Here is a 72,089-nt window from a genome sequence, read left to right as displayed (position 1 = left end):
AGGAAAGACAGTAGAAAGAGAGAGCAAAAGTATATACAGGGAAAGAAATTGGATAGAGGGATGTACACAGCTGGTAGTTACAACTGTGAATGTGAGTGGGATGAACTCTCCCATAAAATGGAAGCAGATAGCTGAGTGGATTTAAAAAAAAAAAAAGATTTTTCCTTCAGAGCAATGATTAAACCTTAATACCTGGACATCCAGAAAAATTCCAGAGAACTTACTATTGCCTCTCAGGAACTAGAATGGGAGAAACTCCTTTCTATTAGGATTGTTAGCTCTACCTTGGGGTAGACATATAGCCCCTATTTTCTTCTTTTCTCAGTTTTAAAAAATTGGATCTAATATGAATCAATCAATTTATCAACAAGCATATATAGCGGCTATTATATGCCAAATATAATATAGAGTTCTGGGGATACAAGCAGGTTGTGGATCCTTTTAAGGGGAGATAACTGATTGTTAAATTTTCAATGTGAATGTTTATAGTGAAAATCTATAACAAATCTGAGATTTTTAATTTGTGTATTGCTTAGATAAGAAAGGGACAGTAAATGAGGGTTTTCAGGTCAAATGCAAGCCACAGACTATTTTTTCAAATGTAAAAAAACATTCTTGGCTCTGAGGTCATATAATAACAAGTTGGTTGGGTTTGACCTGAAGCCATAGTTTGCTGACCCCTGGTTTAGATTTAAGAAAGTGATGAAGAAAATGTTAATGATTAAATTTAACAGATTAAACTTAAAAGTATGTCCTGCCGTATATTACCCATGCCCCCCAACAGGTTTTTTAACATTTACCAGAATACTAATGGTAACAAAGAATGAAGCAATCCTTACTCTCAAAAAGTTTACATTCTATCAGGCTAATGAAATTTCTATACCTCCTTAAATTAACAGTTAGGGGCTTCTGGGATGTGTAGTTCAGAGTAGAATCCTTTGCACTTATTTGTATTTCCTGTAGTACCAGGCAGAGCAAAGCATCTAAAATTCATTAAATATTTGTTGAATTAATGGCTGAATCACAGGTAAATTTTAACTTCATTTCCTCCTGTGTCCCACTTCAGGATTCACCATGGCAACCTCAGACTGAACCTTTTGTACCCTTTTCAACTCACATTTTGAGTCCTTATTGTAACTCATGGGATCCAAATCATACAAAATTAAAATGTACTACAGGGAGCTAAATATTCTGGCATATATCTTTATATATATATATATATATATATATATATATATACATATATATATGTATATATATATACAAATATACACATGAAATATGAGTCTTTATTTTAAAATTTTAATATTAAAAATGCTTCCTTCAGAAATATGCAGATCTTTTAAAAATAGTTTAATTACACATGTAAATTTCATTGACTTTGTTATTGCTTTAAGTTAAGTTCATAATAAACTATTTATTTCATCCTTGTAAGCATTGCTCAGTAAGAGGGCTGTGCTCCCAGTATCTGATGGCCATAAATTCTTTCCCTAATACTGCTATCCAGAAAGAAAGAGACACAACTGACAGGCAAGGCCAAGTACCTCCCAAAGGAAATTATATTTTAATAGGGAATCATCTTTTAATCCAAAGGAAAGAATTTTCTATCTGCTCCAATTCAATTAGCATCTATTAAGGAAAGATGAAATTATAGAATTCTAAATTGCAATCAGGGTCTGTGCAACAGCTTGAGGCAAACAATAAATTATTTTCCAAAATTGGACCTAATGCTATCTATAATCTAGCATAGATTTCTAGTGGTTCATTGTTGACCTGATGTATCTGCCTGCTCTTTCTATTTTCTCTAATATACAAATCTATCAATAGATTGAGTGAATCAATCAAAGAACCTGAGGAAGAAAGAATATATAAAATGTTTACTTTAATATATATGTTCTGGGCCTGGACATCCAGAAAAATTCCAGAGAACTTACTATTGCCTCTCAGGAACTAGAATGGGAGAAACCCCTTTCTATTAGGATTGTTAGCTCCACCTTGGGGTAGGTGTATAGCCCCTATTTTCCTCTTTTCTCAGTTTTAAAAAATTGGATCTACTATGAGTCAATCAATTTAGCAACAAGCATATATAGTGGCTATTATATGCCAAATATAATATTTGAAGCCTAATTAGAAGCAATAGTAATATTCATAAATATCTGTTATGATTATAGCATCATTTATTTGGAAGGCATTTTGTACATCCAGCTCCATTCTCGATACATTCCCCACCCCTAGCAGGTATATCTCCCTATAGTGTACCTGATAGAGGGATATTTTGCTCAGAAAACTAGATCTCAGTGCTTTTTGAGGCAAACTACTAGGTGGTAAAATAAATAGAACACCAATTCTGTGGTCAGGAAGATCTGAGTTCAAATCTGGTCTCAGACATTAGCTGTGTGACCTTAGGCATATCACTTTATTCTATTTGCCTAAATTTTCTCATTTGTAAAATGAGCTAGAAAAGGAAGTAGCAAATTACTTTAGTACCTTTGCCAAGAAAACCCCAAATGGAATCATAAAGAATCATTCCCGACTAGACAATAAGAGTATTCCATTTCCAGGAAGTTAAAATTATTAGAAAGTTCTTTCTATATTTGTTGACTACATCAGAGCCATCAGAGAGACTATCCGATCCTTATCCTATAGAAGAGTTGGAGCTGATTTTATGATTTCTCTGGGAAAAAACCACTGTAGTGATTAGATGTCACCATTCCCCAAACCCCCTCAGCCTTCTTTATGAACTTTCAGGTATTACAAAACATCATATGTAACCTCTTCCCAAGTATGAGACTCCTTCTCCATTGAAATGTATTTGAACCCTGTCCTTCTGCTCCTTTCAGACACTCTAGTCTGCATGGTGTCCTAAAGTACAATTTTCTTTCTTGAATTAAAGACCTTTCTTGTTGCTACTTTGGTAGTTTTCTTTATTTCAGTTTGCTATTTCAAAATAAAATCTATTTCTCCTCAAGTTTCTATCCATTCTTCCTAGTTTTCCCTATGAAGATATTGATGTAATATAACAATGATTTTGTGGTCCCCTAATTTTAAGGGGGCTTCTGTTCTAACAATAAGTCAGTAAACTTCTAAATCTTCTGATTTTGAAGTCTGCCTCAGGGACTTCCCACATTCTCAATCTAAGAACAACAATCTGTCAGAGTCTGAATAGACCACTCCTTAATTCATTGCAGACTAATAGTCTGGTCAATGATAATCTGGTCAGCAAGAAGCAAATTCCAGAGACCATTCCTCTGAGCCACAGAAATAGCTTGTTAATGATAGAAAGCTAGAAAAAGGAGTCTCCTTGCTTCTATTCCTCTGCTGAATTCTCTTGGAATTTAGAATTTAGTTCACTTGTAATTGCCATTATAATTACAATGAACTTCACCCCTTGAGGAGGAAATAGATTCAAGACTGCAAATTCTTTTGAGATACCTTGGGACAGCAGTCTATGACCCCAAACTTTTGGGTCCCCTTCCCAACCTCAACAATATAATGAAATGTCTTAACTTCTCTCTGTTAAAGAAATGCAAATCAAGACAGTTTTGAGATACCACTACACACCTGTCAGATTGGCTAAGATGACAGGAAAAAATAATGATGAACGCTGGAGGGGATGCGGGAAAACTGGGACACTGATGCATTGTTGGTGGAATTGTGAATGGATCCAACTGTTCTGGAGAACAATTTGGAACTATGTTCAAGGAGTTATCAAACTATACATACCCTTTGATCCAGCAGTGTTCCTATCGGGCTTATATCCCAAAGAGATCTCAAAGAAGGGAAAGGGACCTGTATGTGCCAGAATGTTTGTGGCAACCCTGTTTGTAGTGGCCAGAAACTGGAAAATAAATGGATGCCCATCATGATTGGGAGAATTATTGGATAAATTGTGGTATATGAATGTTATGGAATATTATTGTTCTGTAAGAAACAACCAGCAGGATGATTTCAGAAAGGCCTGGAGAGACTTACAATGCATTGATGCTGAGTGAAATGAGCAGGAGCAGAAGATCATTATGTACTTCAACAACGATACTGTATGAGGATGTATTCTGATGGAAGTGGATTTCTTTGACAAAGAGAAGATCTAGATAGAATCAGATCTGGATAGAATTAGCTACACCCAGAAAAGGAACACTGGGAAATGAGTGTAAACTGCTTGTATTTTTGTTTTTCTTCCCAGGTTATTTTTACCTTCTGAATCCGATTCTCCCTGTGCAACAAGAGAATTGTTAGGTTCTGCACACGTATATTGTATCTAGGATATACTATAACATATTTAACATGTATAATACTGCCTGCCATCTAGGAGAGGGGGCTGAGGGAGGGAAAGGAAAAGTCAGAACAGAAGTGAGTGCAAGGGATAATGTAAAAAATTACCCATACATATGTACTGTCAATAAAAGTTATAATTTAAAAAAAGTTCTCTCTGTTATCTGTGTGATTTGAGATAAGTAATTTCTCTATGCCTCAGTTTCTTCCTCTGAATGTAGCATTTATGCTTTTGGTCCTTCTCCCAGAGCTATTCTGGTTATAGCGTCCCTTTAGAGAACCTCAGAGGGTGGGGTGGTCTCTTTATTAAAGCCATTGACTTGAACCCCTTTTAACCTGATTCTCATTACTGTTCCCCCATACATACACTGTTAGGTACTAGTTACGAGCATTCACTAATTCTATTTAACTACTTGACATCAGTTCCTTTTTACAAAGCAATATTTACTTCAGAGGAAGAAATAACAATAAACATCAATGTGCCAATACGTGGATAGAACATTGCACCAAAAAAATCTGAATTCAATCTAGCCTCAGACATTTACTAGTTGTAATCCTGGACAAGTAATTTAATGTTTGCTTGTCCTAATTATGTCATCTATAAAATAGGAATAATAATAACATTTAATTTTCAGGGTATTGTGAGGATCAAATGAGAATAATTGTAAAGCATAGAAAATGCCTGGCACATACTAAGCAGTATATGTTAACTATTATTGATACAACATATATGTTTCTAAAACTCACTGTTCTCTTCAAAATCACACAATAAAAACCACAGGGCTTATGGAAAAAAAATGTGGTTAAGGGCTCAATACCCAAGAACTCGTGTCAGTGAGACATTAAAAAGATAGGAACCAATGTCACCAAGAGAGGTTTTAGGAGAACAATAGATCTGGGAGAGCATAATTACAAAAGAATATTACATAAAAAAGTATAATAGAGATTCAGTTACAATTTCATTGACCTTGTGTGGTATGGCAAATCCAATTTACAAATACTCAGACATATTTCTCAAGTGAAGAATAGAAGTGTTTATTTTAGAATCTTTCAAGAAGAGAACATCTTTCCATTGGAGTTCCACTAATGGAAAGAGATTAATTTCCAGAGAGAGACTGAAGTGACTACAAGAATCCATGACACCCCCTCCTACCCTTATTGATCAATCCTAACCCATGGGCCATAGTTTGAGGACTCCTAGTAGTGAATGATGGACTGGTGTAGAAAAATACTTGAGTCAAGAAAAGTGGGAATTGGAAGGAGTATCATAGAGGAAAGATATAATACCAAAAATGGGATGGATAAAGACCTGTGAACTTTGGGCATGTCACTTACTACCCTGGGCCTTGCTTTGCTCATTAAAATGAGAATTGGACAATATAGTCTCTAAGACCTTTCAGCTATAATTCTGTCAAACAGTGATCCTAAACCTATCCCAATAAAAATGTGATCTACACTGCAGTGGTTCTCAAAGTGTGGTCCAGAGAATCCTGGAGGATTTCTGAAACCCTTTCAAAGGGTCTACAAATTCAAAATTAATTTTTATTTCCAATATGTTAAATATCTGTATAACATAAACAAAAACTCTTTGAACAGATCCTCAATCATTTTTAATAGTTTAGAGATACTAAGAGCAAAAGTTTGAGAATCACTTATCTACAGAACCCATAGGGATGTTATTCAGGGAGCATTATTGATGTCAATGTTAATTTCATTGTAGTGACTGCCTGAGTGTATGGAAATTATATAGTGGAATTTTATATTCTGTTCAAGTGGAGCCAAACCAACCCATGTATGAGAAGCTCACCCTTGCATATCCATGAACATGTGAAACTAGTCACTGTGGGGCTTACCTCATGCTGTCTGTGGGGCTTTCACCTCTAAGCCTTATAGACTTATAGACATAAAAAAATGGATGCTAATGTTTTTGGATTTTTGCATGCCAAGAATTGACTGATCTAGAGGAGCAATGTAACATTAAACAGAAAACTGCTTGAGACTTAGGCTGCATGCATTCAGAGTAGGACTATGCACTGAGACATTCAGAATGGTCCAGAGAAAATATACCAGCAGAAAGTGAGTATTGAGCTAACAGATGGGTACCAGGAAGTAAACATGTGAAACGCATCTTTCCATTTTTATTTGAGCACCACAGAAAAGGAAATGAGTGAGTTCTGAAATCAAATAAAAGATAACTTTTATATTCAATAACTCAATTGCCAGGAGACCATCATAAAAACATTATTTCCAAATACTATATTGCATAGCTTGTTTGTAAACAGTTGTTTGCATGTGATCTCCTCCATTAGACTGTGAACTCTGAGAACAGGAACTGATTTACATTCTTTGCATGCAAAGGACCTAGTACAATATCTTGTATAGAGTGGATATTTCATAAATGTTTATTGATTAAATGACTGGCTAATTTGTATATATGTAATATCTCCCTCATTTTATTATAGGGTTCTTTAATAAATCAGTTGAAATCTACTTGTAAATATTACAAGAAGAACTAACTAGTAGCTATAGCCACACTCCTCTCTCTGGGACATGCTTAGATTTTCACTAGGAAAAAGAATATAATTTGCAGCAGTAGTCTTTTCCTGGATTTGGTCAAGTCAAAAAGCCTTCCATCCAGAGATTCAAGGTATTCATGAAATGAAAAAAGATCCCTCTTCTCTGCCGTAGTGCTAATTTAGCCTCAGATATTAACTAGCTTTGTGATCTTGGGGTAATTCATATTCTCTTCCAGGATGGGAAAACCAGCCATACCCATCTCAAAATTATTAGTAGTTTATATTTGGTAATGTATATAAGCCCTTTGCAAACTCTGAAGAGAAATATAAATATCATTTATTTTTATTATCAGCTATCATTTGCATCTACCTTTGCTAGACGTAAGGAAGGCAAACTATCCTCAGCCAGGCCTTGTACCTGTTCTGTGGAACTCCACTTTTGAAAGACCAGGGATAGATTTTGCTTTCAAGTATATCCCTTGATTTCAGAAAGGCCTGGAGAGACTTACACGAACTGATGCTGAGTGAAATGAGCAGGACCAGGAGATCATTATATACTTCAACAACAATACTATATGATGACCAGTTCTGATGGACCAGGCCATCCTCAGCAACGAGATCAACCAAATCATTTCCAATGGAACAGTAATGAACTGAACCAGCTATGCCCAGAAAAAGAACTCTGGGAGATGACTAAAAACCATTACATTGAATTCCCAATCCCTATATTTTTGCCCACCTGCATTTTTGATTTCCTTCACAAGCTAATTGTACAATATTTCAGAGTCCGATTCTTTTTGTACAGCAAAATAACGTTTTGGTCATGTATACTTATTGTGTATCTAATTTATATTTTAATGTATTTAACATCTACTAGTCATCCTGCCATCTGGGGGAGGGGGTGGGGGGGGTAAGAGGTAAAAAATTGGAACAAGAGGTTTGGCAATTATTAATGCTGTAAAGTTACCCATGCATATATCCTGTAAATAAAAGACTATTAAATAAAAAAAATAAACTATATCATTGAATTAACAACAAAAAATCAAATAAAAAAGATTCATAGATTAAAAAAAAAGTATATCCCTAATCTTGTCCACAGTTATGGCAAAATACTCCTTTTTATTTATGGTGTTCTTTCTGCCAGAAGGTGCTGTCAGGAAATAAAAATGTGGCAGGGGACAGGGGACAAGGGCTTTCACTTTCACCATCTCCAAAAACTTCCTTGGAACTATTCCACCTGAACTTTTGGGATTCTATGCAGCAATAACAGTAAGTATCAAAGATATAATGAGCATTTGGTTGTGCAGGATAGTGGTTCATGTGTAATGACTATATTTAAATCATTTTGTGAAGACAGCACAAGATATACTCTTTTATATTGTCTTAGAAGCCCAAACATCTTTTGCTTTATTCTTAAGGACCAATAATATCATGGCTATCTTCTATTCTCTCCCTCCCCCCCAATAACAAAAAAAGTTAAGATGCAATATGAGGAGGTTAGAGCAGGGGATGGATTTAAAGTCTGAAACAAAATTCAAAACCTTACTTTGCTGTTGACAAGCTGAGTAACTTAGGCCAAATAATTTTCCCTTGCTATATCTCATTTTCCTCATTAATAAAAAGAGTGAGTTGGACAAAATGACTTCTAAGTTTCCTTTCATCTTGAAATATACAATTCTATGATTTTCCCAAGAAAGTCATGGACATCAGCAAAGAGGTGGATACTCTGGTGGGTCTAGCCACACAGTATTTCCAGAGTTTCTGCACTGAGGAGAGATGGAGAAGATATCAATAATAATCCCTCTACTTACTTTTTCAGTTTTACTAAATCTAAATGAACATGGTCCACACAAATATTAAAGTCATTCTCAGGGAAACTATGAGAAGGGATCAGGCAAGCTTCCCAGAAAATACAGAAAACCATGTATTTATAGTCACACAATTGACAAAAAAGAAATACAAGATCCTATTATACTTATTGCTTGTAGATTTTTAAAATAGCCTTTGGTTTGGTAGATTAAAAGTCAGTCTTAATATCTTCTCTAAAAAGGACTTTATGAGAAGGTGCTCTAAATCACTATTGATCAGAGAAATGCAAATTAAGACAACTCTGAGATACCACTACACCCCTGTCAGATTGGCTAAAATGACAGGAAAAGATAATGACGAATGTTGGAGGGGATGTGAGAAAACTGAGACACTAATACATTGTTGGTGGAGTTGTGATTGGATCCAACCATTCTGGAGAGCAATTTGGAACTATGCTCAAAAAGTTATCAAACTGTCCATTACCTTTGATCCAGCAGTGTTACTACTGGGCTTATATCCCAAAGAGATAGTAAAAAAGGGAAAGGGAACTGTATGTGCAAAACTGTTTGTAGCAGCCCTGTTTGTAGTGGCTAGAAACTGGAAACTGAGTAGATGCCCCTCAATGGGAGAATAGCTGAATAAACTGTGGTATATGAATGTTATGGAATATTTTTGTTCTATAAGAAACTATCAGTAGGATGATTTTATAACTTACATGAGCTGATGCTAAGTGAAATGAGTAGAACCAGGAGTTCATTGTACACAGCAACAGCAAGATTATACAATCATCAATTCTGATGGACATGGCTCTCTTCAACAATGAGATGATTCAAACCGCTTCCAATGATCTTGTGATGAAGACAGTCATCTACACCCAGACAGAGGACTGGGGGAACTGAATGTGAATCACAACGTAGCATTTTCACTTTTTTTGTTGTTGTTTGCTTGCATTTTGTTTTCTTAATCATTTTCTTTCCTTTTTGATGTGATTTTTATTGTTCAGCAAGATAATTGTATAAATGTTAACATATATTGGTTTTAACATATATTTTAGCATGTTTAACATATATTGGATTACTTGCCATGTAAGGGAAAGAATGGGGGAAGGAGGGGAAAATTTGGAACATGAGGTTTTACAAGGGTCAATGTTGAAAAATTATCCGTGCATAAGTTTTGAAAATAAAAAGTTTTAATAAAAAGGACTACCTGAAAACCATAGTTAAAAATTTAAAATAAAATAAAAAGGAGTTTTATGAAATATGTGGAAAATCAGATGTTATTTCTTGACAGATGCAAGAGATAACTGACAATCTTTTAATGGTTATGTGAGGCATAACACAGGGCTATTCCCTTCAAAGGTTATCATATCATAAAATGGTATTTAGTACTATGCCTCTTTAGCTTTTTACTTTATTATGGAGGATATATAGTACACAATACAAATAGGAGAAGGATTTCTTATAAAGACTATGTCTTCCAGTTGCCAGTTTATAGATGGCATTTTACTGATTGCAATATCTTAGAACTGGAAAGTCTCCTAAAACATACTAATGACTTCTCATTTATGTATATCCTTGGCATTGCTAGGAAACACAGTGGATTCAGTGCCAGGCTTAGAGTCAGAAATATTCATTTTCCTGAATTCAAATCTGGCCTCAGGCACTATCAGGGTGATCCTAGGCAAATCACTTAATCCTGTTTGTCTCAGTTCCCTGATGGCAAACCATTCTAGCATCTTTTTCAAGGAAAAAAAAACTCCAAATCAGGGCATGAAAAGTCACATAGAACCGAAACAATTGAACAACTAATGGAGGAGAAAGCATGTCATAAAAAGAAAGAAAGTAGAAGTAGATTTACAGAATTAAAGGCAAGAAAAATGTCAAGAAAGGTGAAGATTGGAAAAAAATGGCTATTAGATTTGGTAATTAAGAGATTTTTTTTCTTTCAAAAGGTTAAATGATGATCTTGGGAACTAGTTTGCATAAAATTTAGAAGAGAGTGAAAAAGGGCACTGATTGTGAATTGCTTTCTCAAGAAAATTAGCCACTAAGAGGAGGAGAGATACTTTCTAGACTCTCAGTTATAAAACACTCTTCTAGACTGCTAGTCTAGAAAACACTTTTGTAGATTCCTGCTCTAGAAAATATCTGTTTTCTAGATTTCCAAACAGGAAAGGCAATATTTTCTAGATCATCACACTACAAAAGCACCCTTTTCTAGATTCCTGCTCTAGAAAGCACCCTGGAGGGCGAAGGGAGCACCCTTTTCTAGATCCTTTGCTCTAGAAAAACCATTTTTAAAAGATTCTTGCACTAAAAAAAGCACCCTTTTAAAATTCTTACTCTTGAAAGCATGCTAGAAAAGGATACCTCTCTCTATGCTCACTCTAGAAGGTACCCTTTTCTATATTCTTGCTATAGAAGTCATTCTAGAAAAAACTCTTTTCCCAAATTTGCAAGAAACTAGAAAAATTTGAATGTCCATTTTTTGGGTTCAATGTTGTGGCTAGTTTTGCTGGATATTATATTTTTGGCCCCAAATCTACTTATCTTGATTATCAGTATGTATTACTCCACAAGTAAACAAACTTTCTTCTCTCCAACAACTTTGGTGTACTTCCAGATAGTTTAAGATTATGACCAATAAATTTAGGAGCTTCTAGCAAAAATATGCACCCATAGAAATTTCTAGATCAGGATTATCATGTAGAGAAACTTCTACCTGGCAGTCCACATGGAGAAACTTTTAGATTCCCATTTTTTCCAGTTCTAGAAACTTCTAAAGGATGATTCTGAGAAAATGATGGTGTAGGTTAAAAAAAAAAAACTTCAAAGTCTACTGATTTTCCCCTACACACAAAACAAATGAGGCCGTTTTGCCAAACATAGATCTATGAGAAAAAAAAAAAAGACTTGGGAAAGAACAGAGGTCTTTTTTGGATAAGCAGAGAATTCCTGGAAAAGGATCCCTATATCAAGGTAAACAACTTTGAATTATAAACACTCTCTAGATGAGCTCATTAGAAATAGCAAAGAGGGATCCCCGAGTCTGGCAACTTCAGAGGTACCCTCAACTCCAACTAAACAAACTTTCTCCTCGCACACAAGCAGAACAATCCGAGGTGGCTGAACTAGAAACAACACCTGGAGGAGCCCGCGGGAGGTTTTCCTTGTTCGTTGGTTGGTTTTTTAAATTTGCCCACCTTTAGCATTGGGATGAAAGACACTTTTGCAGAAGCAGCGGAACTGCCTCTGCTAGGAAGAGGAACATTGAGGAGGGTGGGATTTTGATGGAGAAGCAGAGCTGGAGTGGGAGGCACATTTCCCAGGTTAGGCTAAGAGACTGAGTAGAAATTGGAGACACCTGGAGGGGCTGGTTGCAAGGCATTTAAGGTCGAGTTCCTGCTTCTTGCCAGGGGGCAGATCGGGTTTGGGGTCCTCAAACTACGGCCCCGAGGCGGATGCAGCAGCTGAGGATGTTTATCCCCCTCACCCAGGGCTATGAAGTTTCTTTATTTAAAGGCCCACAAACCAAAGTTTTTTTTTTACTATAGTCGGGCTCTCCAACAGTCTGAGGGACAATGAACTGGCCCCCTATTTAAAAAGTTTGAGAACCCCTGCTAGATGCTGTCAAGATGAGAGTTTTGCCTTACTAGTGGAGTGAGAAGATGGAAAGGAAGCCGAGAATCCGAAGTGAAACAGGAGGGAAAGAGCATCCCGAGGAAGCCATTGAGCCGTGTGATCCTAATGTTTGTTAGGTGGCACACGAGGCGGTCCAATAAGATAAGGAAAAACGTTGGCGTGGGATATTTAGGGAGAGGTCAGGGTGTTTTGTGAGGTTAGTCGGGAGGAGGAGGGCTCCTGTCTTCCTCAGAGGCAATGTTTGATGGGGTTAGGCTGAGAAGCCGATTAGAAAGTGGAGTCCGAGTCAGAACCAAGTAAGGTCAAGTTGAGGCTGAGAATGAGGGCTTGAACGGGATGCAATAGCTCCTCTTAATATTTGAGCATAGGCTTCATATTTGACTAGGAGGATAGATAGGAGGTTGACAGAGCAGGGATCGTTCGGGGAGAACCAGAAAATCCCAGAAGAATCTTGCGGGGAACAAGGCTGAGATAGTTTAAATCCCAGTCTGTAGGCTAACTACCTGGAAACACCAGCAACGAGTCCAGAGCCCAGTCCACTTCGAAGGTATCCTCCACTCCCAGTCAAGGAGCATTCTCCTTCCAGACAGCATGTGTGTACTAGAGATGGATCTTGATGTGGAAGCTACCATCCTAGGACTTTCTCGTCACAGATACCTATTGCGGAACAACTTCTGTGTCCAGACCCCACATCTAGGGATTTCCATTACATACTAGCCATTTCTAAACAAAAACATCACATTCTAACATAGATGACAACAGTGGCACTTTGGTGATTCCGGTGATAAAATAACAGACAAGGTGACAAATGTGACATTTTTGAGGACAGAGGTGGCATCTTTGGGACAAAGATGGCATTTAAGTGATACAAGTGGCACCTTGGGGACACAGGTGGCGTTTTGGTGACAAAGATGAAAAAAAGCAATATCTTGGCAGAAAAGGTGGCATCTTACTGACCAAGATGATACCCTGATGACATAGATTACAAAAGTGGTAGTCTGTTGACAAAAGTGGCTTTCTGATGACACACTGATGAGTAAAGCAACTTCTTATTGCCAAAAGTGGCACCAAAACACCATTTGTGACAAAAAGGCACTTTAAATCAAAGGTGATTTTTTTGGTGACAAAAGTGGAAAAGCAGCATCTTTGCTGACAATTGTAGCATTGTTGGTGGCCCAGATGACACAGAAGTGAGCCAAGCAGCATTTTATTGACCAGAGTGACAAAAGTGACATCTTGCACCAAAGTGACCATTTGATGACCAGAAATGGCTGGAAGAAATATTAAGTCCTGGCCAATACTTCTTGGAGTATTTTCTGTGATTGTAAGAAATCTCAATAAATATCACCCAGGTCCCTTTATATAATCTTGTACTAAGAACATAAGAATACTCTGGCAATTATCTGGTAAGACACTGGAAATCATAGCAAAAGCAGGTCACTTTTTTTTGTGCTTGATTTAAGACCTTCCTTTGAGTCTAAGCATGTGTTTCACTTTGGAAACCTAGCCAATTCCTGAGTGAAACTAGCTGGCTTAAAGGAATACACAAACTATTATCTTGGTGAAAGCCCCTCTATCTAGGAAAGTGTTCTTCTAGGGGTTCATATATCACTTAATAAACCTGTGCCTTCTTTGTTCTCAGTCTATATAAATCCTATAGTGGGGTAGACACTTCAGAGCTTGGCCCAGGAAGGGACTTCTTGCCTGGAATTTGTTTCCCTTTTTGGAGTGCACTCAGGCTGGTTGTGTGAGCCAGAAAGCTCAGGACTTGATGTTTTTTGAATTGATGATGATGTATGTTACTTACCTGTGTGTCAGTCTTTGTTATTACTATGATAATAGCACTTGTGTATTATTTCTCTTTTACAAGTTTCTTCTTCCCTTATGTCTTGTTTGAATCAAGGTTCTGGCACTAGCAAACTTGTACTCACACCCTTCAAGTCTGTGCCTGTTGAATGTGAATTTCAAATCTCAATTAATCTTACAATGGCTCACTGGGTACATCAGTGGTAGAAAGTGGCACGATGGTGACAACTGTGACAAAAGCTGAATTGGCAGATGGGCGATTTGGTATCAGGGGCATTTTGGTAACACAAAATTAAGACTTGGTGTAAAACAAGGCTCCTCACTGGACAATCAGAAAATGCCTGTAGAAAGTCCTCAAAGAAAAATCTACTGGGGTTTAAGCTTTCTGAATTGTCAAGACCCTCCAGATTGTTTCACTAGAAGCAGCAAGCAGGGAGCTCTGAGGCTGGCTGAGATCAGAGGTGTCATCAGCCACAAGGAAAGGAACTTTCCCCTCTAGGACAACTTGGGTTTATTTCTAAATAGATCTAGATCTGGACCACCCCTCAGTTCCAGAACCTTCTTAAAAAAAGAACCCCCACTTGAAGAAACTTCTACAGCAAGACTGCCATATTTAGAACCTTCTAGATCAGAGCACCCACTTGTGGAAAATTCCAGATCTGGACCAGAACATTAAAAGACTTCCCTATCTGGACCCCTCTCTAGAAAGTTCAAGATCTAGTTCCTCTACTTCTAGAAACTTCTAGGGAAGATTCTGGAAAGATGGTAGAGTAGATGAGTAAATTTCAAACAATTGAGATTTTCTCCCTACAGAGAACAAAGAGAATATCAGGATCATCATAGACTGGTGAAAAATCAATTAAGACTTGGGGAAGAACACGTTTGAGTTTTTTTTTTTTTCCTTTGCTTTTTGTTTTTGTTTTTCCCAGATAGGGTTAGGATAAGGATGAGGATAAATAAGAGTTTTAGAGAGTTTGGGGGGCTGATTTTAAGGTTAGTCAAGGAGTCAAAGAAAATTTAGGAGGGCTAGTTTCTTACTCAGAAGCAGAGCTGAAGTAGGAAGCATATTTGGAGGATTAGGTTGAAAGTCTGTTTAGGTTTTTGGGGAAACCTGTGGGGTTTGAGTCAGAATCAATTAAGGTAAGAGGTAGATTGGGATAAATAGGGTACTGTTTAGGGTTATTAGGGTTATCAGTGGACAAAGCCTATGTATAGGAAGATGGAAAGCTGAATTGGAGAAGAAAGTGAAATAGTAGTCAGAGTAAGCAATTGAAATTCATTATCAGAATACTAGTTAGGAGGCAAATGTAGTGTGAGGATTAGGGATAATGTAAGTAGGATTATTAAGGAATTGTTGGTTTTTAAGGTTAGTCTAGGAGTCAAGGAAAATTGAGGATGGCTATTGTCATTCAAAGGCAAAGCTTCAGTAGAAGGTGCATTTATTAGAGGATTAGACTGAATCTGATTAGAAAGTGGAGATATCTAGAAAGTCTAGTCAAAACCAATTAAGGTCAAACTCAAATTTATTGTAAGAGGTAGATTGTGTTGGATACTATACTGTTAAGATTAGAGTTTAAAATCAGTATTTGACTAAGACGATATATAAGAGGCTGTGGTAACATGGCTTTTTCTTTGGCAAACAGACACTCCCTGGAGAAAGATCCCAGTAACAAAGTTAACAGCTTTAAATTATAAGCACCCTCTGAGCTAGCTAATAAGAAGTAAGCAGGGAACCCTGAACTGGTCTACATCAGAGGTACACTCCATTACAACTCAACAAACTTCTAGATCACTGAGGACTTAAGCCAACAGGTCCCAAAGCTTTTAGAAAGGCAAACTCACTTGTAGAATCTTCTAGATCAGGATCCTCACTTATTGAAACTTCTAGATCCAGATTCCAACATCTAGAGATTTCTATAATGGGACATCTATTTTTAGAAACTTCTAAGAACAGACTGCCACTTATGGAAACTTGAAGATGTAAGGACTGGCAAAAATGGCACTTTGACAAGCTAAGGGACAAAAGTGGCACCATAGTGAAATAGGCAACATCTTGGTGATATAGTTGAACAACGGGGCACTTTGGTGAAATTAGTCTTTATGACAGAGTTGGCATTTTGGTGTCAAAGGTGTCAAGAGAGACATCTTTGTGACAAGGGGACACCTTGGTGCCAGAGGTGACCAAAGTGAAACTAGTGACACAGGAAACAAAAGTGGCATCTTGGTGACAAAGATCATGAAAAATGTGATGGCCTCTTGGTGACAAAAGTGGTCAAAGTCAATCTTGATGACAAAGGTGGCATTTTGGTGAGATAGGTGGCAAAAGTAGCACCTTGATGAAAAATGGCACTTTTGTCACACAGGTAATGAAGGGGGAGTTTTTGACAAAGGTGAAATTTTGGTGTCAAAGGTGGCCTTGTTGTGACAAAAGTGATCCCCAGGTCACATTTGTGGCTAAAGCGGCATTTTGGATTACAAAGGTGACAGCATTATCATCTTCTTGACAGTGGTGACATTTTAGTGGTATGAATGACAAATGTGGCACTTTGGTGACATAGATGACAAAAATGCCATTTTGGTGTCATGTGATTAAGTCTCTTGGACAACCAGAGAATGCTTTTTAAATAGAATAGAGGTTTAACCTTTCTGAATTGTCACCAACCTCTAGGCTATTACAGCCAGGAGCCCAGAAGCTGGCTGAGCTAGAGCTATCTTCAGTCACAAGTAAACAATCTTTCTTCTTTAAATTCTCCAGATTCCTCCCTATATACACAGACACACAGAAGAAATGAGGACATCTGAGCAAACATAAACCTGTGAAAAACAAATCAGACTTGGGGAAGAACAGGGATCTTGAATAATCAGATAATTTCTGCATAAAGATCCCCAGATCAAGGTTTAACATTTCTAGGCAATTCCTTTTAGGCTAGCTCATCAAAAAAGGAAATGGAGAACCCTGGCTGACTTCAGAGTCACCTATACTGTGGAAGAAAGGAGAGTGACTAAAATCAGACCATATTGTCCTCAAGGAGACCTATAGTCACAATATTTTATTTGCATTCTGCTACACATGCTGAGCACACTGAAACCCAAACAGAAGTCTCAGGGGAGATAGCATGCAGTATTTTGAAACTCTCCCCATATATATTACCAAACATGATGCCACAAGATTTATTCATACATTTTTGAGTATTTGAATAAAAGCCATGGCTGCCTACTGACCCTCTGGAGTTTCAGAAGATGGAGGAGATCTATATTTTGATGATCAGTATGTCAGTTGTCCAAGGATACCAATTATGAAAGTTAACTACTGAGCTATAATTTCAACCTAGTAGACTACAAGGAAAAATGCAGTGGTATAGTAATTGAGTTTGCTTAAAAAATTGTAGTTGTGGGATATTGTTCTATCCCCAAAATCTTGTTAAATACAAGCTAACAGACTAGTAACATATAGTTGAGAGACTGTGTAGTTCATTAATCAACAAAATCACTCCAGAAAATGTATGTGTAGATGATATATTAATTACACATCTTGTTAGTTGTAGGGAACCTAGATGGACTCCAAAGGAAACAGCAAGATAGGAGTATGACAGAAGCAAGAAGTCGGGTGCTATATTCACATGAACCAGTTGTGGTTGTGTAGGAAAAGGTGAAGAACTTACAGATTAAGGATACATTGATCAGAAACTTAGCTAAAGTAGATCAAACCTATCGGCCTCAGTTTTGGCTTCTCTGGAGTCACGTGATTTTAGATAAGGCCTGGACTACATTCCATTGTTGAAAGAAGGGATTAAGGCTGAAGAAGCTGTATATCACCTTGTCTCCTGCATTCCACTGACCAGCTAGGGGAACAGTAGACTTATGTGACCAATCACAACATATAGAGGGTAGGATTTTGGAGGAATTCTTTGTCTGAAATGTATAAAAGCTGTAAGCATTTTCAAGGCTCTGGCCCTATCCTGCTGTGAAATTTGGCTCGCAGACCAAGATGGGGTCTGCTTCTTGAGAGTCTAATAAATCTGCTTTCTATGAGTGATCTCTGTAGTAGTCAATTTGGGGAGGTCTTTTTGTCCCAAACATGGTTTGGGGAGATGATTCTAGATTTCTTTTTTGAAATGCATTTTTATTGTTGTCTTTTGCTTTTGCACCACTTCTGTTTAACAACATGTCTCTATTCACAAAAAAAAATCTCTAGTAATAAAGTTCAAAAGGTATTTTTAAAACAGTTTAGTAAAAACAGACACTTTTTTTTTTTAAAAGACCATGGAATTTCACACAGTGTTCCATGACCATAATTTCCCGCCTCTGTAAAGAAGGGAAACATAACTTTTCATATCTCTTCTTAGAGGCCAAGTTTGATCACTATAATTTTACAACATTTAGTTTTGATTGATTGTTATTATCTCTCCCCCCCCCATTTTCAGTATAGTATTTATCCATTAACTTGTTTTCCTAGTACTTACTTTGTATCTTTTTATCTAAGCCCTTTCATGCTCCTTTATATTTATCATTTCTTATAAAACAGTGATATTCTATTACATTCCTAAACCACTATTTGCTTAGCTATTCCCCAGTGGAGGTATACTTTATTTCCAGTTCTTTGTTATTACCAAAAGCAATGTTTTATATATTTTGGTGTTCATAAGATCTTTTTTCCTCCCTCCTCCCATCTCTCTCTCTCTGGCTCTGTCTCTGTCTCTCTTTCTCTTTAAAATCATTGACCTCCTTGGGATATGTACCTAGTGGTGGAATCTTTAGACAAAAGGGTTTGGACATTTTAATAACTTTCTTAAAATTTCAAGTTCCTTTCCAGAATGATAAGCATAGTACATAGATCAACCAACATTGTATCAATGGGCCCATCTTTTCATAATCCTTCCAGCATTGTCTATTTCCATCTTTTTCTCTTATTATTATTGACTTGAAGCATTCTTTCTTACAGTTCTTAAAAGTCAGCAATCCTTCAGCTCTAGATTTCTTTTTTCTTTTTTTTGTTGAAGCTTTTTATTTTCAAAACATTCAAGGATAATTTTTCAACACTGACCCTTGCAAAACCTTGTGTTCCAATTTTCCCCCTCTTTCCCCTCCCCAAATGACAAGTAATCCAATATATGTTAAACATGGTAAAAATAGATGTAAATCCAATATAAACATACATATTTATACAGCTGTCTTGCTACACAAGAAAAATCAGATCAAAAAGGGAAAAAATGAAAAAGAAAATAAAATTCTAGCAAACAACAACAAAAGAAGTGAAAATGCTATGTTGTAATCCATACTCAATTCCCATGGTGCTCTCTCTGGTTGTAGATGGCTCTTATCACCACAAAATCATTGGAAGTGGCCTGAATCATCTCATTGTTGAGAAGAGCCACATCCAGCAGAATTAATCATCCTATAATCTTGCTGTTGCTGTGTACAATGATCTCCTGGTTCTACTCATTTCATTTGGCATTAGTCCATAAAAGTCTTTCCAGGCCTCTTTGAAATCATCCTGCTGATCACTTCTTATAGAACACTAATATTCCATAACATATACCATAACTTATTCAGTCATTCTCTAAATGATGGGAAGTCACTCATTTTCTAGTTTCTTGCCACTACAAAGAGGGCTGCCACAAACATTTTTTCATATGTGGGTCCCTTTCCCTTCTTTAAGATCTCTTTGGGAATAAAGCCCAGTAGGAATACTGCTGGATCAAAGAGTACGCACAGTTCGATAGCCTTTTGGGCATAGTTCCAAACTGCTCTCCAGAATTGTTGGATCAGTTTCAGCTCTATATTTCAATAACAATTGTATTCCTGTTTTTTCAGGCAAGAAATGACAAAACATAAAAGTACTTCTGATGTGATATTTTGTACTCCTGAAGATGGGAATAACAACAAAAAGGAGCTATCACTTGAGTAGTCAAAATTTGTGGGTGAATCTTAAAAGTTATTTGATATCAAGTATACAATGACTTTCTGTTTTAATTTCTCACATCCATTATGACTGGAAAAGGAAATAGTCTAGTCATGATGAGAGTGAGGGATAGACAATTAAGTACTGTCCTGGTATCTTTTAAATACTAAAGGAATCCAAGGAAAGTTCCTAACACATTGAGTGTATAATCCATGGATGAGATAGAAATCTGTGGATAAGAATGGCATAAGATGAAAGGGAAAAAAGAATTTGCAATCTGCCCCAGTGGTGAAAGAGATCGCAAAGTCACTAAAACATTGATTAATCTTCATTGAACCATAAGTGTACTGATTAAGTGGACTAGCAAATTGCTAGTCCAATTGCTTCATGCTAATGGTGCTTAACAAATAACATTCAATCTGATTTTCATTTGCAATCCACCCTAGTCTTTATTATCTTTGTATATTTATTTGAAGGATTATTTTTAGTTACTAGGATTTCCGCTTGCCCATTACTTAGTTATATCCTAGAGTGTTGATAGTAAAGCTTTGGCTAAGAGAAGTGATAATTTGCATGTGGACTTGCTTTTTGTTGTTGTTGTTGTTGTTGGGGGGGGGGAGGGAGCTAAATGTATATCTCTGAGTATATAGCTAAAACAAATTTAAAATTTTCCCTTTTGTTTTATATTATCAATGACTTGTTTCCTCTCCACCAGTTCAGTTTAAGCCCATAGTTGATCATTTTCTAGTTTATCTCAAGCCAATTGCTTTATTTATCCAAATCCACAAAACTGCTGTAAATTTATGCTTGGATTATTCCGTCCCTGCTAGTACACAGATCTTTGGGTGAGGAAATACCTGGCATGGATACTTGCAATGATATTTCAGGTGACTTGAGGCCAGATGAGTTCTGTGTATTTTGCCCTGTGAGCTTTGAATTTCTCTTTAGTGCAGCTTCTTTATAAATCCATTAGAGGGCAGTGCCCCACCACTCTGATTCACAGTTTATTTACATGCTGGGTGACTAAGTTTTAGGAAAGAAATCAATTTTGTTTATTGCCTAAAGAACTTTAGGATTTTAGAGTTTCTCATTCCCCTAAGGACATCTGCTATTGCAACTCTGACACATGCCTTTGTCTTGGTCTGTTCTTACAATCCTATGGACCATCAAATCTGATAAACTGAGCGGTAATACAAGCTAGAGGAAAATCCCATGAGACTAGTTATAGGATCTAGAACTAGAAGGAACCACAGAGATCATCTGTTCTATGCAATCTCTTAATTTACAAATGGGAAAACTGAGGTCCAGAGAAGGCGAGTCAGTAAACAAAATTGCAAGGATCCAAAGCCAGTGTTCATTGCACTCCACCATGCTGCCTCCTGTATATAGCAGAATTTAAAAAATACATCTGTACAGTGATTTGATGTATACAAAACATTTTCCATCACCACTCCCCAAACCCTTGAAAAATAAGTAATATGGTTATTATTCTTTTCATTTTGCAGAACTGAAGCTCTAAGAAGTTTAATGACTCCAGGCCACAAAACTATTTGATTGCATATCAGAGATTTAAAATCAGACTTTCTATTCCCAAGTCTAGCTCTGTTAAGGCCTACAATCTTTCTATTACATATTATTTCTGGAACAAAATTCCCAAGGGTGGCAAGATTTGTTTGTTTTTTTTTTTCTCATCCATTTCATAAAAGTCCAGAGTACCTGGATGGCCAAAATAAATGATCAGCCATTTGTCCATTGGGCTAGTCAGTTCCACTGTAACTCAACACCCCCTCCCCGCAGAGTCCACAGAAAAAAAGCTGGCAGAGATAAAGGGGATAGAAGTTATGAGACACCCCTAGTATAAAATGACTCTACTGCTAGTATCTTTACATCTCTTTGGTCATTGAGATTCTTACTTATTTTAATAATTTTAAAGATTCATGATTTTAGGATTCCTCCCACTTAGGCTGATTATAATCACTAAAAACCATCATTACCCTTTCCAATTTCCTCCTTGCTGGTGAGCTTCCCTGAACTTTAATAGACTAGGCCTTGAATGACATACACATAGCCTATTTCTTAGTCTGTAATTGAGTGCTAAATTACTAAAGCTTGTACTCTCTTAGAAAAACCCCTAGTGATGCAGTAGCACCACCACACTTTGATGGTTCCCAGCCATTATACAAGGACCTCCAAATAATTGGGACCACTAAGTTTTAGTAACTGGAACTATCCCCTGTCCAGCTCTCCCATTGTCTGGTCTTTATTTGTTTTCCAGTCTTGTTCTGGTATCCAATTTATAATAGATTACTTTATTATTTTACAAGTCTCCCTGTATATAAAGTTAAAAAAAAAGTCTCCCTGTATCCTGACTATCCTAGCTTAGGAAAATTAAAGCTCAGTAAAATTAATTCAATTCAATATTCATTTATTTAGTATCTACCATGTATCTTGCATTGTTCTAGACCCTGGAGATGTAAACAGTTCCTCTGCTCAAAAAGTTATCAAATTGTGCATACCCTTTGATCCAGCAGTGTTTCTACTGGGCTTATACCCCAAAGAGATACTAAAGAAGGGAAAGGGACCTGTATATGCCAAAATGTTTGTGGCAGCCCTCTTTGTAGTGGCTAGAAACTGGAAAATGAATGGATGCCCATCAATTGGAGAATGGTTGGGTAAATTGTGGTATATGAATGTTATGGAATATTATTGTTCTGTAAGAAACGACCAGCAGGATGAATACAGAGAGGCTTGGAAAGACTTACATGAACTGATGCTGAGTGAAATGAACAGAACCAGGAGATCATTATATACCTCAACAACGATACTGTATGAGGATGTATTCTGATGGAAGTGGATTTCTTCGACAAAGAGAAGATCTAACTCAGTTTCAATTGATCAAGGATGGTCAGAAGCAGCTACACCCAAAGAAAGAACATTAGGAAATGAATGTAAACTGCTTGCATTTTTGTTCTTCTTACTGGGTTATTTATACCTTCTAAATCCAATTCTCCCTGAGCAACAAGAGAACTGTTTGGTTCTGCACACATATATTGTATTCAAGATCTACTGTAACCTATTTAACATCTATAGGACTGCTTGCCATCTGGGGAAGGGGGTGGAGGGAAGGAGGGGAAAAATCGGGACAGAAGTGAGTGCAAGGGATAATGTTGTAAAAAAATAACCCTGGCATGGGTTCTGTCAATAAAAAGTTATTTAAAAAAAAATAAAAACGATATACAGTTCCTGCTCTTGTGGAACTTAGAAACTATTAAGAAGGATATGACATGCACATAAATATAATAGAAGAAAGAATAGGATAGGGGGAAACAAGAAATCCAAGAAAAAATGCCTTAAGAAAACGTGAGTAAAGGTTTTATTTAGTTGGGAGGATGAGAAAAAGCTTTATAGTTGAGATAGAACCTGGATTGAGATAAGTAATGTGTGGATGTATAAAGGAGAAGCAGAAAAATGCAAGGTGAGGTCAGGAAACAATTACCCATTCAATCTAGCTGGAAGACAGTGTGTGAAACAATGCTGAATAGGTTGGAGTTAGATTGTAGAGTTCCTTAAATGCCAACCTAAGGAATTTGAGTTTATCCTATAGTCAAAAGTGTCAGTCTGGTTGAATGAGTCCTATATACACCAATCCCCATTGCAGCCCAAACTACATTAAAATAAAATAATAATACAAAAAAATAAAAAATAATATAAAAATATTAACAAAATAAATATATAAATATTGTGTTAACATGTGGCTTTCTATATCAATATGGAGCCCTCAAAGATCATCATGGGCCTATATCTTTTTGAATTTGATACCACTATTATAAACAGTAGAGACTAACCAAAGGTTATTAATGAGAATAACATGTTTAATGGCTACACCAGCTAGGATATTAAACATTCAGGACTAGATTTCCTGAGATCCATAGATGCATTTCCCCAGGTTCTACAATTCTAGGTAAAAACTACTTCCTTGTATTTCCATTGACTTCCATGAAGGAGGGTTTTTCTCCCTTCATTCAACTTTCCAAATGCCTTCCTGATTCTTTTCCCCCTTGTTACATCTGTCTGTCTTAATGTTTACCATGACACTCAAGCTTCACATTTATCTCTGCTTATGGCTGGGTCAGAAGGCCAGGAAGAAAGCCTGGGTCTTGCAGCAGTAAAAAGTAGACTTAGACCTGAGAGAGACTGAAGAGTTAATAAGGTCCAAAGCCCATTACATTACTGGTCATGGTTGTTGTCTTCAGGACATTGGGGTAAAAGGGAGGGAGACAGGAAGGTTATCCTGGCAGACGGGGCTTAGTTCCTCTATGAATCTGTAGTATCTGTCCCTCCCATCCTGGCTCTTGTGATCTCACTGAAGAGTGGCCACCCACAGGGTGACACCAATTTGCAGCCTTCTGACAGTGTGAATAAGATTTCTAATAGGACTGGCTGCCTGCTGGTTGCAGGAAGGGTTAGGATGGAATAAGCAGAGCAAGCCAGGGCTGAAAGGGGGTTTATATCCTGTCTCAGGGCTAAGCAGAAACTAAAAAAGGAGATGGGACCAAACTAAAACTAAGGGATTGGGAGTTATAGCAAGAGCAGGCATTTCCTCTATGCTCAAAAAGTTATCAAAATGTGCATACCCTTTGATCCAGCAGTGTTACTACTGGGATTATATCCCAAAGAGATTATAAAGAAGGGAAAGGGACCTGTATGTGCACGAATGTTTGTGGCAGCCCTTTTTGTAGTGGCTAGAAACTGGAAACTGAATGGATGTCCATCAGTTGGAGAATGGCTGAATAAATTGTGGTATATGAAAATTATGGAATATTACTGTTCTGTAAGAAATGACCAAACAGGATGATTTTAGAAAGGCCTGGAGAGACTTACACGAACTGATGCTGAGTGAAATGAGCAGGACCAGGAGATCATTATATACTTCAACAACAATACTAGATGATGACCAGTTCTGATGGATCAGGCCATCCTCAGCAACGAGATCAACCAAATCATTTCTAATGGAGCAGTAATGAACTGAACTAGCTATACCCAGAAAAAGAACTCTGGGAGATGACTAAAAACCATTACATTGAATTCCCAATCCCTATATTTATGCACACATGCATTTTTGATTTCCTTCACAAGCTAATTGTACAATAATTCAGAGTCTGATTCTTTTTGTACAGCAAAATAATGTTTTGGTCATGTATACTTATTGTGTATCTAAGTTATATTTTAATATATTTAACAATCTACTGGTCATCCTGCCATCTAGGGGAGGGGGTGGGGGGGTTAAGAGGTGAAAAATTGGAACAAGAGGTTTGGCAATTGTTAATGCTGTAAAGTTACCCATGTATATATCCTGTAAATAAAAGGCTATTAAATTAAAAAAAAAAAAAGAGCAGGCATTTCCTGATAGGAATAATGGGTTGTCACATCTTGTTTCTTTGCCAGGGATGTAGGCCTCTTCTCCTTTCTTTTCGAGTTGGATGGTTCTTTCTTCTCTCAAAAATGTGGTCAGAATCTGCAAGGTACCAGTTGCTGGGTTCCTGGAATTTAGCATCAAGTTCTGACCAAATGCAACCCACAGAGAATGGCTGAACCCAAAGGAGGAACATGCTTTTCTAGAAAACAGTCTGACTTGCTGAAGTCATTTTACTAGGAGTCATTGTACTGCTTTGAGAAAAGTAACAAGGGTCCTTGGGGTCAGACTGACCCATAGATATTTGTCCAGAGGGACCCTCTGTCAGGGGTCTTCCCATAGTCCTGCCTATCGGGTTAGCCTTTTAATATCTTCTGCCTCACCCCATCTAAGCCATCTAACAGAGAGCATCAGTGACATTTTGAGGGACTCTAAAGTGAGAGCAGAAATGTTTCTAGACAAGTGTTCCTCCTGGCCTAAGGGTTATATTATTTAGAATCCTAATGAATAATATCTAGGCAAAAAAGTATGGCCTCTGCAAAGTAAATGTTGGATTCTGTGTACAGCCATTTATGGGGGGAATGGGTTATATATGACTATGTATATTAGAAAGTGTGACTGTATGTAGGCACTTTACTACCCATGAAGTATTTTGTTGTTGTGGCACTTCATAACCATAACAACTGCAAGATCTCAGGCTTTTTCTTTGATTGAGACATGAGGGTTTGGAGAAAGAAATGTATCCCCTGGATGATTGGGGGATGGACCAGGGAAGAACTTATTGCCAGCTACTATCTTTTTCCCAGGAAGCATCATAAGGAATTTTGTGTTTGCCTAGATCAAATGAAGTGAAAATTTCTTCCTGAATTGTCTGAGTGGGCATACCAACCTCCTTTGAATGAAAGAGTCAATGTTAGTCTTCTTCCACAAGAGTATTCCACAAGGATATAGGATTATAGATTTAGAACTATGAGACCTTAGAGGAACTATAATTCAGTCCCTATCCCCATTTTTGAAGAAGAAACTGACACTTCAAAAGGGGAAAAACTTGCCCAAAGTTACCCAGGGAATAAGAGGCAGAGTCAGGATTGGACAGGATAATTTGACTCCAAATATAGCACTCTTTCCACAGAACTCTATATTATTGTATTTTGCTTGAGTACAGGAAGACAGGCTTCCAAGCACTCAGGTCCAACACAAGTTGTGATTCAAGACTATGCATAGTCTTGCATTTCCAACATAGAGGAATATTAAAAGAATTTTCTTGGGGAACTCCTAAGGGTCTTAGAGCTCAAATAGGCTGCAATGCATCTATGACTTGATAGGTAAGTTATTGGGAATTAGACTAGAGAGGTTAAGTGACATGCCAAGTGTCAGAGATAGAATTTGAACCCAGGTCTTCCCATCCAATGTAGTATCCATTTACATCCAGCCAAACAACCCTTTTACTGTTGTTTGTTGGGCCCAGGACTCCATTTCCTTCTCTGTATGATTTTTATTAGCTGTCTATTTGCAATACATTGATTCTTCAGACCACTTCTTAGAATCCAATGTTACCTCTACCTTTACTTGACTTTTCTATCCTCCCTGCACCCCAGCTCCTAGTGGACTCCCTCCTAAAATCATTTTATCTACTTTGTATATATTTATAAATATAATTGTTATTTTTTCCAACAGAACAGAAACTCTTTGAGAGAAGGAATGTTTTATTTGTGCATTTGTATTCAGTTTATTGTATTTCATTATTACTGTATTTTAGTATTTGTGCATATATGATGTGTAAATACACACACACACATATATATATATACACAATATTTACAATTACAGTTTCCTCAGTTGTAAAATAACATATCCCAGATGTTGACAACTGAATGAGATTTGTCAAGCACTTAGCACTATGTCTGGCACCGAGTAGACATTTAATAAAGCAAGTTGATTTATATGACATTCTTCTCTCAAGTAGCAACATCCTTTGACTGGATGAGCTATAGGCATATCTAGCACTGATAGAGATTCTAGGTCTCTAAATACCTGAGACATACAAGCAACAAACAGACTCATCTAAGATATAATTTTTCTTTATACTTTCACATAATTCTCTCATGGTAGTGTATTCATTGAAGAGTGACCCCTGAGGAACAGGATAGGAAAGACCACAACATAAGTACATAGTAAACATTTAATACTTTCTAAATAAATGTCTATAGGGAACTCTAGCTCACTCCCCACTTCAGGCAGTTGTTTGCCATGCTGTCTGTTCACTCAGAAACTTGGTATTGAGTCTCCATCATTCATTCTCATTTCTGGAAAATGCTGGAGATGTGGCAGATAGTTCCCATAAGCTTTTCAGGGATGTTTCAGTGTCAGACTTCTTGCTGTTTTCCAGGAAACAAAGATCTTTAGGAGATCAAAAAGTGCTTGAGGAGGCAGCCTACAGATAGGAGGGAGATTATAGCCATGTCCCCCCCAGCTTCCTTTCCTGCTGACATAGCCAGGCACCATAAGGCAGACTGGGATTTGTTGTCAATATTTACGTTAGAGAACAACAAAATCACTAGTCTTCCAGATGGGGCCAGGCCAGTGTTCACACTGATGATTCCCACTGCCCCCAGTGCCATGTACAATATCTCAAGACTACTGGACAAAGCAGGGTACCTCAGGATAGGGAGTCTTAGTGCATGTGTATGGTGGGGAGGAGATAACCTAGACTCCTCTTGTCTCTAGATCCTTGGATCTACTTTTCCTCAACACTTTATTATTGTCCCTCTCTTGGCTCACATTTTTCTTCTTTTCCTTCTCACCAGTGTTCCTGGTTTCTCTGCAATCCCAGATCCTCTAAAGAAGATACAAAGTTTCTATAGCAGCTGAAAAGAGTAGTTTAAGGTAAGTGTTACTCCAAGTGAGAATAACTCTAAGGGCAGTACTACAGTTAATTTGAGGATTATAGACCACAGAATTACAAAGAAATCTTCAAGATTGCTTTGAGTTTGGTGTCTTCTTTATGTCCCTCGGTCTTTTCCCACACTTCTTCTGTGTATTCACGTTTACAGGTCTATCTGTCTCTCTTAATCTCCAATTTGACTATTAAAAAAAATCTCAACTATCTGTTCCATGTATGCCATGCCCTCAGTAATGGATTTGAATATTTCACAAATTTATTCATTTTATGTACTTGTAGTTAAATCCTCTTGACCTTAATGTGCAAATATATGTAAACATGAAAATTATGCAGATGTATCAAACTCTGCACTTAAAACAGTCTTATTTTAGTGCAACCCTAGGCATTCTCACTTTAATGTGACCCTGAGTAGGATTTAACTGGTTCTTCACAGACAGTTTCCCCCACAATAGTTCCCCATCCATCTTAATAATGTTAGGAGACAGTTTTATTTCTGAATCCTATCCTTCCTGATCAGAAGATCCTGGACACAGTCTAGATTGATCTTGGGTTTCTCCAAAAGTTACCAACCCAGGGAGCTATCTGAACCTACAGAAAACAGACTGCTCTCAGTTTTCTCAAAACAGCCCTCAGACTCATTTGGGATCATATCCATGGCAAGTTCGGTCAGGAAGAATGGCAGAACTGCCAGAGAATCTGAGCTTCAGCAAGTCAGCAGTCTGTCTAAAGTGACAGGATAGGGACCCATTTAACACTGGACTGGGGATAAATGACACTTGGGTGCTTTTCCTAGTCCTGTCACCTCTATTAGATACCATCACTACGTGACACAGGAGCATAGTTGCATAAATGGTATCTATTTCCTATCTGTGAAACGGAGATTGATGGCTCTATTTGCACTCCAAATTTCAAGAAAATTATATATGTGAAGTGTTCTGGATGCACAGAATGTTAAAAATAAATGTTTACATTTGTAAATTGCTGTACAGTTTGCAATGAATGTGTTCTCATACCTACTTTATTTGGTTCTTACAACACCCTGAGGTAAAGAGGGAGAGGACCACCTATCAGGAATATTATGTTGAAAACTTCTATATGGAATAGATTACTAGATAACCTTACCTCTACAATCCTTCCTAAATCTAAGTCATTTTTCCCATTTTACCGATGAAAAAACTAAGGCCCAAAGAATTAGAGTATTTAGTTTAGGTTGCACAGTCTTACGTCTTCACTTATCCTTTTTGTACATAGTAATGTCACTGGTTCCAAAGAAGTAAATTTGGTCAATTGTTCTTTGGTTTTGTTTTGCTTTCCTGAATGGAAAAACTAACTTAGGGAATAAAAAGTAATCTTATCAAAGTTACACAGTAAAGGAGTGATTACATAAATCAAAATTCAAGACTTATTTCAATAAAATCGATTGCCACATCTTGGTAACAACCCCCCCCCCATTTTTTTTAACTCTGAGAATGTCTCTGGTTTGTTTTACTCACTTGTCCTCTCTGGATTATGTTTCAGAAAACAGCTCTTGTATACCTTCCTCCCTGAAACCCAGAAAAGAACCTCCCAATCCCTATTCCTCCTTTCTCCTTGACTAGATGTTTTATGGTCCATCATATTAGAACAGTGAATGGGCTTGTCCTGAAATTTTCTTTCTGTAGTTTATTATTGACCAGGGAAAGACATGCTCTTTCATAAATAGTGATTTTTCAGTCTGGAGGAAGATGGGGTCAGAGAGAGCTAAATTGGTTTTAGTTGGCTTTTAGGATCAGAAATTCTCCCTTGTTCCACTTCTCCCTCTAGCAGGGCAGACAAGTGATTTTTCCCCCCACAACACTACCATACTGACTCTAGGAACCAGAAAACCTTAGTACTAGTTCTGCTTCCACTACTAGCAGAAACACACACACACACACACACACACACACACACACACACACACACACACACACACACACTTGTAACTGACAAATTTCCAGACTTCCAGTTTCCAGACTTATTCAATGATTAGAGAAGCTGGGTAAAGATGAAGTCATTGCAACCAATATGGTCATAACTTATCAGTAATCAGTGTGCAAGATGAGATAAGTCTTAGAGAAGGAAGCTTTAAAAAATTCATAATTTACCACAGCCACTAATTTCATCACCCGGTAGTGAATTTTCTGATGATAAACCTCTCCATACTTTACTCAGGCTGTACAAGAGACCAAGTCTGTTGCTGTTGTTCAAATCCTTTCCAACATATATAATTCCTTCTTCTCCTTAGTATCCTTTAAATGACTCAACAGCTTTCATTTTTCAATGCCCCAGTTCCAATGTGAAGAAGAGAGAGATACAAAGCTAGTCAGAAAGGGAGAGATTTGGGGCAGGTAGGAGGGAGCAGTCCCAAGAGTTGCTGGTCATTTCTTCCAGGTTTCTTCCATTCCCCTTGTTAATTTCCACAGCAGCATGGTGCAGCTTGAATGTGATTAAAGTTCTAGCTGCCTGGACTAGTCTCAAATTGCCAAGAACTGGGCACAATTCATATCCGCTCCCTAATTAGCAAAAGCCTCAATATCCCGGAGGCTCAGAGAGCATGGCCCTAATTGTATTTCTGCAGTAGCTGAGGGATAATTACCCTTCCTAATAGCTGCTACTTTTAATTCATCTTTTTTTTTTTTTTTAATTTCTTCCTCTTTTGTCCTCAGCTCTCAGTCGGGTACTGCTGTTAATCCTGTTCTTTTGCTCAGTGGGAAACACACACACACACACACACAGAGACAGAGACAGGCAGAGGCCGAGACAGACAGAGAGAGACAGACAGAGGCAGAGAGAGAGAGGGAGGGAAGGGGGAAGAGAGAGAGAGAGAGAGAGAGAGAGAGAGAGAGAGAGAGAGAGAGAGAGAGAGAGAGAGAGAGAGAGAGAGAGAGACAGACAGACACAGGGAGAGAGAGGGAGAGACAGAGACAGAAGAACTGAACATCTGGGCCAGGGAGCTCAGCAGTGCATGAGTAGTCCAGAACTGCTTCTCACATCTCTATCACTTATTTTATACTTCATCTATTCCAGAAATTAAGTGATTTAAGATCTCAGAAGAAAGGATTTATGTGTTTCATAGGTTCTTGTCATCCTTAGGGATTACTCCACAATCAACTACAGCTGTGGCCATATTAATCATACAAAGTTGTTTAAAAAGACTAGAGCCATGTGATTCTTCTTTACAGGGATTTACAAATCAGAAAATGTCAAAACTGAAAGGAACCTTAGTGACTATCAAACTCAATGTACAGATCAATAAAGTGAGACCCAGGGAGAGTGCTTTTACCCATTGAATTTTGTTCCTCCTCTGTTCAGAGGAAGGAAGTAATGGAAGACAGGAACTCCATTTAGTAGACTGAGCTTTAGCAATAGAGTTCAGAACACTGGTTGATTGGAAGCTGGTTGTCCCCACCATGATTTCTTCTTCAATTTTCAAAGAGGCAAGGGAGCACAGACAGCAGTAATAACCACTTTAAGTTCCCATAGCTATAGCAGTCTGAAACCCAGCCTTCACCCTGGTCTCAAGGTTTCTGAGATGAAAATAATTCCTCTTTGAAAACAATTGGGGATCCCTGTGATAGTATGACTGTTCAGTGGAAGATAGCAAGCTTGGAGAAGAGGAAATGATTCTATTTTTCTGTGCCTTGAGAGATTTTACTAATGTTGACCTTTAAAGATAATGCAAATGAATTCCCACAAAGAAAGAGCAGTATTATAAAGCACAGATATGGAAAATACCTTGTAGAATCCAGGGAAGAACTTCACCTCTCAGGTAAATCAGTCTGATAAGACCTGGTTATGGTGAAATGGCAAGGTTACAGACAAAGTGAGGCATCAGAGAACCTGGTTTTAAATACCAGTTCTGCTACTTACCTTCCCCAAGTTGCTTAAATTTACTATGCCTCAGGTTACTCATCTATAAAATGAAAGAAGTGCTTCTTGGTCTTTAGGACTTCTTTACACTCAATCTGATTAGCCCTTGTCTTACAGATTTCTGAGACACTTGAGTATCCCTGGTATATGCTGTCGTGATTCTTGTTTTTATAGCTAACCAGTATCCAGCTATGTAGTAATTTAGATCCATTGTCTGTGAGTATGTAAATTGGCTGGTCACACTCTTCTAATAGCCCTTCATGTTTGCAAAGATTGAGATCAAGTAACTACTAGCCTTTTCCCTCCTAACCTATTCTATTAGCTTTTCCATCAAGGCACTATTTTTCTTCTCTCTTCTTTGTTGCTCTCTTCTCTGCAATCTTTAAAGCAATACGAGGGTGTTGAATAATAATATCCCTACATTTCAAAACATTGATCAATTAATTACTGCCTCTAGTAGATGCTGTTAGCAAGCCTAAAGGAGCAGCTCAGTAGAGTCAGAATCCCAAATGCATGTACTCAAATTCTGCCTCTTTAACTCATTAAATATATAACCTTGGTCAGGCTTTTATTTCCCAGAATTTTAACTTCCTCATCTGTAAAATGAAGGTGGGGTGGATTAGATCATATATAAAGTCTGCAAATTGTAGCATTCAATGGGGTTATGAAGGCTGAAAAAGATAAAGGATACATTCAAGATGGAATCCAAGTAGGCAGACAACAATGGAGTTATTTGCTTTCTAAGGATTCATTTGTCCCATACTTACTGGGCTTTGATTAGGCTTAGTCCCACCTCTGGGAATCAGTCTGTAAATCAAAGAATCCCTGTAAAAGCAACAAAAGACAGAGGGGACAATAAGAGATAATCTTTTTCAAAAAGAAAGTGGGAGGAAAAGCAGAAAGGAGCAATATTTATTAAGTAACTACTTATATACTAGACATTGTGCTAAGCTATTTATAAATATCTCATTTGTCTTTGTAATCCTTCTCTCTGGAACCTTAAGCCTGTTCCCTGCTAATGGGCAACTGTGATGTAGCCATCTGCTTAGGGTGCTAGTATGAAATCTTAGTTGATGTTGAAAGATAAAGGTGTAGGGATAAAGGTAAAAATCAATGGAAATTATTTTAAATGTCCTCAGGGGAAAAGTTTGCCTTCAATTTCCCAATTTGTTATCACTGGCATCACCATATCTATATCTATCACAACTTAGTTCATTTGTCATCAGGCTAATAATATGGTGGTCATGATTCCCATCCCTTTCTGAATGGATGGGTAAGCTTCCTTTATCATATGAATTCCTCGAGACTAGAATCTATCTTGCATTTCTATTTGTATCCCCATTGTTTAGTACAGTACTTTTTCATTCACTCATTTAATGCCATGATTGTACTCCATTCTGCCTGTCTCCTTGATATAGTTGGTTCTCATTTTTTTTTTTTGGTACCTTGAACTCCCTTATCAGATTGTTTTTAAATGTTCAAGATACCTAGGATTACAAAAAAAACACCAATTACATTGAAATGCAAGTCAAAATATTTTTAAAGGATCTCTACCAATACATTGCCTTTGCTAACAAGGGGAATGTTAACCAAGACTTAAAAAAAAAAATTTAAACTAACAATGCAAGATTTATGGCACTCTGAGGCAATATTGTTCTAGTCACATAGGAAAGACAGCATTCTTATTAATATTATTTTTTAAAAATCCACTATATTAAGCTCCCATCATGTTTTATTAAACACATAGAAAGCATAGTTCTCGAGCTTTTAAGAGTTACAATGAAAAAGGTTCAGAATTTAGAAAATTCTGGAAGATAGAAATAGGCTTAAAGGATAAGTGCCACATGTATACAAGAAAAACTTCTTGTATAAAAGTATAAAAATCAGATTAAACCACTATGAGTTAGACTCAACTGGGTTTCTTGCATCATTCTTACCAAGTAGGAAAACTCCAATCCTTTCCTCACATTCCAAATGGCAACAGTGAGAGGTAGAAGGTAATAAAATAAAAGAGGAAAGCCTATTTGCCTCAGCTTTCCAGAAATCCCTTGCTTTCATTTCCAGGACCAATAATAATATAAGATGAAGAACATTATCAAGTAATGCTCATTTTGTTGATATGATCCATTTTGCTTGTAGATATTATTGCTTCATGGACTTTAAATGTTTATCTTTAAGCATTTATTTACAAGTCAATATTAATTCATTTGATGAGGAGTAGGATTTTGGCTTCTTTTTGTTTTATTTCTAGACAAAAACAAATCCTCATTTTTCCAGTGGGTGTGATCAAACACCTTCCTGAATCATCAACAAAAAGTTATTATATACCTACTATGTGCCTGGCATGAGGCTATGTCAGTTGCTAGATAACAAGGCTATCATCTAGAAGCCTTTGCCTTAACTCTATTAGGGATTCTTTCATATAATCCTTTCATATATACCAGGAGCTTCAAAAAGGGAGAGTTTTGAAAGAAAAAAAGATATGATTCAGGGTATCCAGTCTAAAAGCCTTGGATAAACCAATCTTTCTTTTCCTTGCTGCTTTTGATTCTCTTTGTTTACTTACCTCTTTGTTCACTTAAGTAATCTTAATTTAGTTTCCCCAAAATGTTCCCTTACTAGAAGAGGGTTCTAACAGCAAACAATTAAATGCATTTTAAAAAATTGTATTCTTTTAAGAATTTTGAACATGTGAATCAGGCCCTGGTTAAGTTCACTATTAAGGTTCTGTACACATAAATTTGGGAGACAAAATCTTGGCGTTCAGAAAGACAATAGAGACCTTGAGAAATTTCCCACCCCAAAATCTGATTTTAGCTTCTCTAACCATTAAGTGGGAGAAATTACATTTCAGTGAGGGTGTTTGTATAGTCTCAGATAATTTTTTGACTATCTGAATGTGAAATAAAATCTAATCAATCCAGCTGGATAAGCACAATTTTTTTTTCTTTTGTAAGATCATCCTATGATAATAGCTGGACTTGTTCATGGGTCCCAGGTCTGATAGTTCCTATTTAAGAGACACTTTGAAGGTGATAGTGAAGAAAGTGCTATAAAAGAAAAATTAAGCTACTTATTGGGCCTATGAAGCCTACCTCCTTCTTGTTTCTGGCCTCTCAACTTTCAACTGTGCTCTAGGAAACTGGTTGCCATGATTTCCTCCATTTCCTCCACCCCCAATTACCTCCCCTTCCTTTTACCTTGTGATAATAGGTGACATGATCTCTCAATGTGATTAATCCACATAACTGTGGTAACAATTAGTAATGCTTTTTTTTTTCCTTCAGAAAAAAGGACTCTGGCAGTTTGAGCCATAAATTTTGTTTTATTCCCAGAGGTATATGACCCCACATCCAAAGTGATTTGGTTAAGGCTTTTGATCAAACACTAGACAGGTTGCAAGAACATGAAATGGCAAGGAGGACCTGAATGAGTTGAGATTCAAGAGGAAATGATAAAAGATCTTTTTCTGTATCCCAACCTAGCTCACAAATTGAATGTTACCACTGAGTACTTTAGCACTCTCTCCCTTTTTCTCTCCTTCATTCTTTCCTTGGAAAGCAAAGTACTTTCAAAAGCTCAAGCTATTAGAATTTACTCAGGAATTTTTGTGTGCAGACTATCATTATTTTCCTAGGTTCTTGCTCAGATACTTATGTCATGCAGCAGAGGGACATAAATTGTAGCTAGAAACACCACCTCAGGCACAAGTAAGCTTCTTTGAGGCTGAAAAAAAAAAAAAAAAAAAAAAAAAAAAAAAAAAAAAAAAAAAAAAAAAAAACCTTGATTTTTACCTTTCCAGTAGGAGCAGTAGAAGGAACTTTTACTCATCCTGAAGAAGGAAGTTTAGACTTCATGCCTATCTTATCATTTAGATTATGAAAGTCCTCGAGAGGTTTTTAGGAAGATAAAAACTGTACCCTTTCATTTTTCAAAACATATCATTAGTTTTGTTTATTTTTTATTCCCTGGCCAGACCGTAATTTCACTGGGGCTTCCAGTGAAAATAAGTGATTATTCATAGTTATACAGTCAATCCATATCAGAGGCTGGACTCAAATTCAGGTTTTTCTAATTTCAAGACTGGTTCTCTTTACCCTATGGAAAACTTTTTTATTGTTAATGATAAACATCTCACTTTTTTGTAATATCTTTTCCAAAAAGTTAACTGTTAATGGAAAATTTACAAATCATGCACACAATTTAAATATATCACACATAGTTAAAGCTCAGTAAATATTTTTAAGTGGTTCATAAAATGAATAAAAACATACTAAGGGAACTGCCAAGTTTTTAAACTAGAAAAAAGGATATAACAAAAGAGTACATACAAAGTCAATGTAATCTGTATTAGCTAAATCAAAGTCTCACATCCTAGATCTCAAAGCTTAGATCATTCTTTAGATATACAAGATTAGGCCATATTTGATAGTTTTAGGGTGCTCTTTTCACTCCTCTAGTAAGAGAAAGATAAATGGCATTCTCTGATTGGTTGAGAAGGCAGAACAGAACAATCTGTAATTGGATACTTCTCCTTATTAAGCCAGTGAAATTATAGTGTTTTTTCTTTGAAAGAAAACTAGATCTTTTGCTCATAAAAACAAATGAAGATTGAAAGGGAAAAACCCCTAAGTTAATGTTTCTATGTAGCAATATTTATGCCATCAGAAAAAGTTTCATTAATCCTTACTAAGATAGGCTATGCCAATCTTTCCTGGCTGAGAACTAAAACAGATACAGGAGACAGGAAACTGAGAGTTAACCCCTTCTTCTTAAAAGTAACTGATAGCCTTTATACAATTATGGAGCTAAAGGATTCTTTCGTTATAAGTGTTCTTTTACTAATATTGTCAACTAACAGGGAAAATTTTTAACATTGAATTTAGAATTGAATCAGACAGGGAGTTTATTTTTAATTGTGTTAAGATAAAGGAAGATGGGTAAAATAAATGAAAGTAAAGGGAGAAAATTTTTGTAGGATCAAATATTTATAGTTGAAAAGGACTTTAAAAGCTATCTAGCCCAATTCTTTATTTTTATATGAAGAAAAATGAAACCTATGAAGGTTAAACAATTTAAGGTTAAGGGTATTAGAGTGAGCCAGAATTCAAACACAAGTTTTCTGAATTTTAAATCCAATGCCCTTTCCATTATATATTGCTACCTCCAAGTATGTTCATAGTCCTTTCTTATGAGAGATGTAGGATCCTTATTACCTAAAATTCTGAGCTTTATTCAGTTACTGAATTATCAAGGATACATCAAAGGTTTATAGTGTATGAAGGTCAAAAGTAGCAATTTTCAAATTTTGCTTACATTACACAAAAAAAGCTTGCCCTGCCCCATTGGTAATATAATTCTTTAGTTCTATAGGTTTTTTCCTAATTGAAAATGGCCAGAGGAATTGACTTTTGGTGATGGAGTAGAGCCCAAATATACTTAAGGGGGGAGGAAGAAATAATTTCAAAACTGTGGAACCTTGGCCAAGTCACCACAATTCTCCTCTCAGCAGTAAAATAAAGTGGGCTGGATTAGGCCTCTAATCCATCTTCCAGCTTTAAAATGTATAATTCTAAAAGAATATATTTTCTCACTATCTTTTCTATACATTATATCCACCTCCCTATATGCTTGATAGAGGGGGAAATGGCTTTCTTTTTCTTCTCTCTTTTGTCCTAAAGGGAGTATTATACTTCCCAGGGTCTGGTAGATTGGCTCTAAGTAAAGCACACTATAGCAAAACCATCAAAGGGAAGCAACCTCTCTAAATTTTTCCTTTCTATAGATTACTTAACCTTATCCCTAACCTCACAGCTTGAGGTACTGCAAATAGGTGTGATGCTTCTTTTGGAGGGGGGGGAGGGTCAAGGGTCCATCATCTGCTGTAGAGATCAGATATGCCTCAGGGGAATAACCTTTTAGAGATGGAAATACCTTCTACAAGCCACTACAAAAAAAGACCTAAAACATCCTTTTTTCAAGTGACCCCACCCACCTTGACCAAGGCAACAAGAGATAAGCTGGTTGCTAGGTAACAATTTCTTTCTCCCTTTCATATACACCACTCTGGTTCTGATATCTCAATTTTGATGCCTTCTTTCTTTCAGTGATCTACTATTTCTACTCTTTGTCCTCTAAGTTCCAATAATTAAGGTTTAACTTGATATTCCTTTTTAAAAGATTTCACTTGTATAAAGTTGTATGATCTCTCCCATCCCCAAAGGATGACCATAACATAACAAATATACAGTTAAGACTAACCTCAATCATTTATTTCAAAATTAGGTTAAAACTAATATTATCTTAACATCTCAGAGACAAAATTTTAAAATTTCTTACCTGTATTGGAATAGAAGTGGACTTTCCAGTCTCCATTGGTTTGTGGGAGACAACTTTCTCTGCCTTTTTCTAAATTAGTCCTATATTATTCTCACTCTTCTCCAGAGCTCTCCAGAGTCCATTCCCACATCCTACAATAACAGCTCATCTCCCAGCTCTGCTCCCAGCTCTCACCCACAGGGGTCATTAAGGAAAATGTAGGTTGAGGGAGAGGGTGAAAGATTTCAAATGCTTTACAGTAGGCACAAGAGAGAAAGAGGTGCATAGGATGGCGACAGGGATATTTTCCAGAGAAATCAAACTCATTTTTTCCCTAGTTCATCTTTAACATAATTGGGGACTTCTTCAGACCTTCTCTCACTCTTTCCTCCTCAACTCCTTCCATTGTTTCCAGTTAAATTTTTGTTTGCAACTCAGTCCAAATTCATATCCTGTTCCAAGTTGGGGATATAAGTAGGGAAGGCTGACTCTGAAGATAACCCTAGAGAATGACAGGAGACACCCTGCCCTTCTCTGCTTGTCTTCTCACCTACAGAACCCCACAGTCAGGTAAAGACGAAGACAATTAGCCCCGGGAGCTAGGGGGAATCAGTTGGCAGTGAGGCAAAGGGGCGGGAATTCCTTTCAGTTACGCGTTCCCGGGGAGCTGTCCTGAATTCTGGTGCTGAAACACTCTACCGGAACACGCCGGGAGCAAGGTTATTGTCAGCAAGGGGTTGATTTTTCCTGGAATTGCCGCCTGAGAAGACTTGGCGGGCGGGGGTGGGAGGTGGGGGCGGGGAAGAGAAAGGCAAGATCTCTCAGCCGAGAAGATTATCAGCCTCTTGAATGGCACAAAAATCAGTTATTACCGCCTGGTAAATTATTAACAAAGGTGGTGTGAGCCCAGAGGAATCGAGCAGAGCAGGTAACCCAGGACCTTCAATCTTAGCCTGAAAAAGAACAATTCAAAAGTGAAGCAGATGATTCCCCTGACCCAGCAAGAGATGTAGGAAGACTTTGTAGGTAGATACCCCAACGGGCAGGACTCCAAAACCTGGGAACAATACCTGTTTTTTAGCTCGAGCTCTTCTCCAACTTTCCTACCCCGCACCCTATTAATAATTTCTTGAGTAAGAGTTGGCAGTATGGTGGGTAGTGATAAGTCTTTTGTCTGGAGAAGATACACCCTTACAGCAGACTTGCCCTCCTCTTCCAACCACCTTTTAATAGTAAATGATAACTAAGTATCTGAAAGCAGAGCTCTCAGGACCTTTGATATACGGACATCACCAACCTTCTGCAGCCGTCCTCATCTGGCTCCTGAAACCTTAATTCTGTAAGGGCATTGCGGACCTAGGAGCATCACCTGTGGTTCTTCTTTATCTTGAATGGAGGTGACCTGTGAAATGAAACCAGGTCCTGAAACCAGTCAGACAATCTCATTTCAACATACAACAAGTCTGTGCCGACTCCATAGAGAGGATCCTTTGAGGTCTAGAGCAGTCTTGGGCTCAGGGTTTTGAGACAGAATTAACCTCTTTTTTTTGTTAGTGTGCTTTTCTCTCATTTAGGGCTCAGAATGGATTCTACTGTCTTTTCAAACCGCTAAGAGAGACACCCTTATAGTTTGGTCTCTAGAATTTGCAAACTTTAAACGAATTTCTGATCTAAATTAGACAAGGGAAGAATTCCTACTAAGAAAGGATATGTGGGGTTCTCACCATCTCCAGGGAATGTTCTTCCAGGTTAGGGTATCAAATATTACCAGATTGAACTCCTTCAAGAACTGAGCACACTCTGAACAGACTGACGCTGCAGCCCAGCACTGTGGCGATTTTCGGATTACCTTGATAGTGAGAGAGCTCTCCTGCTCCCTTCCGCTCCCGTTCCCGTTTACTCCTCCTCCACCTCCTTCACCTTTAGTTAACTTGGCAGTGGAGCTCTGCTTATTGGTCCACCTGTTGTAGATCCAGAGTCCAGATTTCAGCAACTCTGAAAGGTGGCTCATAGCCCCTTGTTTTCCAGTCAGTCCCAGGTCCACCTCCTCCCATTCTCAGGACAGATGTCATCTGGGCGCTTCCTGCCCTCCTCAGGGGATGTGTTGCAAAGTTAGATAGGGAACCTTACCTGACTTTTGTCTTGGAGATTCTTTTTCACAATTTCTATCTCCTCTCACGCACACCCTACCTACTTGCTATTTCTTCCCCCAAAAGGAGTGAAGTGTGGGAAGCAAAGCACGAAGAATAGGGTAAGGGTTTGGGTTACAGGGAGTTATATGTGTAGGGACTTAACCTGAACATCCTCCCCTCTCCATTCTCACTAACTTCCCCTGGGTAAAACGCCACTGCTCTTGGAGAGTTAGGAAGGTGCTGGGTCCTGAGTCTAGCCTGAGTGCACGGAAACCCTCGTAGCTTGGGGAGAGACAATAGCGTTGGCCTCTGTTGCAACTGGAGAAGTCTCTTTAAACCCCAATCAACCCACAGGTGGCCTGTCAATGCCAGGGACATGCAAGACGTCATCTAGAAAGAGAGGGAGGAGATAAAACACACTTCAAAACAAAAGTTCCCTCGATACCATGGCAACAGATAGTAAATGTCAGCTGCACACACTGAAGCCATCCATCCTTCTAGCTCATTCTTTCCTTCCCTCCCCCACAGCCCCTAGAGACCGGGATTAGGAGCAGATCTCTACTAATTAATGATGAAACCAGCTTTCTCTGACACAAGTGGAGACATTACAAGATCAGGACATGGAGTAGGAACCAGAGATGGAGTTCCCTTTAATATCCCTTTGACCTGACGCATACATATACCCCTCTAGATTCCTAAAATCTTTAAACAGAGTCCCAGGCTTTGGGGAAAAAAACAAAACCTCACACATTACCAAGCACCATATTTGGTTATCCATCTAATGGGTCAGACTGAGGAGGAGGAAACCTCAAGGAAGGCTGGTGGCAGCTGTTAAGGCAAGACAAGAAAAATAGAACAACTAAGCTTTTTTACAAAGGGAAGCCCGGCAGTCCTTAGTTCCTCATCCATCCCTTTGTGGGTGTCAGATTTACCATCTTTCCCATCTCTCTACACAGAAATATTCTCCTTCACACAAAAAATGAAAGCAGATATTGATTCATGCACTTTCACAAACACAGAAGGAGAAACTTCAGATAAACTATAAGGCAGGTATGATTCACGGAAGCCTAAACCAGCTGGAAAATACAGGCATAGGCTTCTGCAGGCGCCACTTAAAAATCAATCAAAAATGGCCATCTGAGGAAAAACACATGGAGACAATTGATCTACCAGTGTTACTCAATAATAAATACCTACAATAGGAATTTAAAATGAGAAAATCACTGAGTATACATTATTTTATTGTAGCCTCACAACGACCATGTTAGGAAGGTACTCCTACAAATATTATCATCTCTCTTTAATAAATGAAGAAACTCTAGGTCAGAAATTAAGTGGTTTACTCCTATTCACATTGCTATTAAATCAGGTAGGAGTTGAAACCAAGTCTACCTGGCAAGTTCAGAATTTGCTGTCTATTATCCATGCTGCCCTTCTATTGAATACATAATATAGATCAATAGAGGATGCAAGTATAAGACCTGGGCCTGGCAATACTTATAAACTCAGCTGACACCACTTAAACCAGGTACTTAGTTAATTTTTCATCCTTAGCACCTGATTTCTTGATGTTTTGAAGACAGTTATAGACTCAGACTTAGTCCATCAGGTTGTCTAAAGAATTGTAAAATGCAAAATGGTCTGAAAAATCTCAGTTTAGTTATAAGTTATTAAAACTAGTAATTACATTAATAAAACTATTAACATATATTAAGCTATTAAAACTTCACTGAGATTTCTGGAACACTTTGTATACGAAGTTGAATACTGGTATTTTATAACACCTCCAAAATTGTTTAATTAAATCATTTTTTCACTTTAATCTCTATGTTTAACATCTTGTTCTCAACTGATATACTCATATACATACACAACAGATAATTTAAATCTATCCTTCTATGTTTATTTTGACATGAGCATTTGAGAGTGTATATATGCATATATATATATATATATATATATATATATATAGTTCCTATGTCAATAGTAATGAGAGGATACCTGCTTTAACTGTGTTTATAAGAATATATTTCTATATCTGTGTTTCCTCAGTTATTCATATGCACCAGCATAGACAAATTATACAGATATGTCATACATACAAATATCTTCTCACATATTTATATCCACAAATATATGTATGCTTTATGTTGATGCTTTCTCTTCCTCATAAGCCCATGTGCCTTACATATACCAAATAATACTGTTAATTTTCATTATTCTATCACTTTTAGAATCTGATGGCTCATCTGTTCTAGTGTTCTAGTGTCATTAAGTTTCCTTAAAAATTAATGAGAATATCCTCCTAAAAAGCTTCTTAGGATTTAGAATTAGAAAGGGACTTGGAAACCATCTAGTCTAACTTCTCTATATTCCAATTTAGGAAACAGACTCAAGAAGACAAAATGATCCAAGGTTATACAAGTAGCAGAAATAGCATTTGCATCCAGATCTTCTATATCCAAATCCAGTGTTCTTTCTTATACACAACTCAGGGGCCTGAGATTGGCTTCTGATTCTGCCACTAACTTATTATGTGGCTTAGGCCATCTTTATAGGACTCAGTTTGAGCAAATCTTAAAGCATTATATATAAAGCTATAATTATCATTATTGTCATCACTTTATATTATTTTGATAGGCTCATCTAGAGATATTCACCCAATTATATTCATGCTTGTGATTTGGGGTTTCCAGAAAGTGGCTAGACTCCTATAAATTCTAATAATAATTCTAATAAATAATGACTAGACTATACTCCAGTCAGTTCATCTATCCCTCATAAATCCTCATTGTGGGTATTGCCTATAAAACTTAGCCTGCCAGATTTAAGTTTTAGAAAAAAAAGTATTGACTGAGAAAATATTTATGGTGAGAAGTTAGTACATCCATTCCCTTCTTGCTTCCATCAAAACAATAACCACCGGAGTCTATCTCCGAACAAATACACATTGTATCTGTGGAAAGAGTAGAGACGTAGAATGAATGTAAATAGCAATTGTTTCTGTTCTGTACAGAAATCCTGAGGATCTTTACCTCCCAGATTTTTCCTCATGAGACAAAAGAGGCCATTCTTTGCCTTTTTTTAACCTAACCTTAATCACTGAATGGTGTTGCCTCAGATCTGGGAAAGACCTTAGCTTAAAAAAGGCTCCGTCTCTCACTGCATCCTGAATCATCTCCAGTCATCCTGATCTATATCTTGCCAGATAATGCTGAAGGAAAGAGTGAAACTGGTGACCTTGCACACTCTGCCTCACTTAAATCCAATTCACCTGCAAGTTATAACTTCACCTTCCTAATATCATTGGTCCTCTTCAAGAGCAAAGGGCAATTAATAGACCTATACTTAAGAGTACAATGATAAAGAGGTGTGTGTGTGTGTGTGTATGTGTGTGTGTGTGTGTGTGTATAACACTCAACTTCTGCACTAAAGGTGCATCCCCCTTTATTCCCCTCACTCTAAAATTGCATCCTAATTCCACCCAGTCCTTCCATTATGTCTGGAATTCCTGTTTTATAGACAACCAGCTTCCCTTCATCTTAAATCTATTCCTCTCACATTCTTTCCATCCACTAGCTCTTTCTAAAACTTGGATCCCTCTGATAATATATTATCGCTGGATACCATTTTTAATACTGACTATACCTTCATTCATTCCCCTTGGATCATTGGTTGAGGTAGAGGAGCTGGGTAGAAGTTTGCTCCCCATTGCCACTTCTGGGTTCTTTCCTTACTTTCTTTACTCCCTAAACTTTTTTCCTTTGAGCTTCATCCTATTCATATCTACCAGTTTGCTCAAGTTTCCTGTCATGTAGGTTTTTCATATGTCAAATAGGGACAAAAATTTCAATCTTACCATTCTCAGAGAGTTGTTAGGAACATCAAATGGATCCATTATTAGAAAGCACATTAAAAGTAAAATGTGCTATGCTAATGTCAGAGTATTATACAAAATATGATGGTAATAAAAAAAGAATTCAGTGAGGTAAAATAGATTATTTCAAGATAGGTATCTTTAAATTATGATTCTCAGTTGATGGTTGGAATTAAATATAAGATAACAAATGAAGTTACTTCCTTTCTCCAAGATCTAGAATGTTCTCAGGAGTAAAAACAAGTACCTCTGCCTAGGCAGGCTTGGTGAAAAGATTTTGTTTCTTGATATTGAATATAAATCCTGCCTATTACTAGTTTACTGTCCTAGCCATCAAAACAGCCTTTCAAAGCAGAACAGCCGAGTCAGAAAGCAGCTTGTGGCAGCCATCTGCTAGTTTGCCACTGAAGTAAATGATTTGATATATGTAAGAGCTGAAGTCCTGATTTCCAGCAGATAGCAGGCCTGGGAGAGTAAGTCCTAGGCAGTTAAGCTTCAATACTCTGGGCTGGCAGGAATGAATGTCCCTGATGGAAGTATAATCAATGCAATAATTAGCATGCTTAAGAAAATCTGTCTGGGGAGAGAAAACAGACTCGACTCTAAGACCTCTGGTTACTGTTTTAGGTGATCATAGCCATTCTACAGCATTAGTTTTCCAGGCAACTCATAAGAAAACTACCTTTTCCCTAATTACAAGTTGTAAATTATGTTACATTTGATATAGATCTTTGGTTCTGTGATTCTCTATTTTTTTTACATCCCTATGGCAGCCTTACATGGGATTTCATTCTAAAATTACATTTCTTCCCTAAAACAAAAACACTGCCCCACTCCCCGAAAAACTTCCCAAATGAAAACAAAAGACAATTTCTTTCTCTAGTCCAACTGATTAGGACATTTTTAGGAATTCTTCATTGTAGAATCCCTAGGGTGAGCTGATAATATACAATATATATATATATCTTCATCTCTACACACATACACACATATACATTTCTCTTCTTGAAGTTCAATCTATTAGCTTCTTATCGCTTATCACAGATAAAATGAAAAATTTGTTTCTTAGATTTTCTGAAGGCTTGTTCTACATTCAGTTTTGTATACTCCAGAGCATAGTGACTCTGGGCCCTAGAAAAAAATTATCTGAGAGGCTAAGTCTCTCAGAAGATAATGCAGAAAAAGAAGATATGAATTTAAATCTCCAAACAAACCTTTGATTATAGAAATTAAAAGGGAAAACAGTAGATCAGACATCTGGTGGGAAGGTCATGGAGCCCAAAGCCTCATATTATTGATGGTCCAGAAAAGAGAGATATTGCCTTTTAAAGCAACAGTGAATAATAAAGATTCAAGATCTGAAGATCAAAGTATAAATGTAAAATGTAAGAGGGGAGGCTTAATGTTTTTAAGAACTTCCTAATATTCAGCGCTAACCAAAAGTGAAATGGCTTCCTTAGAAAGTTGTTTTTCAAGATGCATCTTAAAGGGAAAGCTTTACTTCAGTTTAGAACTCCTGAGCTCAAGCAATGCACTTTGCCTCCCCCAGCAGCAAGGATTATAACTGCCATATATGGTTAGCATAATAATTTTTTTTAAGTCTACAATAGGGTAACAATTTGGATCATAAGAGAATATAATCTTACCTCATGTCCACAATCTATTCTCAATCACTTCACTTTCATTTGAAAACTTAAACTTTCTTCCATGTCATTACCATCTGTACTGTCCTGTCACTTATTCTCAGATTGTCATACATGAAGAGTTCTTCCTTACAAATCTTCCATTATTTTTTCCCATTCCAAGAGAAAGCAAAATATTATTCCCCTCTTTCCAACTACCTACCTAAAGCAGAAAATATTGAAGATAGGATTCAAATTAATAAACTTTGGTTTCCAGATTAGACATGTCATCTGAAATCATAATCACCCATAGGAAAAATCCTGTATCTTAATTAAAGCTATAATGACAGAAATAAATGTGTGTCTGTGTGAGTGTGTTATATATCAAATATATATATACATATTTCTATATCTATATGTATATATAAATATATGTACTCATACATACATTTATGTATTATATACATGTGTGTATATGTGTGTATGTGGGCATAGTTTTGCAGAGTTTTGAGAAGAAAGAGGGAGGGAGTCCCCAGTTGTAGATTGCAGAGTTCTTGGTGGGGGTCATAGCAATTACCTAATAAGATGACAGAATCATAAAATGTCAAAGCCACAAAAAACTTTAGTGATCATTTAGTACAACCCTTTTGTTTTAAAGACAAGGAAACTGAGATGGGAATCCACAAAGATTTTAACCTAGATTGTCTTCTTTTCTTTGTCTTCCAGGGATTCTTAACTTGGGGTTCATGAGTTATTTTTTTTAATACTTTGATTAATATAAGAGGTTTCTTATATAATCTTATGTCTTGTTTTACACATTTAAAAACATTATTCTGAAAAAGTCTAAGCTTCAGGCCAATGGAGTCTATGACCCCAAAAAAGTTAAGAACTTCATATTCTGTTCTCTTTCTTGAAGATCTCATCAGATTCCATGGGCTCAATTATCCTTATTATGTTGATGATTCCTAAAGTCATATATCTAGCTCTAGTCTCTTTCCTGACTACAATCCTATATCAACAATGAATTTTTAGACATTTTGAACTAGATGTCTCTTATGCATCTCAAACTTTACACATCAAAAAGAGAATTTCATAATATTCCCAAATCATCCCCCTTATAGAACTTCCTTATTACTGTCAATGACATAACCATTCTTTTAGTTTCTCAAGCCTGCATCCTTGTGACAGACTTCATTCTCATTCACCTTACATATCCAATCTGTTGCCAGATCCTCTTTCACAGTATCTTCTTTCTTTTCCACAGCCATCACTGTAGTTCAAGTCCTTATCTCTAAAATGAACTATTATGATAGTTTTTTAAGCTTATTTTTTGTAATCATCACAACTAACAGTTTTTAACCTTTCACAGTTTCAATGAATATTTACCCTTCTTCCAACTCTCCCCAGCAACTAAAATTTTTTTAAACAAATTTCCAGTTTAACAAAGGAAGAAATTAAATGACAATGATATGAACCAATGTTCCAAATCATTAATAATGAAGGAAATGCAAATTAAAGTAAGTTAGAGATTCTACTTCATGCTCATCAGATTGGCAACATTGGCAAAAAATGAACATGTTGAAGAGCCTGAGGGAAAACAGGCACATTAAAATCACTATTGGTAGAAGATATGTATGTAATGAAATACTATTGCATCGTAATGCAATAATGAAAGGAATGATTTCAGAGAAACCTGGCAAGACTTGTATGAACTGAAGCAACATGCCATGAGCAGAATCAGAAGAATAAGTTATATAATAACAACATTGTAAAGATTTAGAAAGACTTGAGAAATTTGATTAATGAAATGACTAGTAATTATTTCAAAGGGCCAATGAGGATATATCCTACCTTTGCTTGTAACTCTTTACTCATTTTATTTTATTTTTATTTATTTCTTATTTTTATTAAAGGTTTTTATTTACAAAACATATGCATGGGTAATTTTTCAACATTGACCCTTGCAAAACCTTGTGTTTCAAATTATTCTCTCCTCCCTACCCATTCCCTAGATGGCAGGTAATCCAATTCATGTTAAATATGTTAAATCCAATATATATATATATATATATATATATATATATATATATATATATATATATATATACATATAGTTATATAGTTATCTTGCTGCACAAGAAAAATCAGATCAAGAAAGAAAAAACTGAGAAAGAAAACAAAATGCAAGCAAACAACAACAGGAAGAGTGAAAATGCTATGTTGTGGTCCACACTCAGTTCCCACAGACCTCTCTCTGGATGTAGATAGTTCTTTCATGACAAGATTATTGGAACTAATTGAAATCATCTCATTGTTAGAAAGAGCCACATCCATCAGAATTGATCATCCTATGATCTTCTTTTTGTCATTCCTACCTACATCTTGACAGGGAAGTGGTGCAATCAAGATGCAGAATGAAAAATATTTTCAGATGTGGAAGAAGCAATGACTTTTTTTTTCCTGAGGCAATTGGGGTTAAGTGACTTGCCCAGGGTCACACAGCTAGGAAGTGTTAAGTGTCTAAGGCCAAATTTGAACTCAGGTCCTCCTGACTTCAGGGCTGGTGTTCTATCCACTGCTGCCTAGCAGCCTAGGAATGGCTTTCTAATTGGTCTCTTTGCCTCAAATCAATCCTCACTCCAATCCATTCTCTAATCACCTGCTACAATGATTTTCCTAAAGAATATGTCTTGTTGATGTGTTCCAGTAGCTCCTTAACACTTTCAAAATCAAATATAAAGTCTTGTATTTGGCATTTAAGATTCTTTTCATGGGTCCTTTTATAAGGAACCTTGCTATTGGTTCAGAGCTCTGTCTCAGTCATTTTTCTTGTAGATAAAGCAATAATTTTAATGCCAGAGAAAATAAGGCAAGATAGTGATTAGAGAGTTTTAATATTTTATTTATTGGAGAGCTTAATTGATTGACTGGACAGGACTCCGGTCTCAAAGTATCCAGTGGTGAATGTGAGAGTCCCATGTCTTTTCATAAGACTTTAGTAAAAAGAGAAACAAAGGCAAGAGCAAAGAGTTGGAAGTTTCAGGGATGGACCATAAATTCGGTTCTAGCAGGATGGGGGAAAAAACCATAAATTCTTACTAACTAGGAAGCCAGAGTCAGGATGTCCGAACAAACAGAAGTAAAGATGTCAATTAGGTACCTGAGATAGTCTTATGTTTTGGAATGTTTAAAGTGGGTAGTACAGCCCTAATGGACAGGAAAAAAGTTGGGGTTGCATACTAACTCAGGGCAATGGAGATATAATTCAGGGAAACTAATGAAGGGCAACTGAGGTAGAACAGCTCAAAGAGACTGTGGCATAACATAATCATCTGTATAACATAGAGTCAGTCTCCCACAACATATTTCTCTTGGTTGAAAATCCCTAGAAGTTTGTTCTCTTTAGGAAGACATTCTTTCTGAGATATTCATAATAATTATATAGGGAAGAATATTATGGCTTAACTTCTTATGCCTTAGATTTTGCCTTTCCTACCTTTCTACTCTTTTTATACTTTACTCCCTTAAACACATTCCATCATGCAGTAAACTGCCCTACTTGTCTATTTCCATGCCCTTATACTTAGTAAAATCATGCTGGAATACTCTTTTTTTCCAGGAATATTCTTTAGCCTCACCATCACCTCTTAGCTTCCAGGTTTAGCTTAAATCCTACATTCTGTAGATGATTTCACCGGCTGTTTGAGCAGCTGTTTGATCTTCAAGCAGTCTCCAATACTTTAAAAATCAGTTTCCTCAACAGGTGTGTTTCTCCACTAATAAAATGGAGACCTACACTCTGGATTTCCTTTTTCTTGTCCAGGGAGAGTACTAGACCAAATAGAAATGAGATCTATAAAAGTCTGTGTGTGTGTGTGTGTGTGTGTGTGTGTGTGTGTGTGTGTGTGTGTAGGTAGGTAGGTAGATATATATGTCTACCAATCCTTTATCTATATATTTATTTATCTCTTTCAGGTGCCCAGTTATCTACATGCGGTCTCCCTCAATAGAATATTAGCTCCATGAGGAGGATAGAGATGGTTTTGTCACTTAGTATGGTATTTATTACACAGACATAGAGAGAGAGACAGAGACAGAGAGACAGAGACACAGAGACAGAGACACAGAGACAGAGATAGAGACAGAGATAGACAGAGACAGAGACATAGAGAGACAGAGACAGAGACAGAGAGACAGAGACAGAGAGAGACAGAGACAGATATAGAGACAGAGAGAGACAGAGACAGAGAGAAACAGAGACAGAGACAGAGAGAAACAGAGACAGAGAAAGAGAGAAAGTATGGTAGGAGTGAAAAGTTAAAAGCAAAACAAATTTCTTTATCCTAAAAAAGGGGGTCTTTAGGAAAAAAAAAGGAGTGCTTTAATAATGACAGAAAAAAGAGGGCCATTATACCATTAAAAAAAATGCACAGAAAAGAATGAAAAGAAGTTCAGAAGGATGCACAGGCAAGCAGGGCAATTTGGAAAATAAAGTGTAGAATTTGTTATCTTTTTTTAAAAAATTAAGTGATGTAAAGTGGGAATTCACAGGATATATAGAATCCTCTTTTTGTGTTCTGATATACGTATGGAAATCCTCTTTTCTGATGTTTTCAGATTTTTTTTTAAAAAAAGAAACTTAAACCATCAATAATCTTCTTAACTTGTTGAGCTCTAAAGATGTCTAGACAATATAAAACTAGAATATCTGACAGAATATTAACGGATATTAAGAACAAACTAATATATTTGTCCTCTTAGCCACCATAGATGCACAAACAAGGCTCTACAGTCTGGGGAAGGATAGTGAAAACCCTCAAGAATAAGATAGGTGAGAACATAGTGTAATTGTCTGATGATGTCTGAAGGCTAGGTGACAAAACCTTCTTTGGTATGTAAGAGAGAAATCAAGGGACTAAGGAAATAGAATGAAGACAAGGCACTTAGCCAAGTGATGTCTCCAGGGGTCTTCCAGCTAACTCTCTGATTCTCTAACACTTATTTCTTCCTCGAAGGCCTTATTTTTCACCTGTGAGTTTCCCTGGGCACCTCTTACACAGCACAGACACTCATAGATTGTTCACAGAGACAGCCAGAATAATCAAAAGACAAGGCCATCCAGACAGTTCTTGCACCTTAAGCAGAGGGAAGAGCCTCCTATTCAATAGCTGCTAACTAGGCTTTCACACCCACCTCTTCCCTGAAGTTTGTCTTTCCTGTTCGGTCATCAAGGTTGCCTGGCAACCAACAGCAGGTCAGCTTCACACTGTTTCCTGAAAGAAAATAGTAAATCACTCATCCCCATTTCAGTTCAAGCAAGTTCCAATTAATGTGAGCAAGGGGATCGATCACAATGGGTACAGAGAAAGTGAGGAGTTGGTGAGAAGTATGTGAGGAGACTAGAGGAAGGCTTGAATGAGCATTTGGGTGTTAGGGTAATAATAGCAATATTTTTTTCCTAGTGCTTGTCTCTGAGAATTATCTTTATATAAACTCTTAATCTCTCTCTAGAGAAAAAAGGAAGCCAAGCATTAAGGAACCCATATTTCTCTGGAAAAAATTAGATTTAGCAAGGAACTTGCCCTGTAAAGTGTTGGACATGCCTTAGATACATAAAAACAAAGTGCCCCAAAAGTCTCAGTGCAGTTCTTAGCTAATATGCTTATTGAAAGAATGATAAAATAGTTACATGTTTATAGTGCTTTAGGGTTTATAAAGTGATTTCCTCCCAATAATCCCATGAAGTAGGCAGTGTAAATACCTGTTATTCTCTTCTTTATAGAAGGAAATGTCTCCAGTTGTAGTGATTGAAAGGAAGGAAGGAAAAGGAGGGAAGAAAGAAGGAAGAAAAGAAAGACAAAAGGGAGGAGGAAGGGATGAAGTTAGGGAGGGAGGAAAAAAGGAAAGAAGGTAGTCATTAAATACTTATAAGTAAAATACTATGCTATAAGACTACTAGAGACACAAATGGAAAATCAAGAAGGTCTGGGTTCTCAAGGAACTCACATTCTAATAAAAGAGATATTATATACAAGAGACAGTGTAAAATAAAAATGTCTAATGGCCTTTATGGTGCGGCAGGCATGACAGATGATAATGCATTTTCTCTAATGTTGTTTCCATTGATAAAACCATATCCATTTCTGTTGTTGAACACTGCAAATGGGCTTTGGGGTAAGAATATTCTTTTCTGAGTCTTTAGTAGCTATGTCTATAGCATCTGCAATAGTTGTTGCCAGAAAGCAGTCCCAAGAGTTTTTGTTTCCCTGATTACTAGGACTGGGCTAGAAACAGGACTGGTGCTCTGGAGGACAGGGGATTGCCCCTCCTGGGACTCTTGAGAGTTGGTCAGTGATTGTTGTTGGAGGTGGTAAAGAAGGTGGGACGCTTATGCAGAATGATTACTGCCAACACCACTTTCCAATCATGGCAATGGGGCCCAGACTAGAAACAAGGCTGTGGATCTGAGAAGTGTTTGTCTTCATGGCTCTTGTGTTCTGGATCAGGGGATGCCTCCATTGGAGTTTGATGGAAGTAGTATTCAATAAGATAATGGTGGTTTGACTTAACTGACACATGCGACTTTCCCTTTTTTCAGGATATCTTATTGCTAGGTTGGTAGTTGATGGAGATGGGTGATCCCTTCTCCATGAGATTTGTTTCTTCAGAGGATAGAGGCCAAATTAGAAGCAAATTATAAAATTACAAAATGATTGAGGTGTTAGTTGGGGTGGGGAGAGGAAAGAAGAAAGAAAGAGACACAAAGAGAGCCAGAAAGAGAGCCAGAGCCAGATTCAGAAAAAGACCACTGTCTTCAGAAAAATTCAGAAAAAAATTCAGAAAAAGACACACACACACACACACAGAGAGAGAGAGAGAGAGAGAGAGAGAGAGAGAGAGAGAGAGAGAGAGAGAGAGAGAGACACAGAGAATCAGAAAGAGGCAGAAAGAGACAGAGAAACACACACAGAGAGACACAGAGAATCAGAAAGAGGCAGAAAGAGACAGAGAAACACACACAGAGAGAGACAGAGACAGAGACAGAGATAGACAGAGACAGAGAGAAACAAAGAGAGACAGAGACACAGAGACAGAGAGAGAGAGAGAAAGAGAGAGAGAGAGAGAGAGAGAGAGAGAGAGAGAGAGAGAGAGAGAGAGAAGAGATGGAGGAAAGGGAGAGAGAAGAGAGAGAGGAGAGAGGAGAAAGAGAAGAGACAGAGAGACAGAGAGAAAGGAGAGAGAGAGAGAGAGAGAGAGAGAGAGAGAGAGAGAGAGAGAGAGAGAGATTGAGAACTCAAACAATTTGTAAGATTAGGAAAAGTCTTCAGTCTGAGATAGCTCTTGATTTTTGCTTTAAAGAATAATTCTATGAGGAGAAGGAAATGAAACCTAGATATCATATTTCCAAGTTTGATGTTCTTGCTTCCAGATTTTCTACATTCTTTTCTAAAATCTTTTTTAAAAAATAGTCAACGGACTAGATGAGGGAAATGCATAGATAACCTTATAGACAAATAGCTATATCAAACAATTCACAAGAAGAAGCTCTGTGGTATAAGATGAGAGTCAGGGTATACTGGATTGAGAGTTAGCAGCATATTAGAAATTGTAAAAAAAAAATTACAAAAATATAAGGTTTCCTTATAATTATACAAATCCACCACTCTGGTACCTTATCAGGGAGTGAAGATGACTTCGAATTCATGAAAATTATGCCAGAGGAGCACTAATTCTGGAAGATTCTACTGAATTGGAAAGGCTTAGAAAATGTGATCCTATGTCCAGTCAAAGGACAATCAATTGTCCAAGGACTAGTCTAAGGAATCTCAGAGAGGAAATCACCAACAGAGTGGCCCCCAAGGAGTCTTTGGCAGTAGTGACCCCCAAGAAAAAAGAGAAAAGATAAAATAGAGGTGTGAATAATTGAGAGTACAGTTGTACTGGCAACATGTTTAAACAAAATGTTCCTAACTCCCTACTTCTTATCCTTACCTTCCACAAACCTAATCGACTTTTAGGCATAATATGGACCTTGGTAGAAAGAACACAGGAATGGGAATCATGAGGCTTGGGTTTAAATGTTGAATTTGACATTAAGCTATGTCATCTTGAAAAAGTCACTTAATCTTTCCATGATTTAGTTTATTATCTGTTAAATGAGACACTGGATTAAATTAAGTTGTATCTTTTGCTTTGTTTTGTTTTGGGAAGTTTTTTAATTTATGCATTTGTTTTTTATTAAAGCTTTTTATTTACAAAACATATGCGTGGGTAATTTTTCAACATTGACCCTTGCAAAACCCCCTGTTCCAAATTTTCTCCTCCTTCCCCTCACTCCCTCCCCTAGATGGCAAGTAATCCAATATATGCTAAACATGATAAAATACATGTAAAATCCAAAATATGCATATATATTTATACAATTATCTTGCTGTACAAGAAAAATTAGATCAAAAAGGAATAAAAAATGAGAAAAAGCAAAATGCAAGCAAACAACAGAGTGAAAAAATTATGTTGTGGTCCAGACTCAGTTCCCACAGTCCTCTCTCTGGGTGTAGATGGCTCCTTTCCTCAGAAAATTATTGGAACTGGTCTTAATAATCACCTTGTTGGAAAGAGTCATGTCCATCAGAATTGATCATCATATAAACTTCTTGTTGCCATGTACAGTGATCTCCTGGTTCTGCTCACTTCAGTTAGCATCAGTTCATATAAGTCTCCCCAGGCCTGTCTAAAATCATCATGCTGATCATTTCTTATAGTACAATAATATTCCATAACATTCATATACCATAACTTATTCAGCCATTCTCCAACTGATGAGCACCCAGTTTCTTGTCACTACAAAAAGGACTATCACAAATATTTTGGTATATGTGGGTTCCTTTCTTTCCTTTAAGATCTTTTTGGGATATTAGCCCAGTAGAAATACTGCTGGATTAAAGGGTATGCACAGTATGATAACTTTTTGAGCATAGTTTCAAATTGTTCTCCAAAATGGCTTGATCCATCCACAGTTCCATCAACAATGTATTAGTGTCCCAGTTTTCCCACATCACTTCCAACATTTGTCATTATCTTTTCCTGTCATTTTAGCCAATCTGAGAGGTGCTTAGAGAATTGTCTTAATTTGCATTTCTCTGATCAATAGCAATTTAGAGCATCTTTTCATGTGACTAGAAATGATTTTAATTTCTTCATCTGAAAATTATTTGTTCATATACTTTGCCCATTTATCAATTGGAGAATGGCTTGAATTCTTATAAATTTGAATCAATTCTCTATATATTTTAGAAATGAGGTCTTTATCAGAACCCTTAAATGTAAAAATATTTTCCCAATTTATTGCTTCCCTTCTAATCTTGTCTGCATTAGTTTTGTTTATACAAAAACTTTTCATCAGTTATATCTTTGGGGTATTTCAATCTGCTTTATATTCATTTACATTGGATATTAAGAAATAATAAAATTTATCCACAGAAGCAATGAAAAAGCTATCCTAGCAGAGAATGAAACATTTGGTCACATTTGCTAGGAGATAGTCCTAAAGCATTATAGCCTCTGGAAATCCCTCTTTTTTAGTGAGAGAGAATTGCTTTTGCTAACTCTAGTAGATAGACTCTTAATACCTATTTGTGAGGTCTTGTTACATCTTTTTCACTTGACTTGGTAGTCATCAGCTCAGTTATTCCTTAGAGGAGAGTAGTATGGTAATGATTACTGGATTTGAACTAAAGGAAGCTGGGTTTTTAATCCTGCTCTTAATATTTACAAGCCATGTAATTTTGGGGGCAAGTCACTTAATTCTTCTAAGTCTTAGTTTCCTTCTCTGAAATAGGATTAACAATACCTGTATAGGGGCAGCTAGGTAGTGCAGTGAATAGAGTACCAGCCCTGAAGTCAGGAGGATCTGAGTTCAAATTTGGTCTCAGACACTTAACATTTCCTAGCTGTTGTGTGACTCTGAGCAAATCACTTAAACTCAATTGCCTCAGAAAAAAACAAACAAACAATACCTGTATACCTAAACAACCAGATTAATGGGAGGATCAAATAGGATAAAGACTTTGCAAATCTTAAGAGTTGCATAACCATTTCAAGTACTGAAGAAAAATATTGGTGATTACTTTTATGAGTATTATTTCTTCATGGGTTGTCTAGTCATTTCATTCAGGGTATTTTTTGAACCTGCATCCTTTATAATTTTTAAAATTTCAATAGTATTCTTTTTTCTTAAAGCTTTTTATTGGCAAAACATATGCATGGGTAATTTTTCAATATTGACCCTTGCAAAAACTTCTGTTCCAACTTTTCCCCTCCTTCCCTCCACCCCCTCCCTTAGATGGTAGGCAGTCCCATACATGTTAAACATGTTAAAGTATGTGTTAAATACAATATATGTATAAATATTTATATAGTTATCTTGTTGCACAAGAAAAATCGGATTTAGAAGAAAGGTGGGAATAACCTTTCCCTGGTTGTTCCTGGGAAAATAACCTGGGAAGAAAAACAAAAATGCAAGCACACAATAACAGAAAGAGTGCAAATGCTATGTTGTGGTCCACACTCATTTCCCAGTGTTCTTTTGTTGCATGTAGCTGCTTCTGTTCATCACTGATCAATTGAAACTGATTTGGATCCTCTCATTGCCAAAGATAGCCACTTCCAAACAGAATTGATCCTCATATAGTATATTTCAATAGAATTTTTGTGTTCTAATTACATGTAAAGATAGTTTTCAACATTAATTTTCATAATATTTTGTTACAATTTTTTTCTCCTCTACTTCCCCCCTCCCCAAGATAGCAAGCAATCTGGTATAGATTGTGTGTGTATAATCATTTTAAACATATTTTCATATTCATCATATTGTAAAAGAAAAATCAGAACAAAAGATAAAGACTTCAAGAAAAAGCAAACAATAAAAAAGGTGAAAATGGTATGCTTCAATCCATATTCAGTCTCCATAATTCTTTCTCTTGATATAGATGACATTTTCAATACCAAATCTATTGAATTGTCTTGGATCATTGTATTGTTGAGAAGAACTAAATCCATCATAGTTGGTCATCACATAATGTTGCTGTTACTGTGTACAATGTTCTGGTTCTGCTCACTTCACTTAGCATCAGTTCATGTAATTCTTTCCAAGCTTTTTTTGAAATCAGCTTTCTAAGTCCTTTACAAAGGAGATTATTTCACCACAGAGAGACTAAGTAATGTACACCAATTGCCAAGTCAATTAGTAGATAGATGCAGTCAGAACCCAGATTTGAAGTTCATTTGAGTTCCCGATATTAGGCTAACTCTACATTGACAACATATCCAGATCTGAGCTGAGTGCTTTGTAGACTGTCTACTTCCAAGGGCTGTGGCATATGAAATCACTTTGTGGGTATAAGTTTGGAAGGCCTGGCCATAGAAAGTCATAGGCATCTTGGGAGTCAGTGTGGGTACAACAGAAAATGTGTTAAATTTAATAGAAGAGTGTGGGGAGCCGGTACTAATCTACAGGTGATAAGGCCATACAAATGATAAGGCCACATTCCAAAGACTGCCTTAACCTTGAATAGGCAGATATCTAGGCATCTCCTAATCACATCCTGGAGCTTCCTACATGACCAAAGACAGCTGATCAGCTCATCCTTGGGCGGGAAACCAATCCTTTGTCTAGGACCCCACCCTGTACTGAGTTTGCACAACCCTGCTTCCTTTCCTATTGCTATACATACCTGTACTATTGCACTCATTAAAATGAGGCTTGATCAGATTGTTTTGTCTTGCCTCCTTCTGCGAGTCCCCTGTCTCTTGCTTTTGTCTCTTTTCTTCCAGGGTCCACACACTCTGCCTCAGAAGAGGACTTGAATTCAAAACCTAATTGTCCTTTTTGTAAAACCCTTAGTAAACCACTTAGCTTCTTATCTTCAAAATGGGAATAATAGCATGATATATTAGAAAGAGGGATGGATTTGGAGTCAGAGAACCTGAGTCAAAATCTCAACTCACTACACATGTGATCTTGTACAAGTTACTTAATGTGGAATCACAAAATTGTATCATTTTTCACTTAGTAGTATTTTTTCAATTTCATGTAAAGATAGTTTTGAACATTTATTTTTTGTAAGATTTTGAGTTCCAATTTTTTTTCCCTGCCTCTTACCTTTCCCTTCCTCAAGACAGCAATGTGATATAAGCACTCTCTCTGTGTCTCTGTCTCTCTCTGTCTCTCTGTCTCTGTCTCTGTCTCTGTCTCTCTGTCTCTCTGTCTCTCTCTGTCTCTCTGTCTCTCTCTCTCTCTCTCTCTCTCTCTCTCTCTATATATATATATATATATATATATATATATATATATCATCATGTTAAACATGAAAGAATAATCAGGACAAAAGGGAAAAATCACAAGAAAGAAAATTTTTTTTAAAGAATTGGAAATAGAATGTTGATTTGCATTCAGATTCCATGTTCTTTCTCTGAATGTGGTTGGGATTTTCCATCTTAAGTCTTTTGGAATTGTATTAGATCATTTTATAGTTGACCTCCACTCAGTATTTCTGTTATTTTGTATAATGTTTTCCTGGTTCTTCTCACTTTACTCAGCATCAGTTCATATAACTCTCTGTTTTTCTGAAATCTGCCAGCTCATCATTTCATATGGAACAATAGACCATTACATTCATGAACGACAATTTTTTCAGACATTACCCAACTGATTGGCATCCCCTCAATATCCAATACTTTGACACCACAAAAAGAGCTGTATAAATGTATAAACATTAGTTTCCCTTTTATGATCTTTTTGGTATACAGACCTAGTAGTGGTATTGCTGGATCAAAGGGATTACAGTTTTATAGCCCTTTGGACATAGTTCCAAATTGCTCTCCAGAATGATTTGTATCAATTCATAACTCTACTAATTAGTGCACTGGGGAACCAGTTTTCCATATTCCCTCCAACATTTATCATTTTCTTTTTTTGTCTTCTTAGCCAATCTGATAGCTATAGGTGGTACCTCAGAGTTGTTTTAATTTTCATTTTCTAATCAATAGTGATTTAGAGCATTTTTATGTTACTATAGATAGATAACTTTAATTTCTTCATCTGACAACTGCCTTTGTCAACTTCTATAACAATTGTTATATTCTTTGACCATTTATCAATTGGCAATGACTTATATTCTTATAAATTTGACTTAGTTCTGCATATATTTTAGAATGAGACCTTTATTAGAAACATTGGCTATAAAAATTGTTTCCCATCTCTCTGCTTTTTTTTTTCTAATCCTAGTTACATTGGTTTTGCTTGTGCAATAACTTTTTTTTAAAAAAAGCCTTTTATTTACAGGTTATATGCATGGGTAACTTTACAGCATTAACAATTGCCAAACCTCTTGTTCCAATTTTTCACCTCTTACCCCCCCACCCCCTCCCCTAGATGGCAGGATGACCAGTAGATGTTAAATACATTAAAATATAAATTAGATACACAATAAGTATACATGACCAAAACGTTATTTTGCTGTACAAAAAGAATCAGACTCTGAAATATTGTACAATTAGCTTGTGAAGGAAAACAAAAATGCAGGTGGGCATAAATATAGGGATTGGGAATTCAATGTAATGGTTTTTAGTCATCTCCCAGAGTTCTTTCTCTGGGCGTAGCTGGTTCAGTTCATTACTGCTCCATTGGAAATGATTTGGTTGATCTCGTTGCTGAGGATGGCCAGGTCCATCAGAACTGGTCATCATATAGTATTGTTGTTGAAGTACACAATGATCTCCTGGTCCTGCTCATTTCACTCAGCATCAGTTCGTGTAAGTCTCTCCAGGCCCTTCTGAAATCATCCTGTTGGTCATTTCTTACAGAACAGTAATATTCCATAATATTCATATACCACAATTTATTCAGCCATTCTCCAACTGATGGACATCCATTCAGTTTCCAGTTTCTAGCCACTACAAAAAGGGCTGCCACAAACATTCGTTGTGCAATAACTTTTTAATTAAATGTAATTAAAATTATCCATTTTGTATTTCATAATGATCTCTATTTTTTGCTTAGTAATAAATTCCTTCCTTCTTTAAAGACCCACCTGGTAAGCTATAAAATTTAATTTTTAGAAGAGTCTTTTAATACAATCAATATCAGAAAAAGAATGTCCATAACAAAATACCTATAAAGTGATAACCTGACATCTGCTGGTTGACCTTTAATGCCAGGACACTCATTACCACCAATTGCAACCCATTCTACTTATGCATTAAAAACATTTAATAGTATTTTGTTTTTCTAAATCCATATAAAGATAGTTTTCAACACTCATTTTTGTATGACTGTGTTCTAAATTTTTCTCCCTCCCTCCCTTGCTTCCCCCCTTTCCAAGAAAGCAAGAAACCTGATATAGGTTAAATATGTGCAGTCCTTTTAAACATATTTTCATGTTGTCATGTTGTGCAAGAAAAATCAGACCAAAAGAAAAAAATGAGAAATAAATAAACAAAAAGATAATAATTCTATGCTTCAATCTACATTCAGTCTCTGTGGTTCTCTCTTGGGATGTGACTGGAATTTTCCATTCTAGGTCTATTAGAATTGACTTGAATCACTGCATTGTTGAGAAGAGCCATCTACTTATGGATGTTTGTTTTTGTTTGTTTTTCAATTTTGAAGAGGACAAGTGACATTATGGGGAGATATCTTTACTTTTGAGTGAATTGGATTTATGTGAGACAGAGCTACAGTCATTAACCTCAGTCTCTCTTCCAAACTCATTAAAGGGCAGTGGTAAGACAAAAGTCAGGATGACTGGCAGTGGCTCTGGATTCAGTGGATGACCTTGGCATTTTTGTTGTTTGACCAAGTTCTAAGCCCTCACAATGTTTGCTTCATCTGGCTTCATGACTGTAGGAAAAAATTGTTCTCATCAATTCCACCAGAGGAAATCTCTTCAAACTTATGGATAGCTTTCACTGTTAAGAAGTTTTTTTTCCCTTGATAACAAGCTAAGTTACTTACTTGAGGCCACATGGCTAACGTTGCAGTCATATGGGTTCCAGTTCCACACATCCTGTCTTTTCATTAGCAGGAAAATGTATCTAACTACTCCTCTGCTGCATCTTTTCTTTTGAAGCTAGAAACCAGAAAACTGGGATTTTTCTTTTCTTCTAATCTTACCAACTCTCATCTGTCTTTCAGTCACAGAGGAGGAGAAATTCCCATGCAATTGATCCTATGAATCTAGAGTTGCAACTCCATATTTTATTTTAAGCATTTACATTCCAATAAGAGGTGAGTGGATTGCTAAGGGAGTTTGTAACACCATGAGGATGAAAAATCTCTGCTTTGATGCTTTGACAAGTGAATTTTGATTGTTTGAAATAAACTCTAGTCTAGCCTTCCCTTGCAAAAACAGGAATATATGTGACTCAAGCTCTTTCCCTTTTTAAAAAGGGAAAAGGGCACAAAAGAAGACCTGTGGATGAAAAGTCTATTTATTTAAAGATTAAGAAGACTTATTACCTCTGTATATCAATTAACTGAAATCTAGCAATGGGGGAATGGCTGAATAAGTTGTCGTCTGTGAATATGATACAACATTGCTATACTATAGGAAATGAAGAAATAGATAATTTCAAAAAGACATAGAAAAACGTTTATGAACTGAGACAGAGTAAAATAAACAAAACCTGAAGAACAATTTATCTGTAATATCAAAATGATAAAAATGAAGACTTTTATAGATTGATGAATGAAATGAGCAAAACTAGAATGATTTATGCAACAATGACACTGAAAACAAACAACTTTGAACACTGTAAAACTAAGATCTATATAGTGAGCATTCATGATTCCACAAAACTGAAGATGCAACAAGTTATCCATGACAGAGATGGTCGATTTAGGAGGCAGAATGAGACATATTATATACACCCCCACACCCCCACACAGCTATGTCTATGTATGTATTTGTGGGTAAACATATATATTCTATGACATACATACATACATATATATGTAATATAAAGTTATTGAAGGTATTTATTTTGCTTGATTGAATATTTGTTACAAAGAATTCTTTTTTCTTTTCCCCCCCAGTGTTGTTGAAAAGAAGACAGATTAATTTTTAAAAATAAAGGAAAGGTTGCTATTGATGTGAAATATATGCATGCATTGTCAAATGACTGAATCAGAGGGAGCCAGATGACTCAGTGAACAGAGCAGTGGGACTGGAGTCAGGAAGAACTGAATGCAAACCTGGTCTCAGACACTTACTAGCTATGTGATCCTGAGCAAATGACTTGACTGTTTGTTTCAGTTTCCTTCACTGTAAAATGAGGATAATAACAGCAATAATTTTCCAGGTCATTGTGAAGCTCAAATGAGACGATATTTGTAAAGCCTTCAACACAAAACAGCTAATATTTTGTAATGAATGTTTGTTTTATCTTACTCCCTATTAAACTTAAAATGTTTTCTGTTACAATATTTTCCGTACATATTTGCAATGTAAAACCAAGCACATCAGTAAAACTATTTTTAAAAAGAGCTCTATTTATATAAAAGAAAAAGAGACACATAACCTTTCTATGTGTCAATTTCTTCATATGTATAATACAGTGATTATACCCTTTCTATCTCACAAGGTTGTTTTGAGGACTAAATAAAACATTTTGGGAAAAATGAAAAAATATTGAGTTAAATGTCATAACATGTTATTTCTGTTTTTATTGTACTCACATACATTTAGTAACCAAGTACTTAAGCTCTGCATCATTTTTCACTCTTACCTTTCCCTGAACCCTGACATCCAATCAGTTTTGAAATCCTGTTGATTCTATCTCTTTAATATTTCTTACCACTCACACTGCTCCTTTCCTATTCCATTCTCTCTTCTTGGCTTCAGTCTCCTGATACCCTCCTATTTGTTTTTCTTACTTTTATCCATCCGAAGTAATCTCACACCTTGCTCTGATCATATCATGCCTCTAAGTGAAAAATTGATGGCTGTAGAGTCCAACTCTGTATAACTTGGGGTCAATCTAATTTTCTAGCTTTAACTGACAGCATGACATTTTATGTATTCTCTATTCCAGAAGAAAAAAAACAGAACGATTTTCCTCTCCTAATTTTTGTTCTCCTCTTTCCCATCTTTGCTCATGGCATTTGTATTCAGAAGACTATGTGTGTGATCTTGGACCATCTACTTCTCTGGGACTCAGTTTCTTTATTTGTAAAATTATGTGTTTGGGTTACATGATATATGCATTGCCTCTTAGGCTTAAAGTTAAATCTTATGATCCTGAAATATTTCCTTGACTGGAGGTGGTGAGTCAGAAGAAGGGAAACATGGAAATAGGGAAACATGGAAATGGGGAAAGAGGGAGGAAGAGAACATTACTGAAATATATAATTGTTTATAAATCTTGGGGCCTTTGGCCCATAGGTAACTGACATTCTCCAGGAAGTCTTCAGAGGTCCTAGCACTCTAACTTAGAAAAAGATGCGCATCTCAGTGGCCCTCTTCATGTGAGGAAAAGCACCAGATGGCTGAGCAGGTGTTTATGGACTTCTTAATGACCTTATCAGAACCATTGCATGGATGATCACATTGATCGTTGAATGTCTGTTGTGAAGATGTTAAAAAAAAAAAAAAAAAAAAAAAAAAAAAAAAAAGCTGTCAGCCATCAAATGGGCTCTAAAGTAGCCTCAGTAGAGATGTGGCCAATGGCTCCTAGCTACTTTCAGGCATCTCTTACATCTTTGTTGTTAAACTTCCATATTGTAGCTAACACGAATCAGATCTCAGGCAGAGTTTAAGAGCTGGCTCTTTTGAAGGGTGTTTGTTATCTTCCAATCTTATACGTGGAAGGAAAATGGGCTGGGACATCTTGCTTCCTGCATGACAACTTTAGGGGGATTCAATTTAAAGTGGTAACGGTCATTATGTTGTTGGTTCTGTGCACAAATTAAAGCACTACAGTTTTTGTCATCATTGAGTATAAAGAACTTTTAGTGGACGTAGCATGTGACCTCTCAGTCCTTGTTATCCAGTAAAGGAGAGAGAGTATCATCATTGAAGGGATATAAATGCTCAGAGGAAGCTGCTTCATTTGAACACAACATCTGTCCATCTTAATTAAGTTTAAAATTGAACCAGAGTCAGAAAGCTTGGATTCTAGTCCTGGCTTCCCTCCTTGCTAGTTGTGTGACCAGGGTCCTCAGTTTCCTCATCCATAAAATAAGAGTGTTAGAATACAAGATATATTATAGCTAAGGTCCTTTCTAGTAAAAAAAACTTTTTTATAATTCCAAGTACCACTAGTACTAACTGACCATTTACTAGTTATTGGAAGTTTTATTTCAGCTTTCCCATGATTGTATATCAAATCCTCTAAACCCAGTCTCCTTCCTCTGCTGTATCATTCTTTGCCAAGTTCTTACAATTTTTTTTTGTAATGATTGATGAGAATGAATATCCTAGAAGTCACATTCCCCCCCTTTCCTGCTTCTTCCTCCTCGTCCTCGTCCGCCTCCTCGTCCTCATCATCGTCATCGTTGTCGTCGTCCTCCTCCTCTTCCTCCTTCTCTTCTTCCTCCATCTTCTTCTTCTTCTTCTTCTTCCTTCTTCTTCTTCCTTCTTCTTCTTCTTCCTCCTTCTTCCTTCTCCTTCTTCTTCCTCTTCTTTTTCTTCTTCCTTCTCTCTCTCTCTCTCTCTCTCTGTATGTGTGTGAGAGAGAGGATTAAGTGACTTAATCAGGATTAAATGACTTGCGCAGCTTTATGTCTAAGGCTGGATTTGAATCAAGTCTAAGTCCTCGACTTCAGGACTCATGCTCTATCCACTGCACTACCTACTTGCCATGTTCCTTCTCATAGGAGTCTTGTTAAGCTTTTTTTCTTCCCTTCTGACTCCCTTTCACAAACCAAACATAAGAAAAAGAAAACTCTCATAACAAATACTCATAGTCAAATGGAATTTTTCTAGCCATGTCCAAAATTTATCTCATAGCATCACCCATTATTGAGATACTAATCTTATATGTACAAGAGATGAAATGTTCTTATTTTTTGAGTATTCTATTTTTCCCATAAAATCAAATGAACAGCAACAGCAACAACAAAATCTCTTCTCAAATCATATGATCTAATGTTTGGTTCAAAAAATAGTCATGATATTACTCTTCTACTGCCTCAAACAACCACATTAAATATCATCCCCCTAGATCTACTTTTGTGCCATACAGATGAGGATTTTTCCCTGATCACTGACATCACCCCAAACTTTATCATTGGGCTGCTGGGTGACAGTAAGGTGATCAAACCCCATAGGTCACTCCTCTTATCATCCTTCCTCATTTTGTAGAAAAGCTCTGACTCTCCCCAACCAAGTGCCCAATGACCCAAGTAGAAACTGCAATGTGAATGATGAAGCCCAGGGCTCCTTCAGCCATGGATGAGTTCAAAGGTGGCAGTACCAGATGTCCCCATTAGCCTGCAGCCCTGGTAGCACTCCAGACCCTGTTTATTTAATCGCAGCATCAGCAAGCGATTATGGGCCCTGGCAGGGAACAGCTGTTCAATTTTCCCAGCCAGCCCCACAGCCCCTCTTACCTGACATCCTCCTTGGGTTTTATTGAATCTTTGCTCCTCACAATTACCTCTAATTTCATTGTCCTCCTTGGGAAGGAAACCATTTTTTCTCTGCAGCTAAAATGCTTTTATGTTCCTTTACCTGCTCCCTTTCTGGCCTCGTTCTTTCATTCTCTACCAGCATGAGGAACAATTGGTCTCCAAAATGGGGTTCAGCTCACAATCAGCATTCATCCATCCCTATCCTTACTCCTCAAACATTCTCCCAATTTCTATCCAGGGAAAAGGAGGGGGCCACAAGCAGGCCTGAAATACTTCTTCCACCCTACATTCCCTGACAGGGTTCACCTGGTTTATTTGCCCAACTTCCTCACCAGGCAGGTAAGGAAGCTCTCTCTTTCTATTACTTCAGGCTGCCTGTTCATCTAGGAGAAGAGGAAACATGGGATGGGAGGTAGGGGGTAGGAACTCATATTTAAATAAAACTTTAAGAAATATATCTTTCTTCAAATATTTGATAGATATAGCAAGGAGATCCATCTTGTTCTGTTTGGTGGCAAAGGTGGACATAGAAACAAAGAAAAAACAGAAACATATAATTTTTAACCTAAATAAGTGGAAAGACAACAATTACAGCTTTCTGAGAGAAGATGTACTTTTGAAGGTATTTTGCTAAGATTTATACGTACCAAATGATGTTCTTTGTCTACCTCACAGCCTTGTATGAGAAGGAACATGGCAAATAGATGGTGCAAAATATAGTTAAGTTCCCTATCATTAGAGAAGTTTAAGTGTTCATTTGTGAGGGATGCTGTGCATTTTATTGAAAAAGGAGCAACTTTCTCCCTAGCCCTGTTCTTCAGGCATACCTAGATAAAAGTGTCCTTGAGATTCTAGAGTATAAGAAGTTCACAGATGCTGAACTTAGTCATTAATAGAATACCAGTACTTTGAAGGCAAAGACTTTTTTATTTTTGTCATTATATTCCAATATCTAGCATAATACTTGGATCATAATAAGTATTTAATAATGCTTATTGATTGACAGACTGATTTCCTTGCTTGCAGCAATCTGCAACTACTCTTCAAAAATATTTTATACTATTTTAGGAATTAGAGATCCCTAAAGATCTTATGGGTGATATAGGCAGTTCCTTCATCTTATAGTTTCCCTTTAGTGGTCTTAGCATAGTGCCTAGCACATGATTACATAGGAGACAGTTAATAAATAATTACTGACTGATTACTTGACTTATGAACTTTATCAGCTTTTATTTTATCCAACATAATGGCATTGTAATGGCATTCCATGAAAATTCTATACAGAGAATTTGCTGATTTTCTAGTATGAAAATAAATATATTATAACATATTTAATATACTATTTATTGATCATAAAAGATATATGTATGTGTATATATATAGTCCTTTGGACTATCCTCTGTATATTGATTAGAACTCTTAGATTTTTCTGAAGCAGGAATGCTATAAAAGCCTGAAAACTAGAAAGCAGGAAGAATGAAGGGATAAAGTCAAGGATGGTAAGGAAGCCTTTCTTGAGCATTTATTTTGGGTTGCTATCAGAGAAAGGAGAGACTGGCACCCAGAGATGCTGAACCTAGGGAAACAAGTGATGTGGAGTCCAGGTAGCCATGAGGAGCACAGCTTTGACCTGGAGCTATTGTAAAATACTAGGCTTCGATTCCTCAGGATCCAAGAAGATGAGACAGGATTCAGGAAGATGGTAGAAGGTTAACTAGAAAATGAAGCCAAAAGTACTAGAGATGCCTCATGGTACAATGAAAAGAACATCAAATTCGGATTTAGGTTTGAATCCCAGTTCTGTCCCTACCTATGTACCATGGTAAAGCCATTTAGTCTCTCTGGGTCTCACTTTTCTCATCTGTAAAATGAGAGATGACATCTGAGATCCCTTCCAGCTCTAAGGCTATTATTTGAATTATCTTGGGACAAGTTAATACAAAGATCTTATCTTAAGAGAGATTAATATCTCCATAGACTATATTAAAGTACTGGAGGGTTTTAAACAAATGAATGAGGCTTGATTAGAACTCAGAATTCCTGATCCCCCATTACTGTCATTTCTGTTAACTTTTTTTTTTTCCCCACACTGATTCCTTAATGATATTCTTAACCAAAGGAAACTGGCTTAGTCAGTCACTGACAGTGGAGCTGGAAAGGAGTCTGATGGCCTTTTTCTCTCTGGAGGGACATAAGAAAAAAAATGACTGATCCCCCTCCTCTGTTTTTACTCTCTCCTCAAGTTTCCTCTTTACCTAGCTAACGCAAGCATTGAGAAAGCTGCTAAAAGCCTAGGCAAAGAGAGCCCTGTGGATGATTGCAGAGTATGGAGCAGAAAGCTTTCAAGTCCTTCAGATCCTCCCCATTAGTCAATCCCTTCACTCACCTAGTGACCCTGAGGCTGTGTAACTACTGGAGTGCCAGGAGGTTGCAAAGGGGGAGGCAGGGGTGCCACATCCTGCCCTCCTGCCTATTGAGATCTGGCACCTTGCCCAGAGTGAGATTGCCAAAGTCTAAGAAAGGAGGGACGGCACCTGCAGAGCACCAGAAGCCGAAAAGCCCAGGTCAGATAGGTTAATAGAGTCTCACTTCTACTTGGCTCTTCACCACGGAAATAAAAGTGGGCTTTTTGTACATAAAGAGGCAGCATGGTTTCGTTATTGTCATTTTCAAAAAAGCACCAAACTGGGTGATAGTGAACCTGAATACTAGCTCTGGCAACAACTGACTTAAAGAGCCACTGGACAAGCTTCTCTGGGCCTCAGTTTCCCCAACTGTACAATCAAGGGAGTTGAGGTGACAATCTCTATGATCCCTCTCCTGTTCTAACTTTTATGCTTTTAAGAACTATCTAGCACAAAGAGTGCATATTGTTTATTTTCCAGTGGGAATCCATCCTCTCTTGATTGGGGTACTTTCAAAATAAAAGCACATATGGAAGATTCTCTTCAATTTGACAAGCTTTTATTATTTTCAGGACATGTAAATGGAGTCGAGGTATAATCTATGGAACAAAACAAAATAAAATATTTTTTTAAAGTAAATTATTTTTCACTGGCATTGTAATATATTGGAAAGGGCATTGTATTTGCAGTCAGAGGATTTGGATTCAAATGTATTTCTTCAAGTCCCTTATTTTCCATCGGCTTCAGTTTCTTCACCTGTAGGGAAAAAAGAGAGGAGAGGTAGAAATATTCATGTTTAATGATGCTTTTCAAGTACAGAATTATTTTTTAAAAAGTTTTTTTTTTAAATGAAGAATGGTTGAGGAAAGAGAGATTTTGACAAAATGATGGCAAAGATCTGCTTAACTTTAAATCTCACAAATATAGGATGCCAATCTATGATCTTAACTTTCTTAATTCTCAGCTCTGATCAACCATAATAATAATGGTATTAATAATGAATCAAATAGAAATTTTGTTTTGTAATATACAGCCACAGAGGAAGATTCCATGTCTTCCTCTACCATAAAGTTCAAAATACAATTGCTTTTTTTTTAAAAGAATTTTTTTTCAGTGAACAGAAATATATTTTCTTTCCCTTTTATCCCTTTGGGAGAAGAAAAAGAAAAAGAAAACCCTTATAGCAAATATGACTTGTTCAACAAAACAAATTCTTACATTGTCCATGTCAAAATCTGTATGTCTCAACCTGTATCCTGAGTCTACCCCCTCTCTGCCAGATTTTGGGTCACATGGCTTCATTACTAGTCCTCTGAAACCATGCTTAGTTCCTTCATTGATCAACGTTCTTCAATTTTTCAAATTTGCTTGTCTTTACAATGTTGTTTTTATTGTATAATGTATTCTCCTGGTTCATGACTTTGCCTACTAAAGCAGCAAGCCTGATCTGAGCATATCATTCCCAGGGCTCTCTCATCAGAGCTGTCAGAAAACCAAAAATGAGACCCAACCTTTGAAATCATTTCAAAGAGACTATGATCCTTCAGGATATTGCTGATGCTTGTATATACACCCTTTCTTAGTAGCAGAAAACATTAATCCCATTTTACAAACTGCTGGGGAAAGCCTAGAAAAGTTATAGGCTTTTGAAGGCTACATTGAAAATTAATGTCAGGAATTCAAGAATATAGCTGCAGTTTCCCTTCTGAATTCAATTCAGTTTAGTTTAATTCAATTCAATAAGAATTTATTAAATCCTTTTGATAGGGCTTCCCATTATGCGAGGCCTCTAGGGGAGGCCTTGTCTTCAAGGAGTTTATGATCTCATTGAGGAAACAAAGGATATAAGGAATAGAAATTGAAGTTGAACTTTTTCCTCAGGCCTGGCTTATATAAAATTTCAGTGACCCACAATTAGGGTTATGTTTTGATGAAAAATTATATATATTTATTTTCTTTCAAATAATTCCCATTGTAGAGATGTTATTTCTATTACGTAACCCTTGGTGCCTTATTAAAGTTCTAAGTTTACATTGATTGGGCTCAGTTTTGGGGAGAGAAGCCTCAGTATAATGGAGATGATAATAGATCTATTATCTAATAGATAATAGAGGAATTAGGTCATGGCAACATATGAGTTTTACTCATTTTCTAGTCAGGGTAGTACAAAGAAGTAAGAACTAATTATATCTGGAATCAGAGAATCTATGTTCAAATTTCTGCTTTGTCCCTTATTACTTAGGGAAAAATCACTGACAACCTTTCTGAAGCTCAGTTTCCTCATCTATAAAATAAGAGGGGTTGAATTAGATGACTTCTAGGGGTTTTTCCAGCTCTAAAAGAATTGTACACATTTTTCCGATAAAGAAATTGAACTTCAGAGAAGTGAGTAGATTTTCCTGGGACCATACATCTTGTCATTAGGATTTAAATCCAGATTTTTTCTGTTTTCAAGCCTAGCATACTTTCTAAGACTCTTGTATGTTGCTTTTCATCTGTATGGGCTCTAAAAGGTGTGTTAAACTTCAATTCTCCAATCACAAAGTTAGAACTGGCTTCTTCTCTGGAGCATCCCACTGCCACAAGGTCAGGGAACAGTCTGGGCTCTTTTGCCCCGTGTAGAGGTAATGTCTATCTATTGCTGGGGAAACCTGATTCTCCAGGCTCTGGCCCCCCACAGGAATGATACAGGCCTGTGCATAAATCACTTCTTAGTGCTGACAGACCCTGGGCCCCAGGCAGGCATGGCGCCAAGTTAGCAGAAACCAGACCCTCCTAATGAGAACACTTTGCTAACAGCTGTGACTGCTATGGCTCTGGAGCCTAGGCAGGCGCCCTGCTTATGATGACAATCATACTTTATTTTGACATAGCACATTTTAGTTTTCAAAACACTTTGAGTATAACGGTCCTACTACAAGTAATAATCATTATAATGTTCCTACCTGATGTCACTAATTCTTATGACAGCACCACAAAGTAGATTTAATATTATTATCTTCCCATTATAAATGGGGAAACAGACTCTGATACAGAAAAGTTTGCCTAAGGTCACACTAGGAAATAAAAGCAGAGGTAATGGATAAAGCACTTGATTTGGAGTTAGAAAGACCCGGGTTAAAATCCTTTTTGACAATTATCTGAGTGACTGTACCCCTCTTTCCTCATCTACGAAACAAAGGGGCTGGATTAGATCATTTCTAAAGTCCCTTCTGGCCCTAAATCTACGATCCTATAATCCTAAATGGAGGAACCAAGAAAAATATTTATCTTTTTAACTTCCAATCTAGGGTTTTGTCCATATTATTTTATTATGCTACCTCTACTTGTCATTAGCAAAACAAACAACAACAACAATAAAAACGAAATCAGTTACAAAATCACAAAGTAGTGATTCTAGTAGTGACTGGTGAATTATAGAGTCACAGAATTTGAGAGTTAGAAGAGACCTCAGCAGCCTTTTAATCCAACCTCTACATAAAAGGAATTGCTGCCATAATGTACCTGTAATATAATAGTCATTGGCTACCTCTTCTTCTTCAGTCTCTAGAACAGCTTTATCATCTTTCAGGGAAAATGGCCTGACTAAAGTTGGAAGAGATAGAAGAGAGAATCCTGGTAGATATTGGTTCTATCACAAATGGGAAAAGGAATACCATATTTTTCACTGAAGAAATGGATACTTTTACCAGGGATAATGCATCCTTCATGGCTCCCAGAGTGGACTTGCCCAAGTAGAAAGGAGGTATTGTGAGAAGGATGGAAAAGAATAAACCAGCTATAGTGAGAAGTTAGTTAACTTCTCCCAGGACAAAGCTCTCTTTGACAAAACTGGCCAAAGAATGAAAGCTACTGAGGGAGATCTAACCATCCAAGAGCTGGGTCAGTGGTTGAGAGTGACTGAAAAAGAAGAGGCAGCAATATTTTAGAAATTGGCCACAGAAGCAAATGCA

The 72,089-nt window shown here is 37.0% G+C and overlaps 1 long non-coding RNA gene across 1 annotated transcript; it reads right to left on the bottom strand.

Annotated features, from left to right (window-relative positions):
• Positions 1 to 38,397: 38,397 nt before the first annotated feature.
• LOC116421862 lies at positions 38,398 to 40,801 on the bottom strand. The gene is made up of 4 exons (XR_004232438.1): positions 40,601 to 40,801; positions 40,320 to 40,431; positions 39,768 to 39,872; positions 38,398 to 39,423 (listed from the first exon to the last, which is right to left on the bottom strand). It is a non-coding gene; the product is annotated as an uncharacterized LOC116421862 (long non-coding RNA).
• Between the last annotated feature and the right edge of the window lie 31,288 nt (positions 40,802 to 72,089).

Source organism: Sarcophilus harrisii, chromosome 2 (assembly GCF_902635505.1).
Source record: "Sarcophilus harrisii chromosome 2, mSarHar1.11, whole genome shotgun sequence".
Taxonomy (NCBI): Eukaryota; Metazoa; Chordata; class Mammalia; order Dasyuromorphia; family Dasyuridae; genus Sarcophilus; species Sarcophilus harrisii.
Note: the sequence above shows the minus strand (reverse complement) of the source record. Positions and strands in the feature narration are given on the sequence as shown.